We start from the raw sequence: 72,089 nt of genomic DNA on the forward strand, positions 1-72,089 counted from the left end.
AACAAAACCATGGTCAGGTAGACCAACAAAACTGTCATCAACAACTGCCAGGAAAATTGTTTGGGATGTAAAGAAAAACCCACAAATAACATCAGTTAATGATGTGTCACTCGGGGCCTGACAATCAGAAGATATGCTGGAGATTCTGGCAAGTAGGAGGAGGTTCGCAAGACTCTAGACCGGCGTCCATAGAAAACTGAACGTCGTTGTACTCTGTTCCTAAGGATTATTTTGCTCAACTCTACTTAGTGTTATTTATTAATTATTTTTAATTATTAACTTCTTTAATAATATAAATATTGAATATTCTTTTTCAAATTACACTTAGTTCTCGTTCACACATGCCTATGTAGTACATAATTAAAGAGGCATTTAGATCCTACACATTTATGGTATGTCCACAAAAACAGTTATCCAACTTGGTACCAACTTACATTAATTTATTACTCTATACAGTCTAGTGTTGATATTAATGACACCAACGTGAGCACGCTACATTTAATATACCATATATTCATGATTTAGTGCCTCCACAGAAATATGGTTATAGCTTTGTGTCTGCAATCTCTCCTGGCTTGTTCAGAATTTTTTTCCTTTTATCTACTGCATTAAGGAGTTTCTTTCTTGGTCCAAGCTGGATATTAATACTCTGCAGATCTTCATTAGAACACATGAGAAGAGAATCTAAATCAATTTTCTCTCTCAGAAGTGTGACATGTAAATCAAGTAAGCCATTCGATGCCAAGAAGACCTGAAGAGAGGAACTTTCTTCTTCTGTATCTAGTTCCAAGTCATCTACAATCCAGGCCCTATTGTCATCAACGTCGTTACCATTCTCGTCGTCATCATTGGCCTCAGCTGTAAACAACTCCTTGTTGACTTTGAAGGCCATGTCATCTTCAAATGTCAAAGTGTCACCAAAATCAGTGTTAATACCTGATATCTTGTTTCTTCCAAAAACCATGTTCCCAAGACCCGGCCGATTGAAAATAGATTGCTTTTCTGTCTCCTCCGAATCCATATCCCCCTCTTCATGTTCATTGAAGACATCAGTGGCCTTCATGCGTTGACCACTAGTGTTTTCATCTGTAGCATACATTACATTGCTCATGGTATTTGAGTCCATTGTGTTTTTATCTTTCTTTTTTATTTTGAGTTGCAATGTGTCTTTCAGACTTTTGGTCAATGTGCTCATAGTCGATGGCCTTGAAAACTGGGCGCCTACAGAACCTGACAAGGTTCCTTTCGATGTATTTACTGTACCTGTCTTGTTCCTGTTAAAGCTTTTGTTCATGTGGCTCTGATGTTTCTCTTGGAGCTTCTCACACTCCTTGATCTTACGCTCTGAATCTTTCATAGCCTGATCTTTTAACCTAGCGACTTTCTTTGGGTTTAAGGATGTTTGCTTACTGGCTGCTCCATCCAAGATTTTGACACATTCTTTACGGTCTTTCAGGATAGCCACATCCAGTGGTGAACGGAGCTGGTTATCTAATGCAAAAATATTTGCTCCATAATTAATTAGGAATGCCACGCAGTTAGTATGGCCCTTCTCTGCTGCATGATGCAATGGTGTGTTTCCCCATATGTCACTTTTGTTTGGATCTCCTCTGAAAGACAAATAGACAAATAAGGATCAGTAGTTACCCTCACAGGAGAACCTACAGATCTTGATTTTAAGGGCCTGTAACTAAACTTCCACTAACTATAAGACCGTGTTAAAACTGAATAAAACCTATAGACCAGTTTATGATAGCAAAGTGAACACCAAAACACCCAATAGGCAAATTGACCACCCTTTTTACTGCCATCACACAGAGCTTCCTAGAGACTTTTTCCATGAACTATTGTATTCTTGGGTTTTAGTTCACCTCAGTAAAACTAAAGGTCTATATTGTATACTGTATGTACAATACTTTTCATAACTGTTTAGCGAACACTCACTCGTCCAATACCTATTCCTCTTCCACCCATCATAATCTTGCATTCTCGGCTCAGGCTCAGCAGGGCATACTTTTGTTCCGTAAGGGGAGAATGTAGTAAATCAATGCCTGTAATCATCTCAAAAGGCAGCTTAACCACTAGTAGAATAAAAGCATCGAAGTTTAACATGCCTGATCTTTTTTTACCTCTGACATTATCTGTTGGAGGAGAATTGGGAAAGTCCTTTTGAAATTTGTGAGTTTTGAAGAATTTGCTCTCATATATTTAGGTAACGTTAAACTTTATTACACAATGCAGATTTGGTGCATGTTTGGTATGCACTTTCTGTCCAACAGCAGGAACAGATCCAAAACTGAAGAAAATGTGCCAAGGAACTGCGTTCACTAAATTTGCAATGTTAGGTCTGTTTCACACGTCAGTGTGTCTGGCATGTGTCATGACAGTTTTTACACGTACCGGAGACACTTACACACAGTCAAGTGAATGAGTATGCACATGTCAGTGTGATTCCACAGACCATGTTTCTGTGGACAAAATACACTGACATGTCCATTTTTTAACAGCAGCACAGGCCACAAAACATCCCGCACACGTACACACACAAAACATCCTGCACACTTGCACGCTGTTCCCCGGCGCCGGGTGCTGAAGACGGCTCTCATCATTTTCCCCTGCTCTGCCTGCGATCTGTACAAGCAAGGGAGAATGCTGAGAGTTATATTGATAACAGTGAGAGCAGGCGTCGGCTGATAGGACTACTACTCCCATCAGCCTACACCTGCTGCCACTAATAACAGTGAGAGCTGGCGGCAGCTGATGGGAGTATTCATAAGCCGGTGCCTGCACTATAAATAAATTAATTAGTTTAAAAAAACAGCATAGGTTCACCTGTATTTTTGATAAGGAGCCAGGCCAAACTGACAGCTGGGGCTGCAAACCTCAGCTGTCAGCTTCAGCAAGGCTGGTAATCAAGAATAGAGGGTTCCTCACTCTGTTTTTTCAGTTATTTAAATACATAATTTAAAAAACGGCATTGGGTCCCCCCTAATTTTGACAACCAACCAAGCTAAAGCTGAAAACTGAGGGCTGGTATTCTCAGGCTGGTAAGTGACTATGGCTATTGGCCCCACCATCCTAAACATAGCGGCCTGCAGCCGCCCAGAGAAGGCACATCTATTAGATGCACCAATTCTGGCACTCTGCCCACTTGCTCTCTAGTGGTGGTAAGTGGGGTTCATATTTGTGGGTTTGATGTCACCTTTGTATTGTCTGGTGACATCAAGCCCAAGGCTTAGAAATCCTATAGTTGTATTGTAAAAAAAACACAGCAAGAATAAAGTCTTTTATTTGAAAAAACAAAACACACTTTTCCTTTTTTATTTAAAAATAACAAACATAGTCATACTCACCTAACACTCATTCCATTGAATCCCTTGTCCCCTGCGTAAAACAAAAATAAAAAACAACCATATCCCTCACCTGACTGACGTTCTGTCCCACGCCGTAATCCATGCCTTGGGATAAATAGTTTACAACCTGGACAGTGCCAAGATGCGACTGTTCAGGCTGACAACCACTGATTAATGAGTTGCAGCGATCTCAGCATCAGTGACTAGCAGTGACATCGAGGTTACCGCTGGTCAATAAGGCTGCTTTTCTAGAATGAGAATGGTGATCTACAATGAATTCACTGAACTAAACTGTTGTGAACTCAGTGATGTTTTCTCATGGTGATGAATTCACCACAGTTCAGCCCGACTGGGAACGCAGCCTCAGTGACCCATGGTAACCTCAATGAAGTCACCGCTAGCCACTGACGCTGCTCATTCAGGTTGAAAACTATTTTTCTCCAGACATAGATTACGGCGTGGGACAGAACGTTGGATAGGTGAGGGATATGGTTGTTTTTTATTTTTGTTTAATTAAAGGAGACAAGGGATTCATTGGAATGGACATTAGGTGTTTTGCTTTTATTTCAAATAAAAGACTTTATACTTGCTGTGTGTTTATTTACTATACAACTATAAGGTTAGTAATGGATAGGCGTCTTAGAGATGCCTCTCCATTACTAATCTGTGGGCTTGATGTCACCAGGCAATACAAAGGTGACATCAACCCCACAAATATGAATCCCACTTGCCTTTGCCCCAGGGCAAGTGGGAAGAGCAAGGCAAAGCGCCAGAATTGGCACATCAAATAGATGTGCCTTTTCTGGGCAGCTGCGGGCTGCTATTTTTAGGCTGGGGGGTCAATATCCATGTTCCTTATCAGCCTGAGAATACCAGCCCCAAGCTGTCTTTTTTAGCAAGGCTTGTTGTCAAAAATGGGGGGACCTCATGCTGTTTTTTTTTTAATTAACTATTTAAATAATTTAAAAAACTATGTGGGGACCCCTCTATTCTTGATAACCTGCCTTGCTGAAGCTGACAGCTCTGAGAGTTGCAGTCCACAGCTGTCAGTTTGCCCTGGCTGGTTATCAAAAATGCAGTGGAACTCATGCCATTTTTTAAATTTATTTATTTATAGTGCAGGCGACAGCTGATGAATTCTCTCATCAGCCACAGCCTGCTCTCACCATTAACAGCTGAATATAACTTTCAGCATTGTCCCATGCTAGCGCTGATCACAGCGCTGCTGAGCAGACAAAACACAGCCTGAAGATGATGGCAGGCACCAGTGACAATGATGATGATAAGATACATGCAGTAACTACGAAAGGAAAGACAGGACCAAGCTTCCCTATAAGCACTGTCCACTGCAAGTATTGTGGGAAAAGACATGAGAGAGACAGAACCAAGTGTCCAGCATATGGGGAAACCTGCAGGTCATGTGGCAAGAAGAATCATTTTTCAGCTGTGGCTTAAAACTATCAAGATAATGTTGGAGAAGACCCTGGTGGATCTATCAAGGCTTACACAAGATCGATCTTTCTACAACATGTTCATCCATTCTGTCACCATATTTCAAAATCGAGCTGGAGGCCATTAAATAAATAAATAATAATAACAATAAACTCTGGAGGACCCAGCGGGTCCATGCATTACACAGACAGTCCATTTCTTTGAACACAGTGTAATGCAAAATTTCACCTGTAGTGGTGCTGAAGGTCAATTTAACACTTGTGCAAGGTCTCAGCAGTGAACTACTTATTTAGGGCTTGCGCACACAATCGATTTTCTCATACGAGTGCAATCTGTGGTTTTCACGGATATCACTCATACCTATGATATTCTGTGGAGCTGTGCACATGTCTGATTTTTCTCCTCGGACTGAGCGGTCTGCAGAAATAAATCATAGACATGTCAGATTTTGATCGAAGTGCTGGATCAAAATCAGCGATGCAATTCTATGGGTCGGTGAAAAAACATTCAAGTGCCGTCCAATAGAATTATTTTATGTCCAAGAAATACTGATGCCACTCTGATCAAATTCTGATGGATCTCTCATTAGAATAATCAAAGTGGTTATCTCAGATCTGGAGAAAATGGTCGCATTTCCCTTCCCACAACCCCAATACAGTAGCAAATAAAATACTACACAATTATTGATGGATTAATGTTGGTCACAGCTTTAATTATTTTTTTTTTTATAATTTAACCATAAAAGGAAGGTTCTTAAACTCTTTCAAAGAACAGCCAATGAGCCACAACATATCGGTTTCCTTTTTTAACATTCAACAGCCAAGCAGGATCATGTGTATTCCTACATAGGTCTCTGACTCCCACCCATCAAGAACAATGCCTGCTTGATATAGTTCTGATAACCAGACAAGAGAATGTTGAGGCCAATATCAGTAAGATACACATCAAGCCTTAAGGCCCTTTTACATTTAGCGATGCACCAGCGATCCCGACCACGATACGACCCGGTCAGGATCGCTGGTGCATCGCTAAATGGTCGCTAGTGAGCTGCCACACAGGCAGATCTCACAGCGATGCAGCAGCGATACAGCGGACGATACTTACCTTTCGGACGCGGCGATCCTGACGTCCTCCCGCCCGCCTTCACACGTCGCTCGTCAGCGCCAGCAGGAAGCGCCAGACGAGAAATGGAGCCGGCCGTTCTCGCGCGACCAGCAGCGATGGACAGCGGGGGAGCCGGTCGGAGGTAAGTATCACACATAGCGATATCGCTATAACGTCACAAAATCAGTGTAAAACCCCCTTTAGAACGGTAGCATTGTCGATTTCGAGCTGACAATGTCTTACTACAAGACCAAACTTTTCCAGAACAAATTTTGACATGCGGACATTTATTGTTCCCAGGGACCCTACAGAGGCCATACTATCTCTGGCTCCCTGCCAAGCAGCACAAGGGACAATCTCAGACCATACCAGGAGGAGCTCAGGAAAGAGACCGTGAATGCGTTCCAAGTCTTTTCTCATCATGGTAATTAATTCAGCAATTTTTTAAGAGCAAAGGTCAACTGCATCTCTCCCAACATCAACAACCTCATGAAAACCTCATTGAAAACTGGAGCCCATTGCAAACCTTTGATGCCTCTCAAGTTGAAGTCAGCACCCTAGAAACCCAGATTTCTCCCACCTGGGCAGCATTCAGCTCACTGAGCTGCCCAGGAGAGAAAGAAGTGGCCTAACAGCCACATGGATGGCCTGGCGGCACCTAAGAATGAAATAAAGAAATTAAATTAATAAGTCAGGTCTGATATATCTTGCAAAGCAAGCCGAATGCCACTGACCAATTATTTGGTCTTCTGCCCTGGTGTTCTCCGTAGCAGCCCCAATACAGAAAGAGTGTGCCCATAATCCTTAGGCTGAGCTCCAGCAGCCAACCAACACTTGGGAAAAATCTACTGAAATTGATATTTTCTTAATGGGGAGCAATGTAAATGGGACAAGAAAAACTACCCCACTTCTATAAATTAAATAGTTGCTGACAGGTTTGACTGGGTAAATAGAGCCCCCCCGATGAATGAAAAGGAACCAAGTGCCCCTACCCACTGGATCAGTTATTTATTTGCGAATAGGAGACGTACCATAAACCACCACATCGTCATTAAGCAAACTAGCTACCAAATTGTTTTTTGAAAGTGAGATCAATTTGCTAGATTGTAACGCACCGAGCAAAGAAATCCCAAACTCAGCTGATAGGAGTGCTGACTCAAATTGGGAATGGCAAACCCAAGATGTGAGGGAAATAATGCGACCCAGTAAGAAAAATGAAATACATTTGCAATCTTTGTTGGGATGAGACCTCTGCCACACTTTCAAAGCCTGTCTGTTAATAAAGACATTAGTAACATCTGGCTATCTTAGTAATTGAAAATAAAAAGCTAAACCGGACAGGTGCTGTCGGACTGCTGACCCTGAAACACTAGTACTGAGGAGCTGCAAAATAAACTCAATACTAACGTCCAATCTGGATTGACAACAACTATGCACAGGTCTACCCGTAATTAACAGACAGCATCCCTCCTGTGCCTTATCAGAATTTTGCCACGTGGAAGGAGCAACTAGGGGCATCAGCATCGGGCAAACCCGAATGGCGTACATTGGGGAGGTGCGCTCTGAAAACCTGCCAATTTAATTGCGACAATGATTTAGCAATGGTGTTATTAATTTAGGGATGTGTCAAACCAGGGACCATATATGATGATGTAGGCACAAGAGGGCTATGTGATGGAGAAGACTAATCACGAGATGAGAAGATGAAGACAAATAGTTTATACGATCACTCACGCTGGGGTTGTCTGTCCTAAAACAAACTCTCTTTTTGAAAAATACCAGCCCCAAAATTCAACCGCTACCATTACAGGGAAATACTAAAGTAGGGTGAAATTTGCTTGTTCTTTCCACAGATCAGGCCATGCACCATTGGTCTCCAAAAACTGTTCCGAAACCGACTGACCATGAAGCTTCAGCAAATAAATTTAAATCCTGGTTAGAAACCTCCGCAGACATAAAACATATATGATTGTTGAAAGTATATAAAAAAAAGTCTTCCAAACCTCAAAGTCTAGACGCAACGATCGTTTAATTCTAATTTTATGACCAGGAAGGGACGCCCCTCTAGTTGCTAATGACAAACGCTTTGAAAAAACTTTCCCAACAATGGAAAATCAATAAACCCGGTAAGAATTGCATCTGTAGAAGGGTTACCTTCCTCATGGAACATAAACCGTCAATCAGGTGCAAGAGTTTCTCGATCTTATCCAGGGAGAAGGAAGAAGGAAGACCATTGCTACAGTGTCAATTTACATTCCTAGGAAAAGCAGGGTATGATCTCTGATCAGCCCTTTAAACTAAGAGCAAGGGGCTGTACTAGCCATTCTGGCCAACCATTGGGAACATTAAAAGGGGGCAAACCAAGCTAGAAGTATACATGGGGGTATGAAGGAAGAAGCACAAACATGTAGACAGAAGGGGAGGCAGCACTGAACTAAGTCAGGAAAGCTGCCTCCCCTTCTGTGTACATGTTTGTGCGTCTTCCTTCAGAATGATCTTTTCTCTGCATTGTCACTAGATGTTTCTGAATAGATGATACTTCTTAGTGGAATATCTATTTACATTTATAGAATTATCTCAACACTTTACATTTATATACCGCCAGCATTTCCAGCACCTTTAGCAAATTCAGTGCTTTTTTTTGTTCGTTTGTCAGCTAAAAAGAAGTTAAACAGTTTACTTTCCAATATTTTAACATGAAAAATCGATCTACCAAACCAAAGGAAGCATTCAGAGCAGGTCACATTGATCTCTGTAGAAATGTATTCATCAGTATTATAAATGGGACTAATAAAAATGTATGAGTATCGATTTCTCGTGTGAATAGCTGAATACAACATAACTCCGGGGCTGATACAATGAGTGTATCCGGGGTGTAGATAAAAGGGTTCAGAAGCAGCATTAGATTTTCATTCCTGGGGCTTGAAGTCTATTTGCCACATATGATATACCACTATATAAAAAAATGATGCATGGTTGGTAGCTGCCCTGTTTCATAGCTGCCCCTATGCATAAGATTAGTGCCGCAAATTTCGTTTACTGAAAATCTGTAAAGAAGGCTTCAAGCTGTCAAGAAATAGTGAGGACCAGGCATGTTGAATTTTAACATGCCCAATCAGTTTGCTTCTTTGGTTTCCGTTCATAAGGCCTCATGTAGGCTTTTTCGGTTAGTCTTGGTATTACGACTGCATACAATTCTGAGGCTGTTCAGAACAGTAATACAGTCCTATATATACATGAGACCTAATGCTAGAAAATCACTATAATTGTTGTAATTCACCCAAAAATCTTTCAACAAAATTAAGTTTTTACTCCACAATGTAGATCTTCTAGTTCTAAGTGTTTATTTCACACAAAACATAGCATTGCTCATATATTAATAAGGGATCGTTCTCATGGCTGCATTTTCAGTCCGAGTGAGCTACGACGAAACATCGGATCGCACATGGACCAATGTTATATTTTGGGGCCAAGTTTTTCCTAGGACCGAGTGTGTCCGAGGAAAAAAAAAATCTCAGCATGCTTGAGCTGGATCCGATTATCAGAACGCATTCGGCCACGCAAATCAATGAGTCCGTGGAAAACTTAGATTTTTTTTTTTTACAAATTCTCCTCATTCCATAGAATCAGATCGATTAGCATAATCTGACTGATTTTCTTGAAGGAGATTAAAAAAAAATATATTGGTGTCCACTACTTAGAAAACTCCTTCTCATACCCCTCGCTTGTCCCCGACAACATAATAAAGCTTATATTCCCCTCCAATGCTGGCGCCATTCCCACTCGCTCTCCCACGGCATCCTGTGCATTTCTTATGACATGTGACGCTGGTGCCCAATCAGCGTTGGCGTCACTGTCCCCGCCTCCTGTCGAATTGAGCATGAAGACAAAGTCAGAGATCAACTGCAACCCTGGCTCCCTATGTATGTTCAATCCGTACGAAGGCGGAGTCAGTGATGCCAGTGCTGATTAGCGCCGGGGTCACATGTCACAACAACCACTCATTTTTTTTTTTACTCCCTTGTCATCTGTGTACAATCTTTTTTTTTTTACATCAGCTATTAATCATTTACAGGACCTACGTACAGAATTGCAAGGTATCAATAAAAATCAAATACTATATCGAGTCTCCGTATTGAATTCCGATTTTTTTTCACTCACCCATAAGACTTGAATGGGCGATTTTCATCCGATTTCTGGAAGAAACCAACGCATGCTGCAATTTTTTCACACGCAGAATCTGACAGTGAAAAGATGTGCTCATCTGCACTAAATGTGTTTTTTTTTTTAAGGTAGAGGGCTGTATATTCTCTTGCCCATTAGAATTGGGCGATTATGTAAATGACACTATGAGCAAACTCTAATCAGCCTGTGATCCGATTCTCTCAGAAGAGAAAATGGAGAAAAAAAAAAGTCTCCCTCTTCTCCATTCTGTCAATCTGTAGAAATCAGACTGCACTCAGATGTCATCGGATTGCAGTCCGATGTTTTCCACGGACTCATTGAATTGCATGGCCAAGTGAGATCTGAATATCGTATCAAACTTAGGTATGGCTGCTATTTTTTCCTCGGACAGACTCTGTCCCAGGAAAATATCGGACATGTGCACAGCCCCCATACACTAACATTGGTCCTATGTTTTGTTGACCAATCTCCCATCCCCCTAGTTGCTAATGTTTCAGTCCACCTGGAATAGTGACCTTCCTGCACACCCATCGGTGCGTCCATCTTTACCTTTTTATGAATTTTATAAGGACCCCAATTTCTCACAAAAACAAGTTTGGTCCATTCTCAATTAGACACATCAACAATATATCTCATGTAAACACATACAGCATCAACCATGTCCGATAGAGGTTTTTCTGCATAAGTAATCAACATTCACACATTCAAAAAAAAAATAAAGCAAAAATGTAAAAAAAAATTAAAAAAATACATTACAAAACTTAAAAAATATAAAAATATATAAAAGTGTGAATCACACCCTCCCGCTGTCCTCCATTAAAAAATAATTACATTAAAAATAAGCACATCCGGTAAATATTAAAACTGTCCCTAAATGCTGAAAAGAAAAAAAAAATGTCAAGGCCAGTATTGCTGGTTTTGGTCATTGCACTTCCCCGCATAAAATGTAATAAAAAGGATTAAAACATAATTTGTAACCCAAAATGTTATCAATAAAAACTACATAAAACAAGAGCTCACGCAGGGTGGGCCATCCATGGAGAAATAAAAAAAAGTCACAGGTCTCAGAATACTGTGAGACAAAATAAAGAATTCAAAAAAGCAAAACATTTTTTAACCAATTAAATATAAAAATACTTTAGAAGTTTGACATCACCATAATCAAACTAACCTGAAGAATTATAATGCCAGGTCATTTTTACTGTATTAGGCTAGTTTCACACTAGCGTTTTGGTGCGCAGCGACGGCCTGCGCACGGCCGCCGCTAAGCCCCGCCCCTGCCCCGCCCCCACCAGTAGCTCCGCCCACCGGCACATGACGCTGCATGCGCCCTGCGTCCCCTATCTTTATCACAGGGGGCGCAGGCCGTGCGCAGTATGCGTTTGGCGGCGCATGCGTCCTTTTGACGGTGCGCCGACCTGCGCCAAACGCAACCTGCTGCAGTTTGGTTGCGTCGGCGCACCGGCAAAAAGGCGCATGCGCCGCCAAACGCATACTGCGCACGGCCTGCGCCCCCTGTGATAAAGATAGGGGACGCAGGGCGCATGCAGTGTCATGCGCCGGTGGGCGGAGCTACTGGCGGGGCGCGACAGGGGGCGGGGCTTAGCGGCGGCCGTGCGCAGGCCGTCGCTGCGCTCCAAAACGCTAGTGTGAAACTAGCATAATACACTACATTCAGGCTATGTGCCCACGTTGCGTGTTAAAACGCACACTGAAAACCGGACTCCTTCCCAGAAATCACGCTGTTTTTTCCGCGCGATTTCACTTCGATTTTACCGCGATTCTGTTCGCGATTTTGCCGCGATTTTCTCAAGCACTTTCCAAGCGATTTGAAGCATCTCTTGGAAAGTGATTGACAGATTGGTCACACTCGTCAAACATAGTGTTTGACAAGTGTGAGCAGCTTTTTACTATTGAGGCCGCCTATGCGGCATCAATAGTAAAAGATAAAATGTTAAAAATGATAAAAAAATAAAAAAATCGGGGTATATTTACCTTCCGGCGTCCCGCGCTGCCATCCCGGGCCTCAGTGTTCCCAGTAATGCCTTGCGAGACCTGTGATGACGTTGGTCTCGCGTTACTATAGCGATCTCGCGAGACCGCTAGAGTCACGCGAGACTACGTCATTACAGGACCTTGCCGCAAGGCATTACTGGGAACGCTTAGGCCGGGAATGCAGCGCGGGACGTCGGAAGGTAAATATACCCCGATTTTTTATTTTTTATTCTTTTTTTACAGGGGTATGGTACCCAGGGCCTGGAGGACAGTCTCCTCTCCTCCACACCGTGGGTACCAACCGCATATGAGACGCTTAACTTCCCGCATGGTGGGCATAGCCACATGCGGGAAGTAAGCGATTCTCATGCATTCCTATGGGTGCGGAATTGCGGCAATTCTTTGCAATTCCGCACAAAAGAATGATCATGCTGTGATTTTTTCCGCGATGCATTTCCGCCGCGGAAAAAAGCGCAGCATTAGCACAGCATGTGCGGAATGCCATAGGAATGCATGGGCGGCATTCTGTACACGATTTTTAAATGTTTTCACAGCATTTTCCCGCCGAAAATCGCGGCAAAAACGCTTAAAAATCGTATCGTGGGCACACAGCCTAAAGCAAACTGTCATGCTCGGACACGAGTAAGTCTGGAGGATGACACAGCAAACATATACTATGGGAAGGAAAAGGGAGAGAGAGGAAGGCCCTTACGGTAGGGAGCGAGGGTGGGACGCCTCCTGACACCAACCTGTGTCCGTCCTTAAGCTCCGCTAACACCCTATGTGGGTCCTTCCCCCCACTGCCATCATGTGCCTAGTCCCTGATTGTCCCTTCAATATACCCTGGCTAGTGAACAGGCTGGCAAGGACGCTAGCTTCACTACTGCAGATGGTAAAACACAGGGGAAGTGACAAACATGGGACAGACAAAGAAAAAGGAACAAATACTCAACTTCAGGCTCTGCTTCTAAGCGCCAAAGCAGCAAAGAATGCGGCACTAGGAATCTGCACTCCCCCACACACCTAGCTGGTCTGCATAGGAGTAACTCTATTACCGACGATCAGCTGATGGGTCATGTGACTAATAAACGGAAGATGGGAGTGGTTGCCAACAATATCAACTGACCAACCTAAAAGAACAGCCAGCAAAAGACAGACATTAACTCTTGCTGGACCAAAAGGAAAAAACAATTAAATTTGACCAGAACAAGCGCTGCCATAAATCCCATAATAAATTGTGACACAAACTAACTCCCCCCACCCAAACAATGGCTGAATTGGTTTTTTTTCCACTATTTCACTCAACTTGGAATTTTTTTTCACATTTTTCACTGCAAAATTTGATAAAATGAATAGTCATTCAAAACTACAAAAAAGAAGGCCCACTTTGTTTATGCCAATGGAAAAATACAAAAGATATGTGACTTTTGAAACAAGGAGAGGGAAAAAAACAAAACAAAAGAGCAAAAACAAAAAATCATCAGACACAGGTCTTGAAAGGATTAAGACTGGTCATCTGGCAACACTCATCTTGTATCTCAAACCAAGAAGAAAGGTATGGAAGGACGCATCTATAAGGCAAAGGTAATATTTTATTTCGAGACAACCTCATTATTGTAAAAAATATTAAGGATCAGTGTGAAAAAGCAAGAATAGTGTGTCTGTGGATGATTTGTTTTCAGGGTCTATAAAGCATAACCACATGTTAATATATCTCTCTTTACTTATTAGCCCATGTTTTATCATTTACCGCATGCTACATTTATGATATGTTGTAAATTCTTACCTGTTATAACAACAGGGTTCTTGCAGCCAAGCTAATTCATTTCATAACCAGCAAACCCTGAGATTAGGAAGAACGTACAAAATTTTTTCCTAAGATTACCTTATTGTTAAAGAGGATTAAATCTTTTCAAATTTGAAATCGCAAGCTTTGCCATATTTTTCACCAAAATTTGATTTGTTGCAAATTGATTGGCCGTGAATTGGCATTACTACTTAGCCTTTAAATGCACATAAAAAGATGTGAAATACTCTGAGGTCTTTCAAGCTTAGAGATGTCACAGTGACCTCAACTTATCTGGCTAGGGATAAATGCATAAACACTAGTGCATGCCCTTATCATCTTCCACCTCGACTACTGCAACCTCCTACTCTCTGGCCTCCCCTCTAGCACTCTGGCACCACTCCAATTTATCCTACATTCTGTTGCCCGACTAATCCACCTGTCTCCCCGTTATTCCCCAGCCTCTCCCCTATGCCAAGCCCTACATTGGCTTCCAATCGTCCAGAGGCTCCAGTTTAAAACCCTAACCATGGCATACAAAGCCTTCCACAACCTGTCTCCTCCATACATCTGTGACATGGTCTCCCGGTACTTACCCACACGCAACATTCTTCTTCCCACAACCACATACAAGACTTCTCCCGTGCTTCCCCCATACTCTGGAATTCTCTACCCCAACACATCAGACTCTCACCTACCATGGAAACCTTCAAAAAGAACCTCAAGACCCACCTCTTCTGACAAGCCTATAACCTGCAGTGATACTCAGTCTACTGAACCGCCGCATGACCAGCTCTACCCTCTCCTAGTGTATCCTCACCCATCCCCTGTAGACTGTGAGCCCTTACGAGCAGGGTCCGCTCTCCTTCTGTACTTGTGTGTGTCTTGTATTGCTCATGTTTATTGTACTTGTCTATATTTGCCTCTTTTCACATGTAAAGCGCCATGGAATAAATGGCGCTATAAAAATGTATAATAATAATAATAACTTGGTGGTAGCCAACAGTCTGTTTAATGACACGCTTCACTAACAGACTTTTTAAATCATAAAAACAGTCCAAAAATTATCCCTTCTTTAGGGGGTAGATGCCTGCCTTGCTAGTGGTTATATACAGGGGGTGCACGCAAAAAACGCCCTGGATTTTTCACAAGGGGTTATGCAAGCATAATCAGGTTGCGGATTATCAGGAGCTTTGTTCTTTGCAAAATGAAGACACGATAGCTTTTTCACAAACCATCCAAAAATTATTTCTGCTTTAGGAATAGTAATACATTTGCTGCTTTTTAAAGAAAAGAAGCAATGGCTTCTTAAATGGGTTGTTCCCTTTCAATTTGATTCTGTTTTTGCTTTGCCATGTAAGAATAATTAAAATAAGCCGACAAGTTTCTGGCGATAGCCAAAACCGTCCTTAACCCTTTCACCACCTTGTGTTTTTCCGTTTTTGAGTTTCCGTATTTTTTGCTCCCCAAAATCTGTTATGATATTATATGTTTGATAAAGTTGATATATTTGTGAGATATTTTGCAGCACCATTTTTCTTTTGGTTACGTGCATCTCTGTTTTTGTTAAAGGAAGTTTGGTTGGTTCTAATATTATGGTAAAATTGTTTTATTTGTTGTTTTCCAGAAAACAGAATTTAGAGAGAAGTGCGGGATAATATACAGGAAGAAGCCTTAATGCGACAAATGTTATAAGCAATTTATTTTCTTCGTCTCCTGCTGATGGAATATTGTGTCACAGAATCAAGCTTGATTTATGAGTCTCAATTACTTACACAGAGCTTTCCTTATGCGCATTATCATAGAATGCCGGGAGCAAAAATGAAATTATCCTTGTCACACATTTGCAGGTGGAGAATCCAGTGTTTCACCTGGATTTCCAGCATTGCTACCCCATTCTCCCCCTTGATAATATTGTCATTTTCATTTATATTAGTCAAGATTGTTTCCTAGCATCATAATTACAAGGATGGATTTATATCCCTGGGACAATAAATAATAACCCAATAAGCATACTGATCAGCAAGACTTTGTGTTAATCTCCATGATGTAAAAGGGCCATTCCCAGCTCTAGCAAGACATACAATTCAATGATATATAATACATACATATCACGACTCGGTTGTCTGGTGTCCCGGGACCAAGGGCTCCTTCCTTTTATTTAACACTAGGGGGCGCGCTAGCTCGCCCTGTCCCCCGGGTTACTTCTGAAGGTGAAGATGCCGGGGCCACGTACCTTGCCTTATCTACTGAATCTGTCCTCCGTCTGTACCCTTTCCCCACCCAGGGAAGAGGGGAGTAGTTGTGCACTGTAGTACACCAACCAGATGAACAGGGTAACACGAACAGGGGCAATGGAAAATACCAGGCATACAAATATTCACTCACATATAACAGAGGAATGCACCGGGGAGTGGATGATGGGCAAAAAACAAAGTCGGAGAAGGAAAGGGAATTATCACTTACTAAACAAAGTAACAGTCACAGATAAATCCACCAAACACCTTCTCATATAACCACTAACTACTAGCCTCCCAGCCATGCAGCAAAAGCTACTCTGACCGATATGTGTCAGTCAGGACCCAAATTATATAGGGGATAGGAGTGGCTGACAGTGCTCAGCTGAGAGCCCAGGATTAACTCCTGCACTGCCAAAAGAAATTTACACCATTTAAAACGATGGTGAAGTGCTTCTTTTCGGAGCAGGAGTAGGAGCAATCAGTTGCTGTGATCTTCTGGCTCCTCTCTGTCACGGTAACCCCATGACAATATGTATATTGGATTTGTCAAAGGTCATATTCTGAGGATTAACGACCATTAGGAATAAAGTGGATCTCATACAGTGAATTGATGAGGGCCCCCACATTATTACTCTACAACTTCTATATTTATCATGTTTTTATCCTAATTATTATCATGTTATGCCCAATATTCTCTTGGCAACTATCATACATTTCTAGGTCCCATAGAAATACATTATTGGAACTCCCAGTAGCCTCTCACCCTCCCTCGGAAGAAAAAGAAATATACATAAATGGGTCCATGATGGATGTAGGATAGAACCATTTATCTGTATGGGGTGCAAATATTTGGCTTTTTCATTACAGAGGGCAGAAAATGAATGGTAACTTATCGAGTTCATTAGCTTAGACACCTGACTTGATATTGCCCTCTGTAGTCCCCTCGTGCCCTTTGGGTGGAGAGATTTTTAACACTGTGATAAAGTACAAAGCTGAAGTGGATGTATTACAAGAAGTGGATGTGACCATAGGACATGTGGAACTGGATCGGGCTCATGATCATGAAAAAAGTTACATGTGCTGATCCAGATAAAGATAATCATCAACTAGGGATTGATAGCTGTAGGCCTGCTGCAGGTAGAGCCGATCATCTCCACCAATACGATACACTTTATTGATCCCGAGGGAAATTATGGTATGTAGTACGTCAATGATGACGTTACTACATGGTTGTCTATATGGATGTTTATATTTTTTTTCTATAAAAAGTGTTTCAAACCTAAATGTCTGTGTTCTGTGTTTTGTTTTTTTTGGCCCCCTAAAATCGTCTACAGCAAATGATGGATCAAGCTTATGACTTGTCTGAGACTTTCTACTAAATGCTTATTCTTCACAGTGCTGTAGTTCAAGTTTATTACACTCAAACAAAAAGCTGGGATTGTTAAGAAGAGACTGTAGGGGTTGTCTGGATTTTGATAACCTATAAAGAATAAAAAAAACTATGAAATGTATACATAATTGTCTACTCTCCCATAATGTCCAAAAGGGTCCCAGAAAAGGGAAAACTCCAGGACTTCTGGAATGGTTGATGATGGTGCCGAATCTCCTTGGTGCCATAGAAAACTCCTGGGAAACAGCGAAAGCCCAAAGCCCATTGACATATTTGAAGAGGAACTGTAACCAGGTCAAAAAAGGCCTTGTTTTTGCTTTTATTTTTCTCTTGCTGCTTACTTGAGTTTTCAATTTTTTTTTAATTTCACCATACCGTTCCAGAAATACAGGCCTTTTCAATTAGTGCTAATTTTTATGCCCTGTACCAAGGGAGCGTGGCTCACAGGATCCTCTGGGGCATCTATTTAGACTGCTCTGCATTATTACCCTGTGAGCCACACTGGAACCGTATGGTGGAGTTATAAAACACAGGAAATGGCACACTTACAGGAGCACTGTGAATTGAATGGGAGCAAAAACTGACCATTTTTGACCTGTGAAACGTCCTGTTTAATGGGTGGAAAGGGGGCATGACCTTCAGAAAGCTGTATGATTAGGTTCCAAAAATTCCCCCATCTTCCGAGGTCATTTTTTAAAAAAATTTAACAAAATGTTGATATCTTTCTACATGTGAAGTCATGACAAACGGCTGTGTTCTCCAACAGCTAGGTGTTCTCCAATAAGTGTCCATAGCTGCCGTGGGGGGGATGCAAACCCATGATGAAAAATTACAGGCACAAAGCACCACAGAAGCCAAGTGCAGCCTGGGCGCATCTAAGACAAGCGGTAGGAAACAGAGACCAATATTTGAAGGCAAGTACATTGCAAAACTTAAGCCAGATAACCCTTTTAAGCCATGTTCATATTTGTTATGGATTTTCAGAGTCAGCACAGTATAATGCAAGTTAATAAGATTCTACTAAACCCCATACATGGCAGAACAGATCAGGGCTGATCCTAGGCCTTGCGTCTTTTTAAACCTACAATATTCACTGTATTGTGCTATTTTTTCCTATTTTGTGCTGTGGATTGTACTTTATAGTGCACTATGAGAATTTTAAGGCTTCAAATAGAGAAATATTGGAAAACCATAAAAATTACTCATACGTCATTATCACCCTCCCTGCAGGTCCCGCAGACCTATCCTATATATTACGAGTGTACGGCTCCTCTGAAATCTCATGTCACTTCAGTAAAATTTTATTATCAGCTTTCATCCATACATGTCCATAGTCCTCCATAAGTAAAGCCTACTAAAAACACAACCAAATGCCTTTAGTAAGATTTGTTGTTCACTTTCATTTTACCCTTTAGACATCATTTATCATAAATCATTAACCCCTTCTGGTCCCAGCCAATTCTAGTTTTCATCCTTTCATTTTTTTTTTCCTCCCCTTCTTCCAAGAACCATAACTTTTCATACATAGCCACAGGAGGGCTAGATTTCTTTTTGAGATGATTTATAGTTTTGAATGACATCATTCATTGTCTTTTTACAATGTACTGCAAAAAAAGGAAAAAAATTCCAAATGCGGCCATTATTTGGAGATTTTAGCGGACTTTGGAGGTTTGTTTTTTTGGCATTCATTGTGCAGTAAAAAATGAGCTAATAACTAGAGTTGAGCGATACCGTCCGATACTTCAAAGTATCGGATCGGAATGGATCGGCCGATCTTAAAAAAAAGTATCGGTATCGCCGATTCCGATACCGGAAGTCCCATTCAAGTCTATGGGACTTCCGGTATCGGAATAAGAAAAACCCTGTTTTTGCCTTGTACAGCCTCTCTGGGGTCTGTACGGGCCTTTCGGGGGGCTGTGCTGGCCTGCCAGGGGGTCTGTGCAGGCTCCGGTGGTCTGTGCCGGCCTGCCGGGGGGCTGTGCCGGCCTGCCGGTGGTCTGTGCAGGCTCCGGTGGGCTGTGCCGGCCTGCCGGGGGGCTGTGCCGGCCTGCCCGTGGTCTGTGCAGGCTTCGGGGGTCTGTGCAGGCATTGTCCGATGGGACTACAAGTCCCATCGGGCGATGCCTGCTACCATGACAGTGATTGACACATTAGCCAATGATGGGACAGTAGTAGTCCCATCATCCGGCTAATGTGTTGAATGTAAAAAAAAAAAAAAAAAAATTACATGCTACATACATGCTACATACATACAACATGCATACTACATACATGCTACATTCATACTACATACTACATACATGCTACATTCATACTACATATATACTACATGCAACATACATACTACATATATACTACATGCATGCAACATGCATACTACATATATACTACATGCTACATACATACTACATATATACTACATGCATGCTACATACATACTACATATATACTACATGCATGCTACATACATACTGCATGCTACATACATACTACATGCTACATACATACCACATATATACTACATACATACTACATGCATGCTACATGCTACATACATACCACATACATACTAAATACATACTACATACATACTACATGCATGCTACATGCATGCTACATGCTACATACATAACACATATATACTACATGCATGCTACATACATACTACATGCTACATACATACCACATACATACTACATGCATGCTACATACATACTACATGCTACATACATACCACATACATACTACATACATACTACATGCATGCTACATACATACTACATGCTACATACATACCACATACATACTACATACATACTACATACTACATGCTACATACATACTACATATATACTACATGCATGCTACATACATACTGCATGCTACATGCATGCTACATACATACTACATACATACTACATGCTACATACATACCACATATATACTACATACATACTACATACAATACATTCATACAATACATACATAGACATACAGTACATATAACATAGAGTAACATACTTACCAATACTTGTCACATTGTTCCCCGAAGCCATTGTCTTTTACGGAATAAATATTAAAATAACAAACCACAAAAATACTCACCCACGATCCGAAGCAGTCCACGAGTGTGTCCCACGACGATCTTGGGTAGAGAACTGCAGCATCAGCTGATGCTGCCGTTCTCTACGGGCTGCAGGAATCCAATGACGGAAGGTAGGTATCCTTCCGCACTGTATTCCTCCGCCACTTAAAAAAAAAAAAGTCCCTAGTCTCACTTTATGCCATTGCTGCGTGGGAATTTCCCACGCAGCAATGGCATAAAGTGAGACTAGGGACTTTTTTTTTTTTAAGTGGCGGAGGAATACAGTGCGGAAAGATACCTACCTTCCGTCATTGGATTCCTGCAGCCCGTAGAGAACGGCAGCATCAGCTGATGCTGCAGTTCTCTACCCAAGATCGTCGTGGGACACACTCGTGGACTGCTTCGGATCGTGGGTGAGTATTTTTGTGGTTTGTTATGTTAATATTTATTCCGTAAAAGACAATGGCTTCGGGGAACAATGTGACAAGTATTGGTAAGTATGTTACTCTATGTTATATGTACTGTATGTCTATGTATGTATTGTATGAATGTATTGTATGTAGTATGTATGTAGTATATATGTGGTATGTATGTAGCATGTAGTATGTATGTAGTATGTATGTAGCATGCATGTAGCATGCAGTATGTATGTAGCATGCATGTAGTATATATGTAGTATGTATGTAGCATGTAGCATGTAGTATGTAGTATGTATGTAGTATGTATGTGGTATGTATGTAGCATGTAGTATGTATGTAGCATGCATGTAGTATGTATGTAGTATGTATGTAGTATGTATGTGGTATGTATGTAGCATGTAGTATGTATGTAGCATGCATGTAGTATATATGTAGTATGTATGTAGCATGTAGTATGTATGTAGCATGCATGTAGTATGTATGTATGTAGCATGTAGTATGTATGTAGCATGTAGTATGTATGTAGCATGCATGTAGTATATATGTGTTATGTATGTAGCATGCATGTAGTATGTATGTAGTATGTATGTAGTATGTATGTAGCAGCATGCATGTAGTATGTATGTAGTATATATGTGGTATGTATGTAGTATGTATGTAGTATGTATGTAGCATGTAGTATGTATGTAGCATGCATGTAGTATATATGTAGTATGTATTTAGCATGTAGTATGTATGTAGCATGCATGTAGTATGTATGTAGTATGTATGTAGTATTTTTTTTTTTTTTTTTTTTTAACATTTAACACATTAGCCGGATGATGGGACTACTACTGTCCCATCATTGGCTAATGTGTCAATCACTGTCATGGTAGCAGGCATCGCCAGATGGGACTTATAGTCCCATCGGACGATGCTTGCACAGACCCCCGGACATCAGCACAGCCCCCCGGCAGGCCGGCACAGCCCCCCGGCAGGCCGGTACAGACCCCCACAGGGTGCACAGACCACCGGCAGGCCGGCACAGCCCCCCGGCAGGCCGGTACAGACCCCGGGCAGTCCACACAGCCCCCCGGCAGGCCGGCAGAGACCCCCGGAAGGCCCGAAATGACGGCGCATCATGATGCGCACACACCGCGCATCATGATGACGTCATTTCGGCTGTCAATCAACTTTGAACTTCCGATTCCGATGCCGACTTCCGATATTGAAAAAATATCGGAAGTTGGTATCGGAATTCCGATACAGCAAGTATCGGCCGATACCCGATACTTGCGGTATCGGAATGCTCAACACTACTAATAACATAATTTTCCAGGTTAGTACAATAATTGGAATACCAAAATTCTTTTTTTTTTTATTTTACTATTTCACTTTATTTAAGTGGTGCTTTTTTATGTAATTTGTAAAAAAATAAAATAAATAAATGTTGGTCGTTTCATGAGAACCTTAGCTTTTTATTTTTTTGTCGTAGGTGGAGTTGGGTGAGGGCTTGTTTTTATGCCTGCCGAATAGACGTTTTTATTGCTATAATTTTGGTGTTTTTTAATCACTTTTTATTCCATTTTTTTGGTGGGAAGAAGAGGCAGAAAAATGGCAATTTAGGTGTTTGGATCTATTTTTTTGCTTTATTGTACAAGTTAAATAATTTTGGATTATGATAGATCTGACTTTTATGCAAATGACGATTCAAATTTTTAAAAAGGAAACCAAAAAGAAAAATATGTGCAAGGGCAAAGTTAATAATGCAAATAACGAAAAAGTAATAAACTTTATTGCATAGAGGTCATAAAAACAATGAGTACAGATAATCCCAGCAATACAGACAAAGACTAAAATTGGTTGGTGAGCAACTGTGGGAACCCCGATAGAAAATGGTATAGAACACTTGTAATATATAATATATCAAAGCAATAAATGTGTACATGAATAAATATTCTATAATATATAAGCATATATACATTTAGATGTATCCATACCGGGGATACCATAGAAGTGTCCATACCATAATACCTATCGATGTATAACCCACGTCAAAAGTCACGGATATGAATCTAAATAATAGATAACAAAAAACCTCACCCACCGAACACCCGACGCGCGTTTCACAAATGCTTCATCAGGGATTCAAATTTTTAGATTTTTTTTTGTCAAAAAGTAGGGAATTTCAAACCTTTCATGAGAAGCAAATTTTCTGTTTATGCATTTTTGTTTATTCCAGTCGGTTAATTAATTTTACTTTTTCATAGACTCTAACTGAGGCAGCAATACCAAATATGTATATTTTTTATTATTTTTTTAAACTGGGAAAAAAGGGGTGTCTTATAAATAAAACACATTTTTTTCTACATTTTTCCTTTTTTTTGTCCCCCAGTCGACTTGCACCTACAGTAATTTGATCTACGGTATTGAAGTGTAGGAGAGGGGGCACCCGCTGTGTACCCGGGCCGGAACTAAGGGGGCTGTCACCAAGGTTCCCAGGCAGTTTGTTTCCGGGGGAAGGAATAAGCAGGTGGGACAGAGACTCTTCCAGAAAGCATGGGGGTAGGGCTACTATAAAAGGAGCACTCACGACCAGCAGGGGGCACTCGACGGGGAGAGACAGAAGCAGCAGGAAGCAAGAACCTAGGTGTCTCTGGACAGCTGGAGTGAGTCGACGTCTGCCAGAGAGACAGGACAAGGGCTCACCTGATCCAAGGAGGGGACGGCCCTGAGTAGTGTGAGGGAGTGACACAGACCAGACACCCGCAGCTGTTCCCCAGACAGAGAGACCGTGGCCGCCACTGCCCGACTCCAGCCCATGGCTGCGGCCTGCTTGCTGCCACCCGCGGCCAACACTGCCCAACTCCAGCCCACGGCCGCCACTGCCTGACTCCAGCCTGTGGCTGTGGCCTGCCCGCCGCCACTCGCGGCCACCACTGCCCCGGTCTGTACCGTGGCTGCGGTCCAGACGCTGCACCCTACAGCAGCCACTGCCCCGTTCCAAACCGCGGCTGCGGCCTATACGCTCTGGTCCACGGCTGCCATCTTCTCACCTTCGCAAGGGGACCCAACGCTGAGGAACTCTCCTGGGGCCTGTTGTGCCTCCTCTACACCTGGGTGTAGGAACGCCAGAAGCCTGCGTCAGCTCCTCGTCGACTGGGACCAGCGGCTGAGATGCCGAACGGACACCTCCCAGACAACAACTCTGCAGGACGTCAGAGAAGGATAAGTGACACTCTGTTGTTAGCTAGTTATAATCCCAGGACTCGTAGTCGGCCATACCGCTGCCATATAGTTACCGGCACCGGCCGGGTAGTTGATATCGTGTTACTTGTGTGTATTATTGTCTAAATCCCTGCGAGGAAAGCTACTGTCAGTTTACAGTTATCCATATAACCCATAAATAAAGTTTGAAATTAAGCTTGCTCCGTCTCCGTCTCGTCACTGCATCCTGCGTACCTGCGAGTACCACAGAAGCATATAGAAGAAATGACGATTTCCCTTGAAGCCCAGCCTAGGACAGTATTTCTTATCCTGGGAAAGAGCTCAAGAGCAAAGAGGGACTAAGGAACTGAGGTCATAAGTAATGACTGTCCCTTCTGGAAGAGGGACACGGGAGATATGACCCTGATCTTCTAACAGATACCACTGTCTACTTACCCTCTGTTGCACACCAGCTCAAGCACATCTATATGTCCATGATAGGCTGCCAGTAGGGTGGGAGTCATTCCATCACCGTCTGTTGTGTTGATGTCCTTTTTAGTGGCTTCTTTCAGGATATCTAAGTAGCCATCTATGGCGGACTGGTGATACCTGGTGGACATTCTTACTGCTCCTCCAGCCTAGAGAGTTCTCGCACAATCTGTAGGGCTTTGCATGAAGAAGTTTCTGCTACAAGGCTGATTAATTATTACACGTTGGGATGGCTCATTTACTGCAGTCGGATTAGGTTCAAAGTCCCCAGTAATTGCTTTAGCGCAGGGCAGAAACCTTAGGAACCAGGTGCGTTATATAGAAAGTTACTAATTGAGGCTACCATTAACAGCTTGATGATAATAATGGCTCAAAGTCCTTTCTCTGCTAGACAATCATGAGATTTAACCATCTTATGTACCTTAAAAGGAATGTACTGTCAGAAGATGACCTAGCACTTTAGTATTTTTTTCTGCCTATGCTGTATATAACAGTATAGTTTATTATTAAAGAATAATGTAGAGATCTTAACCTTGTGCACACTTTGCTTATTTGTGCATTTTTAGGCTTTCTGCCATATTGATTTCTTTGTTCCTTCTTATATAGTTTTCACAATACATTTCCCATGATGCCTCCAACTTTGCAAATGGGACACGGTCTCATTACATTGCAACAGGAGAACTAATCACAGATCTTCTGTGGACGTCGTTTGCGCAAATCCTTCTGTCTCTTCAGGTAATCCTAGACAGACTGGATGATGTTGAGATCAGTGCTCTTTGGTGACCATATCATCACTTCCTTGTTTTTCATTATGCTAAATACCATTCTTCATTTCTTGGTGTCATCAATTCAGAGAAATGTAGGCAGATACTTAACCATCAAGCAGTGCCATCAATCTTATTTATACTGCAGGAGGACATGACCCCAACGCACAGCCAATGTCATTATGAACTATCTTCAGTGTATAGAAGATCAAGGAGTCCTGGAAGTGATGATTTGGTCCCACAAAACCCTGATCTCAAAATTATCAAGTCTGTCTGGAATTACATAAAGAGACAAAAGTATTAGCCAAAGCGACATCCACGGAAGATCTGACGTTAATTCTCCAAGATATTTGGAACAACCTTCCTACTGAATTACGCTAATAACTGTGTGCAAGTGTACCAAAAGGAATTAATTAAGAATAAAGGGCGGTCATGCCAAATATTGATGAGATTTAGATCTCTCTTTTGTTCATTCATTTTCATTTTGTTAATTGCTAAAAATAAACTATTAACACTTCTATTTTTAAAACAATCCTTAGTTTGCAGTATTTTTTTTTTTACACACTAGTGTAAAGCGTTTGTTTTTGCAAATATATTTATATAACTAGCTGAAGAGCCCGGCGCTGCCCGGGCATAGTAACTAACTGTGGATAGTTATAACAAATTATAATTATCCTCCATCCCATAGTCCCGTGCCCATATACCCAACATACCTATCCTCCATCCCATAGTCGAGTGCCCATATACCCATCACACATCCTCTATCCCATAGTCCCATGCCCATATACCCATCATACATATTCTCCATCCCATAGTCCCATGCCCATATACCCATCATACATATCCTTCATCCCATAGTCCCGTGCCCATATACCCATCATACATATCCTTCATCCCATAGTCGAGTGCCCATATACCCATCACACATACTCCATCCCATAGTCCCATGCCCATATACCCATCACACATCCTTCATCTCATAGTCCCATGCCCATATACCCATCATACATATCCTCCATCCCATATTCCCGTGCCCATATAACCATCATACATATCCTTCATCCCATAGTTGAGTGCCCATATACCCATCACACATCCTCCATCCCATAGTCCCATGCCCATATACCCATCACACATCCTCCATCCCATAGTCCCATGCCCATATACCAATCATACATATTCGCCATCCCATAATCGAGTGCCCATATACCCATCACACATCCTTCATCTCATAGTGAGCTCGGATATGGACCCTCTCCAGTTTGCCTACAGGCCGGGCATTGGTGTGGATGATGCCATTATCCACCTTCTAGATAGGACTCTCTCTCACCTGGAGAAACCTGGGAACACTGTGAGAATAATGTTCTTCGATTTCTCTAGTGCTTTTAATGCCATACAGCCAGGTCTACTGAGAGACATGCTGGGCCTTGTTGGCGTGGACCTCCAACTCACCACCTGGATCCTTAACTACCTCACGAACCGACCTCAGTTTGTAAAGGTTCGGGACAGTGTGTCAGACACGGTGATCTGCAATACAGGGGCACCTCAAGGTACAGTTCTTGCCCCTTTTCTCTTCACACTGTACACTGCGGATTTTAAGTGCAACTCATCTAGCTGCTACTTGCAGAAGTATTCTGATGACTCTGCAATAGTAGGCCTCATCACAGGAGGAGATGAAAGAGAGTACAGAGATACTAACCAAGCTTTTGTGAAGTGGTGTCAGAGGAACCACCTTAGGATAATTCCGGGAAGACCAAGGAATTGGTGGTGGACTTTCACAAGGGAAAAAATCCACCAGTAGTGGTGAACATTCAGGGAAATGACATTGAGATAGTCGACACCTATAAGTACCTTGGTGTGATCCTCAATAATAAGCTTGACTGGGCCCATCACTTGGATGCAGTGTACAGGAAGGGCCACAGTAGGCTTTATCTGCTCAGAAGGCTGAAAGCCTTCGGAGTTAGGGGGGCACTCCTTGCATCCTTCTTCAACTCTGTTGTGGCATCAGTCATCTTCTTTGGTGTGGCATGCTGGGGTAGTGGCATATCAACCAAGGACAGGAATAGGCTGGACAAACTGAGTAGAAGGGCCAGCTCTGTCCTGGGATGCCCCCTTGATCCAGTTCAGGAAGTAGGCGACAGGAGGATACTGGCCAAGGTGAGCTACATGGTGCAGAATGATTCCCATCCCATGCATGAGACCGTGACAAAGTTGTGCAGTACTGTCAGTGACCGGCTACTTCATCCTAAATGTGAGAGGGAGCGCTATCGAAAGTCCTTCCTTCCTGCTGCAGTTAGGCTGTATAACCAGCACTGTCCAAAACGGAGAACAACCCAAACAGTGAACTGATAGATCCAAAGTTGTGGTAGTCCGGTTATATCTTTTTTTTTTTCTTTCGTATTTGTACCTACCTACTGTCAATGTAATGCCTTTATGCATCTGTATCTGTACTTGTTCCTGCCTTGCTGCTGTAATGTTCTGAATTTCCCCATGGTGGGACGATTAAAGGATTATCTTATCTTATCTTAGTCCCATGCCCTTTTACCCATCATACATATCCTCCATCCCATAGTCCCATGCCCATATACCCATCATACATATCCACCATCCCATAGTCCCGTGTCCATATACCCATCATACATATCCTCCATCCCATAGTCCAGTGCCCATATACCCATCACACATCCTCCATCCCATAGTCCCGTGCCCATATACCCATCATACATATCCTCCATCCCATAGTCCAGTGCCCATATACCCATCACACATCCTCCATCCCATAGTGAACCATTATGACATCATAGTGAGCGGCGGGGCTTGCAACCTATGATGACATCAGCATCGCCATGGCAACCATTATGACATCATACTGAGGGACGGTGCTTGATACACACACACTTTTTCCCCATTATGTAGAGAGGGGCAGAATTGTTTGGTGAATTGGAACGTGCGGGGTTAAAATTTTGCCTCACAACATAGCCTAGGACGCTCTCGGGGTCCTGACGTGTGACTGTGCCAAATTTTGTGGCTGTAGCTGCGACGGTGCAGATGCCAATCCCAGACATACACACACACATACTTACATACATACATGCATACATACATACATACATACACTTGAGTTTTATATATTAGATGTCTGAAGTCGAGGGTGTGATATGTTCTGGTTCAATACTATGAGTGAGTGACTGGAACTGAGTAACGGACTGTGTGAAGGAAAAGAGCAAAACTAATTTGCCTAGAAAATTATTACTGAGGACAAGAGGTAAAGAATTGTAATGTGGCGGGACGGTAGCCATGGGCGAGGTCCTTGTCTTCTGAACCCCGACACCTTCTTGGGAAGACCTTTTCCTTCAACTTTGCCTTACAGCAGCGGCCACTCACTGCTGTAGGCTGGAACATCCACTTCCGACACTCCCTCTGATAGGCGTATCCTCTGAAGGGCTGGACAGCTCATTGGACCCTTTTGTTCCTTCTACACCCACGATGGATGGGAATGTCTCGCTGTTCTGTGCCACTAATAGCCATCTTTCTTGTAACTTGAGCCTTCCCCACATTGCTCAGATCTTCCTGAGGCAAGACTCAATCCTGCCGATTATGCTAGGTGTAATGGGGAGTGGAATGGTAGCCATGGACGAGGTACTCATCTCCTGCTCCCCAGCACTTTACATGAAAGTGGGGCTCCTGGATGGGTGTGTGGACTTGTGTCATAGGGGCGGTACATCTATGCAGGTCACATGTAACTGATGATGTTGATTTTCCAGGACCAGATGTTAACCAGTTCATGAAAGGAGATCATAATTTAAAATTTAACTTCTTTTTACTGAAGAATAACTTGAGATGAGAAGGTCACTTTTGCATTTTGTCATTGCTCTCACTCCTAGAGGTACTGTACAATAGCATGAGGCGGTGTCTACAACACTCAGAAGTTGTTCAGGTAGTGCAGCTCATCCAGGATTGCTCATTAATGCGAATTGTGGCAAGAAGGGTAGCTGTGTCTGTCAGCACAGTGTTCAGAGCATGGATCAGATAGCAGGAGACAGGCCAGTACACCAGGAGACTCGGAGGAGGAACTAGGAGGGCAACAGGACCGCTACCTTCTCCTTTGTGCAAGGAGAAACAGGAGGAGCAGTGCCAGAACTTTGCAAAATGATCTCCAACCGGCCACTAACATCCATGTGACTGATCAAACTGTCAGAAAAAGACACCATATGGGTGGTATGAGGGCCCGACATCAACAAATGGGTGTTGTGCTTACAGTCCAACACCATGCAGTGCGATTAGCAATTGCCAGAAAACACCAAGATTGGAAGATTCGACATTTGCGCCATGTGCTCTTCACAGATGAGAGCAGGCTCAAACTGAGCTTGTGACAGATGTAACAGAGTCTGGACACCGTGGAGAACATTCTACTGGCAGCAACATCCTCCAGCATGACTGGTTTGGCAGTGGGTCAGTAATAGTGTTGGGAGGCATCTCTTTGGAGAGCCGCACAGCCCTCCATGGCCTAACCAGAGGTATCTTGACTGCCATTAGGTATTGGGATGAGATCCTCAGACCCAGGTGAAGTGGCCCTGGGTTTCATCTGATGCATGAAAATGCTAGGCCTCATATGACTGAAGTGTGTCAGCAGTTCCTGCATGATGAAGGCATTGTTGCTATGGACTGGCCTGCCTGTTCTCCAGCCCTGAATCCAATCGAGCACATCATGTCTTGTTCCATCCACTAACGCCACATTGCGCCACAGACTATGCAGGAGTTGACTGATGCTTTAATTCTGTCTGGGAGGAGATCCCTCAGAAGAACATCCACTGCCTCATCATGAGCATGCCCAGGCATTCTACGGAGATCATAAAAGAGCGTGGAGGCCACACATACTACTGAGCATCATTTCCTTATCTTGAGGCAATTCCACTGATGTTGGATCAGCTTTTAATTTGATTTTCCACTTTTATTTTGAGTATCATTCCAAATTCAGACCTTCATGGGATATTAATTTTGATTTACATTGATCATTTTTATGTTTTATTGTTCCCAACGCATTCCACTTACATTCAAACCTCCCGCAAAAAGTGTTTCGGGCATATACATCAATGGGGCCATTGATTATAATAGTGCAGACAGAGTCACCTTGTGCTTTGTTATGCATAATTTTTGGCCACATATGCCTATTGGAGGTGGATACCAAAACATGGTATAATGCATTTAGCTGTCTTGCTCTAATAGGGGTATATGGGCAAAAATGACCTAGTACACAGTGAACCCATATACACCACTGTAGTCAGTGGCACAGTCAGCACATACGTCCTTGGTGTTCGGTCATAAGCTCCAACAGAGTACTGAATGTAGAAGAAAACGCTGTGTGAGAGGGGTCTAGGAAATCCAATATAACAGCAAACTCTATTAGCCTCAGATATCCTGTCGCCACCAGATGCCTTTCGTTGTCCTCACAATTCCCATGAAACAAAGTATATCACCCATGTAACCGAAGTCAATTAATCCCTCACAAAATTGACTGCTTTATGGTGTCCAGATCCCACAAATGTTGTGGCCACTTTAATCCTATCTGTTCTGTGTCTGGTTCCATTTCCCCAAACCCAATTCACTGGAAACAAGACAGAAAAAGCAAGAGAATTCTGTGCATCGGGCACATGAGCAACTCAGACCCAAACATTCAACTCCAAACATCTCAATACAAGGTGGCACTTGAAAGTTACCACTGACAGGAATCCCACCAAAATGTTATTTATACATTCTCAGATTATCAAACAAAAACCACAATTTCTTATTCTTGAAATACTCATCACAGACCATCAACACCGCAACTATGGGAAACAACTTCAGAAGGGCCATATTTTTTGTCAAACTTGCCTACATCCACTAAACCGGCCAGTCTCTAACCCACCATGATCAACCACCAAAACTGAATGCACCAGCTACATCCATAAGCAAGTCAAAATCTACATTAAACACTACCCTATCTAAACAAATTGTAAGAACTTCTTGGACCGCTGTGCTTACGGAACACACTCCTTTATATCCTGCAGCTCATCCAAGTACAGACGATATTCCATTCTATCAAAGTCTTCCTCAATGCCCAAATGGTTAACTCAGTTGATGGACCCTCTATCTTTTTGGGCGCCAACAGAATACTGAAATGACTAGTGACCATTTCTACTGTCTGCAGCAGTTCTGAGCACACCAATAACCCTGATGGTCCAATACATAGAAAATCATTTTAAGGGGTTGTCAACCCCTTGGACAACCCCTTCTCAACTTCTTATAAAATAACAGCCTATAGTCACCTCCGGTGCCAAAGCTGATCCAGTGATGATGGCACTGGCTCTCCTAGGTCTCACGTGACACTGTTCTGTGGCCGCTTCACACTCATTTGGACATAACTGATATCCAGAGGTAGATAGAAAGCAGCAGTAGTTCTCTCTTCTTTTGGGTGTCAGTTTCCTTCAAATGAAGTGAGAGTGAAGTGGCTGCTGATGAGCTACAGACCTCAGTAGTCGAGTAGAGAACAGTCCTTCTAAATACTGGAGGATGTATACAGTCAAGGCTCCTACTTTACCATGCATTCGGCAAAACTACTAAACATTTCAAGGTAAGACCAAAAAAATCAAACACCATTAGCGAAACAAGATTCTATATAAACTTACCCTCCCATTCGCAGTTCAAGGCCTCATGCACATGGCCGCATTTTCAGACCAAGTACGATGCAATAAAACATTGTATCACACTCAGACCATTGTTAGTCTCCAAGCTGGTCTGAGGAAAAAAAATCACAGCATGTCCAAGTTGTATCCGATTATCAAATGGCACTCGGCCATGTAAGTCAATGAGACCATGGAAAGCTTCGGATTGCACTCCGAAGACATCTGATGACATCTGATTTTCACAGACTGACAGAATGGAGATGATGGATACATTTTTCATCCCCATCTTCTCTTCAACTGAGAAAATTGTATCACACTAAGATCAAACTCTCATCAGACTCTGATAACACTGCGATTATCATAACCCACCGAAGTCTCTCGGATAAGAGAAAATATGCTCGTGGGACCTTAGCCCAACAAACAAAAGAACTATTATGGTGAACTGGCAACCTCCATGTCTATCTTCACCATGAAAGCCATCTTTCCCAAGCTGTAAGCCCATATGACCACATAATCACTCAGAATGACATTGTTGTGTACATGATCCATTTCTAGTAATAGCTTCAAGGTTCAGAAACCTTGAAGTAGTTAAAGCAAGTAACATACTCATTATTGTTATTCTTTGCGTATATAGCACCGCTTTACATAGATCTTCATAACCGGCCCATATGGTGCTCACAATATAGATTCCCCATCAGTATGTCTTTGGAGCGAGGGAGGAAACTGGAGAATCTTTAGGAACCCCATGCACACACAGGGAGAACATATAAACTCCTTGCAGATGTGGTCCTTGGTGGGATTTGAACCCAGGACCTCAAGACCTGAAAGGCTGCAGTGCAAACCCCTGAGCCACCATGTTGAGTCATTTGCCCTCTCTATACAATAATATAGTGCACAGATGCCAGCAGTATAGACATCTGAAAAAAGCAGAGAAGGCACTTCAGGCAAATAATCACCAGTGTTTTCCTGAAGTATTTTTGCCTTGGAAAACTTGATGGTTTTGCCTGTGTCTTAGGCTGGTTTCACACTTGCTTTTTTTTGCAGCGCGTTTTTCCCGCAAAAAAACGCATTGAAAAAACGCATACAAATGCATACAAACGCTGCGTTTTTTTCAAGCATTTTTATGCGCATGCAGGAAAAAAACATAGCGTTTTTGTGCGTTTGTATGCGTTTTTTGTGCGTTTGCGTTTTTTTACAGATTTTTGAAAAACCCCTCAAAAAAGAAAAAAAAAACCATTCAACAACACACAAGACCAATGGGACTTCATTGTGGGTGTGGTATGTTAATATATAGACCCTGTCTACAGTATTCTTCACATTTGCTTGATTCTTCTCGTGACCATGGATCTGCGCTGGAAGAGTTTTCACTTCAACTTGGATTTGGACATCGCGATGGCTCAGGCGTATGCAGTTGCTTGCCATGAACAAAGGAAGAGAGAGAGGCAGCGAAGACGGCAGCGGCGGCGTATGTGGATACATCCGATTGTTGAACGCCGGGAGAGCCGTGGGGCATACCACACCCTCTACAGCGAGCTCCAGGCAAACCCGGAGAAATTTACAGATTATATCCGGATGTCCCAAGAAAGTTTCAGGGATTTGCTTGCTCGTGTCCAACAATCCATCCGGAGACAGGACACACAGCTCCGTCGTGCGATTCCTCCTGAGGAACGGCTACTGGTGACATTACGGTACGTAATATTTAAAAACCAAGGGTTGCGGTCTGATGTTTTTTTTTTAAATTTAGTATTCAAAACCTTGGGTAATTAGTTTTCGTGAATGTACTAATATTTTATTTTATAGTTTTTTAAAATAATATACATAAATATTAATTTTACTTCTTTGTCTGTTCACAGATTCCTGGCGACTGGAGAAACCCTATCTTCACTACACTTCCAGTACCGTATTGGAATCTCTACCTTGTCTGGAATTGTTGCTGACACCTGCCGGGCTCTCTGGAATGTTCTTTGTCCAGAATTTATGCCCCTGCCCACCGCTGAAAAGTGGATGGAAATTGCTGACAAATTCTGGACAGTATGCAATTTCCCCAACTGTTTGGGAGCTGTTGATGGTAAACACATACGGATCATCAAACCCAAAAGAACGGGATCTGAGTACTATAATTACAAAAAGTACTTTTCAATAGTACTCATTGCGATTGCGGATGCTGGATGTATGTTTGTAGCAGTGGACATTGGAGCATTTGGCCGTGGTAATGACTCACAGGCTTTTAAAAACTCAGACATGGGCCGGAGGTTGTATGGCAACCAATTTAATTTCCCTATGCCACGGCCTCTTCCTCACACCGAAGCTCCGCCACTGCCCTTTGTAATGGTTGGCGATGAGGCTTTTCAAATGTGCGGAAACTTACTGAAACCCTACTCCAGCCGGGACTTGGACCACACCAAAAAAATATTTAATTACAGGCTGACCAGGGCCAGAAGAACTGCCGAGTGTGCTTTTGGGATTCTTGTATCCAGATGGCGAATTCTGGGCACGGCCATTAATCTTAAACTTGAAACAGTCGATGAGGTGGTGAAGGCCTGTGTGGTTCTACATAACTTTGTGATGGCTAAAGAGCACCCGACCTTTGAACTGGACGATGATGCTCCTAACCCATTGCCTGAATTCACTCAGCATCCTGACAGGTCATCCGTTGAAGTTGGCCAAATGAGGGACCAATTTGCGGCCTACTTTATTTCTGATGTAGGACGGGTGCACTGGCAAGATGAAATGGTGTAATGTTTTTGTTTGTTTATGGTAATAAAAAACCTTATTTGATACCATTACTGAGTGCACTATATTTTTTAAACTCCAATTAAATAAAAAACTTCCCATGTATAACTGAATTTTTTGATGTTCACACACCTGGGCAGGTAAATACACATATGAGTTAAAATGCAGCATTGCTAGTCTGCGTGAAATATATTGGAACGAGCAAAGCTGCAGGCCATGAATCAGGAAACCAATTTTTTTCAAGAGAAAATTGTCCAACTAGTTGAAAAAAAAGTATGTGATTTTTTCAAAACCCAACCCTCAAAACCCAACCCCAATGAAAGTCAATGGGGAATACAAGTCAGCATTGAGTGGATGAATGTAATCAGCTCAATTCCAACTTGTAGTGTAGAAATAGACAAGTTTCTAGAGTTATTACACTAGGCCTTGGAATGACTATACTAGGCCGTGGTATTTCAAATATGAGTATAGTAGGCCTTGGGCCTACGAGTATAGTCATATGTGAAATACCACGGCCTAGTATAGTCATACCAAGGCCTACTGTAATAACTCGATTTTTACCAACTAGCATCTTGTTTCACAAAAAACAAACTGGTGAAACTTTTTAAGAAAGAAACTTATTTTTTAGACAAGTTTCAGCAGTTTGTTTTTCATGAAACCAGATCCAAGTTGGTAAAACTTGAGTTATTACACTAGGCCTTGGTATGACTATACTAGTCCGTGTTATTTCACATATGACTATACTAGGCCTTGGGTTGGTTTTTAACATGTATTTACCCATCAGTGTGTGTGAGCGGCGCAAACAACATTAATGAAACTTTGTAATGGTGAACCACAAATGTAAATTTATTTTTAATCACAAAAATAAACCAAAAAATTATTTTTTCCGGCGTTTGGGGGGAGATGGTTTCAATTTGGGGGTGTGCAGGGAATATGCAACACTTGCAGTTGAAGACGGTGTTTGAGGGGAAGGGGCAACAAAACTTGGGGAAGGTAGTCCAGTTAAGGGAATTAAACTAGGAACACTTCGAGGATAGGAAATCTGTTCAGGTACATTTGTTGTAATGGCATGTCGCCGTAGGCTTGTGTGCCTGGACCGACTTTGGCCCAATGCCCGCCTTGATTGATATCGCCTTGAACTTGGGGCAAATATTGAGTGTAGGTCCCCCGTCTGCTGTTGCTGCTGCTGAGGTGGCTGCTGCTGCTGAGGTGGCTGCTGCTGCTGAGGTGGCTGCTGCTGCTGCTGAGGTGGCTGCTGCTGCTGCTGAGGTGGCTGCTGCTGAGGTGGCTGCTGCTGCTGCTCTTGGTTGGCAGTGCTCGTCCTTGCAGGAGGACTGGTGGCGGCAGTGATGGTCCAGGTTTGCGGAGTGGTGGTGGCAGGGCTACTACATGTTGTTGTAGCGGCAGGGCTGTTCCATGTTTGCCTAGTGGTGGCTGAGCTCCACGCATGCATGGGAGTGGCGGTGGTGCTCCAGACAGGAGCAGCGCTTGCCATGGTGGTGTCGGTGAAGTGACCAGCTGCACTCAGACTTGTGGTGGTGTAACGGTGGGTGTCCTGGCTTTGAATAGAGGTGTCCGTGCAGTGGTATGCAGCACAAGTCGGTAGTGAGGTGAAGCGAGTCAATGGTGGCACAGGTGGAAATGACACCACTGACTGCTGACCGTACCGATTATGCTGCATAGCCTGCAAGAAAGCATTGTTGCAGGCCTGCAGCACATTCAGCTGTTGCTCAGGACTAAGGTGTTCCGCCATGCCCTTTTCAATCTTACTAAAAAAATGGTGTGCTGGTCTGTTGAGGTCGGCCTCCAGACGGTCAAGGCGCTGTTCTACAGAATTGAAGCAGTGTTCAAAGTGGTTAAAACCACGTTCCATGAGTGCAAAACTGCTTTCAACTCTGTCGGACAGCGACTTGAGGCTGGAATTAAAGGCCTCGCTCAAATGCATAAACTTGGGCAAGACATTCCTGTCCAAGGCCCTCTGCCGCTGGCGGGTAGTGCCCGCATAACCAGTGGCAGAGACCTGGGACAGGGGAACACCTGATGGCCCAGCTTCCTGGTCACCAGCTGTGTGTGTGGCTGACCTGCAAGGTGCTTCCTGGCTGTCGGATGGCTGGGACGGGTCAGAGGACGTCCGAGGAAGGACCGCTCCAGGGCCAGGTTGCAGGGTGCTGCTCCAGGTGCTGTGGAAGAAAGGAAAATCATTACTACCATGCCTTTACAAGAAGCATCAGCTGTGGATTAGAAAAACACAGATTAATAAAAATAAAAACCCAAAATTTATAATACTTACGATCTCGTGGCAAGTACCGGTCTTAGGAACTGCAACGCGTGATAGTGACGGTATCTAGTTCTAGTCCTTGACGCAGATCCACTGCGAACCTGGCCCTCAGCATGAACATCACTGTTGAAGCGGTCCTTGATCGAACGCCAACGTGTTTGGACTTTGTCCACTGTATTGGGAAAAAAAAAACAGTGCCGTCAAGGACAACAGTCACTGCGGCACAATATAGCAATACAATACTCAAAGCAGTCACTGTAGAGCCCGATGACACTGTTGGGTTTCCTGCTAGAATATACCTAGCACGAAACCCAACAGTGCCGTCAAGGACAACAGTCACTGCGGCACAATATAGCAATACAATACTCAAAGCAGTCACTGTAGAGCCCGATGACACTGTTGGGTTTCCTGCTAGAATATACCTAGCACGAAACCCAACAGTGCCGTCAAGGACAACAGTCACTGCGGCACAATATAGCAATACAATACTCAAAGCAGTCACTGTAGAGCCCGATGACACTGTTGGGTTTCCTGCTAGAATATACCTAGCACGAAACCCAACAGTGCCGTCAAGGACAACAGTCACTGCGGCACAATATAGCAATACAATACTCAAAGCAGTCACTGTAGAGCCCGATGACACTGTTGGGTTTCCTGCTAGAATATACCTAGCACGAAACCCAACAGTGCCGTCAAGGACAACAGTCACTGCGGCACAATACAGAGCAGGGAAATACTCACTAAACGCCTTTTTGGAGGATGCTGTGGCGCTGTCCCAGCCATCCATCAACGCTGCGGCCACCTCATTCCATAGCCGCTGAGTCACCACATTGTCCTTGTACAGCCGGTCACGGCTGTCCCACAACGGCGCACGCTCCTGGACCAGGCTGATGAGCTGCTCATTATCCAGGTAGACGTCTTCATCCCGTTGTGGAACCTAGACAAAACACATTCATTAGAATAATCAAATTTAAATTGAATAAAAAGTTACAAAAAAAAGAAACATAAAAAAGAGTAAAAATAGAAGATAAAAAATAAAGAACATTACAAATCATTTGATACATACATTCCGTATCACCACCGGGACTTGGCTTCGCTGCTCCTGCTCTTCGCCCTCAGAAGTCCCGTCCGCAGAAGATGATGATGATGATGTCTTAAAAAAGTTGAAAAAAACGTAAGAGATTTGGAGTAGCAGCAGATATACTTACCAGATGCACGAAAATAATCACCTCACAGTCTGCTTGCGCCAATTCCTGCCGCGATGGGGAATATTCGGATTCTGAAGACATACTGCATGTAAAAATAATAAAAATCATTAGTACATACATAATTTAAAAGGACAGGCATATAATGTAATATACTCACATTCTTGCGCTGATAAGATGGGTTCCTTGGTGACTGTCTGCTCTCCAATCTGTCAGTGTAGTAGTGGCAGAGTTTTGGCAGGCACCTCCTTTATATAGACTTTTTTTTTTACTTTAGAAGTTTATAACTAGTACAACAAGTGGACACCACCAAAAAAACGCGGCGCTAAAAAAACGCATACATGCGCATGCCAGTGCGCACGTATGCGCATCCATAGGCTATAATGGCCATTTTTAGCGCAAAACGTGCGCATACGTGCGCATGCGCTTTTTTGCAGGACCAAAAAATGCAACATGTAGCGTCTGTGAAATACAAACGCACACCCCAAAAAACCGCAGCGCATGAAAATCGCATACTTGCGCATGCCAGCGCGCAGGTATGCGCACCCATGTTAAATATAGGGGAAAAAACGCATGCGCACGTATGCGTTTTTTTCAAGCGCAAAAAAACGCAAATGTGAAACCAGCCTTAGGCCGGGGTCACACTTGCGAGAAACTCGCACGAGTCTCGTTTTTCAATACCCGGCACTGCCACCGGCATTCGGGACAGGAGTGTGCAGCTGCATTTCTTTCTATGCAACTGAGCGCTCCGGTCCGAGTGCCAGCGGCAGTGCCGGGCATTGAGACGCGAGACTCATGCGAGTTTCTCGCAAGTGTGACCGCAGCCTTAAAGACGCTGTGGAACATGTCCTTAAAGCAGGTTTATGTGGATTTTGACCTGGAAGCCACATCAATAATCACATAAAAAAACTCAGTGTGAACATACATGATGGTTTTGCTCTTAGGCCGGGTGCATATGATCTGTAAGTAGCTGCGCTTGGTGGGACGCAGCGTATGCCGTCTATTGATCGCGGGTAAATCCGTATGTGTTCACTGAAAAGTGCAGATTCATGGCATTCAATACATTGTTTGGGTGAAATTTCTCTTGTGGAGACTAGCGTCTCCGCAAGAGAAATTGACGTGCTTCAGTCTGGGAAGCCTCAACACATGTCTGTCACCGCGGGCATCTGTGGGCACATAGTGGGCATGGTATTTCTTGATTTCTTGAAATCCTATTCACTATGCCGTAAGACCTGTCCGCTGCAGATTTGACGCTTCATAAGTATGAAGCCTCAACCTGAAGCAATGACTGATCGTATGCACCTACCCTAACAAGACCTTTTGCCATTCATTTTGGGACACAATTTTTTATGTGGATTTTGAAGCAGATTCTACTCCAAAATCCACATAAAAAAGCTTCAAATATTCATTCTTTGGGTAAGTTCACAAAAAGTTTTTTGATGTCGATTTTGAAGTGGATCTGCTTAAAATTCCCAATAGAAAAATTCAATTTGAACATACCATTTGAAGAAACCCACACATACAGTGAGCATAGAGGCCATTACTTCATTTTCCTTCTTGAAAAATCCTTTAAATGCAACTAGTGAATCAATTGAAGCAGAAAAAAATCCATGCGCAAAAAGTGCATCAGAAAGTCACATCGAAACCTTCCTAAAAACATGGTTTTCCTATGTGTTTTTTTGAGCATGGATTTTTCAAGCAGATAAATCCATGTAGAAAAAAACCCAGTGAGATTATTGCATGAGGTATGCGTTGCTTATATAGCCCCATCATATTCCACTGTGCTTTATGGACATCATCACTGTCCCCATTGGGGGGGTCATAATCTAAACTTCTTACCAATATGTAATGGGAGGAAACCCACACAATCATGGGAAGAATATACTAACTCTTTACAAATGTTCCCCTTGATGTGAGTTGAACCCAGGACCCCAGTACTGTAATGTAACAATGCTAGCCACTGAAGATACTGGCAGCGACACAATTTTTTGCAACTTGCTTGTTGCGGAACCCTACGGGGGAACCATTCACATGCATTATACCGTGAAGTAGCACCACATAGCGTCACGATGTAGTCCCAGCCTATGGGCTCATTCATATGTCAGTATTTTTAACGTACAAGAAAAACACACTGATTATCCTGATCAGACTGCCATCAGTTTTTCTCATACATGGAGAAAAAAAATAAAGAAAATTTCCCCACCTTCTCCATTCTGACAGTTCGTGAAAAAATTGTCATCCGAGTGGAGTCCGATTATCACAGACCCATAGACTTGCACTACTATTTTTGAACTGACCCTTGGATCAAAATTGGATCTCTCCAATATTTTCCACCAAAACCAGTCGGTCCATTGAAAAAACTGTACATGTACACAGTCCTGTAGAATATCATAGGAACGAGTGCTCTCCACGAAAACCACAGGTAGCACTTGTACGAAAATCTGCATGAGCCCAAGACTGTATTCACACGCAAAGGTCATGCAGTTTCAATGACCAAACCCAATCTCAGGGCATTGAGACGGGCTGGGCTGTTTCACTAGAAGATATAGGGCCTGATTTCACCATCACTTTTTTTTTGGGCCATGAGCTATTCCATGACTTTTTTTCTGCCAAATTCTTCAAAATGACGCAGGCTGTTCACGTATTTGTCGCAACCTTAAAAACGCTCTTTATTTTTGTATTTAATTTGTTTGACATCATTTTAGCTAAAAAAAATTCAAGATGTGCAAAAAATCACCCCAGGGGTGGAGTGCATTTGCGCAAACATTTTGTGGCTTTTTAAAAACCCCAAACGTTGTCAACAAACAAAAAAAGACAAAACAGGTGAACACATATAAAATAGAAGTAGAGGGTGCAAACGAAAAACAGGTGAAAAATAACAAGAAACACACACAAAAATTGCAACAGGAACTAAGTGATTGTGTCGGGAAACAGTGGAAAGTCTGCAGCGGCACCAGGCTACTGATGTCTTCAATTGCTGCATGACCGATGTGTGTGAACGCAGTCTAAAGGGTTTTCTTGGCAGGGACATGTAGAAATGTGATGATAATGATTTTATTTGGAGTAATGGCTTGTGAGCTAATTGTTTGCACCTGACCTGGAGCATGGGGCTCATATAGGCTTCCTGTGGACGGCTCATCACGTACTCACTTGAGGTTCTCTTTGCTGGAGCTGCTGTGGGGAAATTGGGGGTTACTTGCCCTGATGGGGTGCCAGATTAAAGGTCCTAGTGTGCCTATGCTTAATTTTAAGCATTATGTGATAAGGTAATCTGATATAAATGAGGTACTGAGGTTGTAGTTCAGTCTCTTTAAGACCTAGTTTAATATTTCATCTAATCTCTTCCAGGTTCTTACTTCTGTGTGTTCTGTTTGTCTTGTCTGATGCTTTGAAAACAATGGATTTTTCAGGTAAATGGCCATTGTTGTACATAAATGCAACTCCATGCTCAGGGTGTCTTGTATGGGGTTGATTTTCTTTTAATCTTCTACATTTTTGTTCCTCCTCCCACTTCTCTTCTCTGCAAAGGGCGAAGTCCCCAACAGTTTTCAGCACGTAATATTGAAATGTTGCAAGTTTTAAAATCTGCTTGAGAGGTGACTTATCATTTTGTAAATGATAATTAAAAAAAACAAAAAAAAAAAAACACCCACTGCTAGTAGTATGTTGCAGTGGTGTAAACCGTCTGATGGACCCTGTGCTGCCCAACTGCCTCTTCCTGGTATATATGGCAATGTTCTGCTGCTATTGTCTACTTTTAAAGGGGGGGGGGGTGGGAAACAAAACTCTACACCTACCCCCACCCTCTCAATGCGCAGCTTCCATCAGAATGTCTTCTATGGGTGATGTATGACATTGCTGGCCTGTGATTGGATGGCTGTGTGTATGGCAGTGCAGGGACCCAGCGGGTCTCTGCGTCAAAATACACTTTGGCTGATTGTGCCTCCTTGGATGCCCATCCAGCTTGTGCCAGCGGCAAACCCCCCCAACATGGGCCTGGTCGCACCCTCTGCGACTGATCATTTTGTCCCTTCCTGTGATTTACCAACAGAAAATTTGCATTTGCCCTTCATGTGGTAACAGAACAATATGCCTGTGACTTGCTGCAATGTTGCTACTGTTTGGCCTCATTCAAATGTTCCATTATATGTACCCACTATAGTCTATGGGGCTGTTAACATGTCCATGTTTTTCTGGTATCTAGGATGAAAAGTGCCAAAACGGCTAAAGTTGAGTGGGTGGGCACCATGTACGGCACACAGCTGGCATCCATATTCTCTGTATGTAAAGACTTGCTCCCATCAGGTTTTATATTACATTGCAATGATCATATTATACAGCACTGTGCAATTAAAACTGCTCACTTTGCCTTTCTACCCAGTCAATTAACTTTTCTTTTTTTTTTTTTTTTTTTTCTCTGCTTCATGTAGCAAGTCTCTTTCCCTGCAGGAGTCCATATTCCTCTTCAACTCCTGACCCAGCTGCTGCTCCCTCCACCAGGGACTTTTTTTTTTTTTTTTTTCTTCAGTGACTTATGACTCATACAGGGAAAATGGATCTTCTGTTTCTGCATAGAGCGTAGGATTCAGCTAGTCAGTTTATCATCACGTGATGTCATAGACCTAATACAGTAGAGAAGAGTTATCTGGGTAGAAGGGCAAAATGAGCAATTGTAAGTACACAGTGCTGTATAATTACAATATATTAAGAGGTTAAACTGTAATGGGGGGAAGGAGTGGGTCAACATTGTAAAGGATAGGAAAAAGCCTTAAGGCCCCGTTATACATAGCGATGTCCCAGCGATCCGACATGATGGGATCACTGGGACATCGTTAGGCTAATCGCTTGTGAGCTGTCACAAGACAGCCCCTCCAGCGATCAGGACCAGCGATGCTGGTTTCTAATGTAAACATCGGGTATCCAGGAGCCGCAGCTCCTGGATACCTGCTGTTCACCTTGGAAACCGGCATACACGCTGGTTTCCAAGGTAAACACCGGGTATCTAAGAGCCGCGCAGCTCCTGGATACCCGATGTTTACATAAGAAACCAGTGTCGCTGGTCTCTGGCTGCAATGCATGCTGGCCAGCGGGAGACCAGCGATCGAAAAATGGCCCAGGCCAATTGAGCACGATAGCAATACCTGGCAGGGGGACCAGTCGCTGATCCCCCGTCACACACGGCGAGCTCGCTGGCGTGTCACAAAATCAGTAATCTCGCTGTGTGTGACGGGGCCTTTAGTTATCCATATGCAAAAGGGGGTGCGTGTGTGTGTGTGTGTGCGCTCTCCCACACCTATTTAAACATGGACATGTGAATGAGAACTTGGGCCTATTTCAGACCTCCATGTCTAATTTTTTTTTTTTTCTCACTTTTAATAAAAGTGGTTCACACTACCTTAATAGCAGTTACAGCGTTACAGCTACACACTTTGAAATCTGTTTTTGTTTTTTTGTTTTTTAATTCTAGGTACAATTTATTGTCTGGAGGATGAAATTCTAATAAAGAAACCTAAAGATGTTCCACAGCTCGACTGGCAGAAACTCCATGTTGTGGGTAGGTATAAAAGTTCTTGGCTTTTTTTTTTTTTTTTTCCATATGAAAACATGCATCAATTTTGAGCAAAAAAAATAACTGGGGATTTAACCTTACAAGCTCAATTCCTTGTTTCTACCTTAAGCCGTGCAATCAGAGCAAAGATAGTTGCAGGTCAGTCTGGGTCTTGGCCTTTCTCACCAGTAAATGTTGTGACCAGTGGTGCTGTACATGGCAATGCTTGACCACAAGAAGTAAAAAGGTCAACCATAGGGTGCACATGGCTACCACCCAATGTTTCCAACATGTATATCTGGGCACCTAGAACAAAGCTGGTGTAGGTCCACTGGCAGTCATGCAAAGGGACCACGTATACAGATGTACTAGCGTGGCTGTATACGTGGTAGCCGTCTAACCTCCATCAGAACTGACTGCTGGTCTGGATACAAGACCAGAACCATTCAACTTTATGACTGCAACAATAAAATAAACTATGCCACCGTCTATTAATTTGAGCGCCATGTTTTTAGTGCTCTCCTAATGGGGGTCATCCAGGATGGTTTCTCTGGCCCACTATATGCACCTCTAGGCAATATAGGCCAGGTGTCAGTCTAGTTTAACAGTACCCACACTGTTATAGTAAGACTTCATGGACATAACTGGGTATATACAATAGCTTGGATCAGCCAGGGTCTTCTGCCAAACCCCCTCTAAATCATACAGTGGATTCTTCACACCCACCCGTCTTATGTTTAGCATTAAGTGGGTGGGTCTCGAATTTTTTTTTTTTATGGCGCGTTCACTAATATTTTAACTGAACAGATTCTTCAGGATTTGAAGTGGATGCCTGTCACCTCTCTCCTCATGGCAGCTTGCTGACGATCCCTGAAACATGTGTGAATCATGAGGTACTATTACCACTGTAATGAAGCATGTCTCTGGCATCTGTAATCTGGTGCATGTACAGTAGAAATTCCAGTGTAATACAGTAATGGCCTTTAGAAATCTTCTACATGCTGCACGGACTTGGCAGCGTGTCAATTCCTTTGCTGACTTCACAATTTGCAGCTTAATTGAATACTACAGAATGAGCCCCATTGTAAAGCCATATGCAAAAAATGGCAGATAGGTGGCTCAAAAGTCAGTTGTGTTGTCAACATGAACTTTTTTTTTTTTTCTTTGGGGGGAGGGTGGTTTGCCTCAAATAGGTCATGGATTATTCCAAACTTGCTTAGTTACATGATTTAAGACTCAAAGTTGGGCCATGACTTGCACTATTAATACAGATGCTGGAGTTATTAGTCTGTCTTCTCCAGTGTTTTTGGTCTTCCTATAACAATGTGCTAATTCAAGTAACTTTTTTTTTTTTTTTTTAGACTGGAAAACGTGTTGCCCACATATCCTTGTATGAGCACATGCCTAATAAGACTGTTTACCAAGTATCTTGCAATGGTGACCAGGCTGACTCTGACTACATGACACCAATTATCACATGTACTAAGGACTACATTATGGTAAACTGATCCCGTGTTTCCCCCCCCCATCCCTTGGTATTGATAAGATATAAACCGAACTGGTATTATGCTCAGGTGGGGTATTTGCTGGCTGAACTTTTAAGGCATAGAACTTGGTCTCCTAAATAAGTCTGGTTTGGGCTTTAAGTTGTCCGTTCTATTATATCCTAAACTTAATGTCAAACTACACTTTCTTCTAGGCAACGATACCAAGGACACTAACTGGCTTTGACGATGAGGTAGGGTTTGTGAGTGTTAGTGGGTCTACATTACCTAATCTTCTATTAAGAGCGCTATGTAAATATGTTCCAATTGGGAAGTCATTTAATAGCCTGTTCACACTGGCAGAATGTGTGCATCCAATGAAATAGAAACCAGTAATATTTCAGTGCGACGGGGCTGCCGTTGTTCTTGGCAGTCCAGTCATCTTTAAAAAAGACATTATGCTGCCGAGAACAATTCTTTGTTTCAAATCAAAACTTCACCTGACAAATTATTTTGTGTGATCAGCCTGTCTAAACTGCAGGTTTATTGTGAAATGAGCTTTCCTAGGAATGCCCCTTGCACTTCAATGCCTAGCCCATGACTGGTATCAACGGTGCCCAATGCTCCAATCACTGAAGATGGAGCTTAGCCAAGATCTTTCACTATCTGAAATGTACAGTACACTCTTCAGCAACTAAATCGGATCTTAACATGTATATATGTTTGATCCTTGATCTTGACTACCTATGTAACCTATACAGGCTGCAGCTAACATCTCATAACGTAAGTGGTGAGAAACTGGCAAAAGGAGTAATATTCTCTGGCCAGCACCTACACAAATTTCCTTCTTGTAGGGTGACTTGTAAAATTAGTTGGCTCTTGTGCACCTATTATGTTTCATTTGTACCAAGCAGTTGACATTCATTCCCAATTGCATATGCTTCCAAAACTGGACAGACAGTTATACCTAAGGTGTAACTTTCATGGTTATACCATGATTTAATGTTCTGCCCAACTACCCAAAAAAAACAACATGGTAATCCTTTACCTAACTTTGGAGATGTGTAGATGGACCCATAGTTATTGGTTAATGTACCTATAATAACTAAAACCTACCTGCATCTTGGGATCCATTTTCTAACCAATTCTTTTGTATACCTGCTTCTGTAGCTAGTCAGTACGCCGTCTCCAGCATCATCATGGACCATTGGAATTCATAATGGCTCACTCGTAAAAGTCAATGTGGCAGCTGCTAATGCTTATGGATATACCCTGACAAGTGATAGAAATTTCTTAATGATTCGTACTAGATTCGATGCTTTTGGAATCCAAGAAGTCACTGTAAGTCTAATACTACAAGTCGGTGATTGGAATGAAGTGGCGTGATTTTACTAACTGTTCTAAATCCTCAGTATCGAGGTCAAAAGTTCTACCGTGGAAACGTCTCACTGCTCCAGGAGAGGCGCAACCCAAAGATAACCATCGATGTGAAAATTATTTGTGCTAGAGGTAATGGGCTACCCTACTTTCTATATTCCAAGACTGGTGATGGGTCTACTGATATCTTTACATTCCTTCTTCCAAGGGTGTAACTTTTGGCCCTATAAAAATACAAGGTGCACACTTAACTAAGTCAATCTTGTGACCTAGGACCTCCAACATGCAGTAGAACACAGATGACTCTATGGATTCCTCATTTTGATGGTTATCTCCAGCACATTGCTATTTCTGACCAAGACATTCCCTTGACCACATCTGCACTTCAACAACAAGGAATAACTCTAGACACTACAAATGGTGTCCAGATGAACATTGCTCTGACTAAACTGCAGGTACTGTAAAATGAGAATAAAATGGTGACACTTGATAAACCATATTAATCTCTCTCATTTCTGCAGTCTACGACCTTCCCTGGAGGCATGTCTTATCGCTTACCATCTCTAACACTGACCTTCATTATTGATGAGCTGAATGTACCGATGACATTAAGTCCTGAGTGTTTTGTCGAAAACGCCAGTAGTTCTCGTAAGTAAAAGATTCAAGCGGCTTGTAAGTCTGATGCTAATGACTGAGAACTACTACTCTCTAACTAGGAATGGGCTCATGCACAAGAGATGGCTTCATGCAGATTGAAGTATTTGCAGCAAACACAAGCCCCAGTTTGGACTTAAACACTGTCACTCTAAGAGACCCTACGTGTCGGCCACAGGACCGCACCAACAGCAGAATCTTCTTCAAGTTTCCTTTAAGTAGCTGCGGAACTACAAAACAGGTAAAATGTGGATTAGAAGACTTGCTACATCTGGCTAGTTGGTGAAACTGTCCCGCCCCCAAGTAATGTGGGGAGGGCATGTACAAAAATCTCTAGTCAAGTATTTTGCCAACAATTTCCCCACCACTTGTTTCTAAAATGGTAAAATTAGAGCTGACTTGCATTTTCTAGCATTCCATTATGGGTAGGAAACCTTTCTGTGCAGAGTCTTATGCCGGATGGACTTGGACTTGCTCACTTATCGTGTGATCGCTTTGCCATTTATTGCACCAAACGCTTCAAAAAGGAACATGCAGTTCTTGAATCTTGCATACAGTAAAAGGCTAAACTCTTTAGTGCACAATGTAGCATCTTGCAGAAGTCACTGCACCAAATTACAGGCATAAAATCTGGGGATGGTGGGGCTAGAGTAAGTACATTTGTGCAAAATAAGCTTCAAATTTATAATCCCAAATGATTGGGTGAAACATCTGGAAAATGTTTAATCCTAATCAAGAACTAGAAGTTACTTTTATACTCTGCACAACTAGACCCAAAAAACATGAATCTGCCCCTGTAAATACTGGGGTTTCATGAATTGCTGTATTTGCTTTTATTACACTTGCTGCTGAGACTCTCCTTACTTTGCCTTTGACTCCTTCCCTTCATGTTGTGCGTTAATCTTCTAATTGGTCCACTTTTGAATTATATAAATGCACTGACTCTCTACTAAATCACTTGTAATTCTTAGTATGTAGCTGGAAGACTCTTCTATGAAAACGAAGTGAGCGCCCTATGGAAGAATCTTCCACCAAGGAGCATTTCAAGAGACAGTGAATTAAGGTATGTCTAGAGATCATTGGCAATTTTGGCTTGCAAACATTGAAACTGTACATCACGTCTCTACCAGGTAGATTAGCACTGAGAGTTTATCTGCAAAAGCCATGTCTAATCAAAATATTGCAAACTTTGTTTTCAACAGAGAGACTGTCTGGTGTTTCTATAATGGCTCTGACTTGAAAACTATTAATGTAAATGTGGTCACTCTACCACCCCCAGTTTCCACCAGAAATGATGGCCCTCTTTTACTTGTGATTGATATCTACCCAGGTATGACATTGGAGAGGAGCACCTCTTTGGATAGTACACTTGCAGCACAAACCAACAACTATATCTTTCTCTCAAAGATCTTTCTTACCAGAGACCTTACAGTGAAGATCAATATCCTGTTGTGAAGGTCTTGCGTGAACCAATCTTCTTAGAAGTGCAGGTTTTGAATCGTAATGATCCTAACATTGAGCTGGTCTTGGATGACTGCTGGGCAACCATGTCTCAAGATGCAAATGCTTTGCCCCAGTGGAATGTTATAGTTGATGGGTATGTATATTGGATACACTTGACTCTCTAAAGATCTAAATTTCTTGACCACAGATCTATTCAAGACCCAAAGTATTAATGGGAAAAATGGAAGTGGTGGCAGGATGCATCCAACACAACTTGGCTTGGTGTTGGCACTTGTAGTGCATTATAAAGCCTCTTCAAGCTTTGTTTTTGGGCCCTTTGAGGAATTTAGCTTTCCTTTCACAGCCCTGAATTTTTTTTTATTTTTTTTTTTTTTTCCCCCTTTTAGTTGCCAAGAAAGTCAGGACAACTATCTCACAATCTTTCATCCTGTTGATATTTCTGTGCCAAAAGCTACACACCGCAAACGGTTTGAAGTGAAGGCCTTTGCTTTCATGCAGGGTGGGGAACTATCAACCAACTTGGTAAGTATTTGACAAAAGCCTTACCAAAAAATAAGACATTTGCCACTTATTTTACACTCATGGCCCTCTTTAAGACATTAATCTGTGGCTATTGTTCATAGGTCTACTTTCACTGCAGTGCCATTATATGTAACATCAATTCTCCAGACTCTCAACTCTGCACTAAGAGGTGTCTCTCAGGCAGGAGAAGAAGGGGTACGTGTTCTGACAATTACTCATCGCCCAGATCTGGCACCTAAATGATACTGACAAATCTCTTCCTTTTAGATGAACTCTTCCTGAACAGGCACTCTAACTTGGCCAGCCTTCCCGGTCCTGTATTGCTGGTGGATTCTGAGCCTTTCCTGAGTCTTGATGGTAAGATTTTGCCCTGCTGTTTTGCCTGATGTCTTAGTTCAGGAAGTAATAACTCTTCTATTCCTTCTAGATGAACAAGACATTGTTAAGCAAGTGACTATTGGAGTACTGCCGGCCTTCGCTCTGGTTGCTGTGATTGTTCTAGTAGCTCTGTTGATTCACTTCCGACATAAATCAAAGTCTTAAATTAAAGGGCTATTTTGTTATGTGTTACAACAAAAATGACTTGTGTCTTATATTGACTTGTCTACGTAAATTCTAAAGTTGTTTGCAAGGGGGGGGGGGGGGAAGGAAAAATGCATGTCAGTGGCTGGCTTGTTTCAGTTGACTAGATTCAGGAAGGGTTAGTGTGACTGGTGTTTAGAGATATGCTAGCTCACTAAGAAGTCACATCCACACTTTGGGCACCACGAGAAGCATTGGGACAAGGACACTTTAGCCTCAGTCACACCAATATTTGTCACCAGTGTTTATCTACTAAAATTAGGAGTGGAACCTGAAGAGGAAACTATTAAAAGAATAACACCAGTTCTGTGTGGCATAGAAATACTTGTGTGGTGGGCAACAGATACGCCACATTGGCTGCACCAGACTGACATCACACTTCTGAATGGTGTCTAGATCTAAGGTGGTCTTGGCTATGCACACAGACCCTTGTCCCAAAAAACCCACAATCACCAGTGATGTATCTAGATTTCTGTGGGCCCTGATGTAAAACTTAGGGGGTGGTCAGTTATAAGGGCTCCTGTGATGTCCTGGTGCCTTTCTTATTACAACACATATAATTAAAAAAAAAAAAAAAAAAAGCCCTGAGTTCTTCACACTTCCATTATGCTGCCCCTGACTGACAGTGTAAGTAGGGGGTATGGAGCCCATGGCTTGCTACCAAAATACTGATTACAAAATCAGTGGGTTCCACGACCTTTACAGGCCCGGTATCCACTGCAATTGTCAATCCCACTCCATTACTTTTGCCACTCAGTCTAAATCATAATGACCATGAAAAGTTATAAATCCTGAACTTGCTAATTGTATAGATGGGCATGTGGTTCTCAAATGGCTAACACTTTTCTTCCTCCCCTTTAGTATGACTGCAATCAAACAGACCCCTAAAATATAACTATATATATATATATATATATATATATATATATATATACACTAATAGATCTGAGAAAATTCTTGACTGTCAGTGGAGGTTAGCACTTAGTTTCTACTGTGGCGTCCCAACACAGCTCTCCCTTCAGAACTTGTATATATGCATAGCATAAGGTGTAGTACAGGTGTCACACCCTTACAGTTTGGGATAAGTGTATGGCAAAATGCTTCAATTGATGGCATTCCAGAAAAAAACAAAACTCCCTACCATACATGTGGAGGGTATATAACAATACAGAACTGTCTTAAAGGGAACTGTGGGGAACTTAGACTCCCCAACTTCCCCCCCCCCCCCCCCATATCGTGGCCTTCATAAAATAACCATTTCATAGGTGATGACATAGTAACCAGTACTCTCTTGCTATCATCAAAGAACATTGACTACCACTCATCAAATGGGGACACAACCCCTGTTCTCATGAGTGTTGTGCGCAGCAATGCAGGCATTGTGCATGACAAATCTCGCTAATGTCTGCTTTCGGTGACTGACTGTCATTTAGACGGCAGCAATTCGCTTTGTGGTTACAGTAAGGTGACAGCTATAGAACACTGCTTACTCCATGTATAGGGCATGGCAGGACACAGATTCAAAGATCTAATTTATCAGCTAGCAGATCAGTTGGAGTCATCAAAATACTTCTAAATTTTGTGGAAAAGATTAAAGTTTGAAAATCGCAAGTTCTACCCACTTATATAAAAGGGGCAGTCCACTGTAAAACAACTCCTCTGCGTCCCTGTTTCTCCCTTGTAAAATAATATGTACACTCATCTGGTATCAGCACTGGATCTCCTGGAGAACTTGTGGCATTGTCAATCATGTAATCCATGGTGCCATCAGTGTTGGCTCCATTCTCTTCACCTTTTGGACAAATCTATTACCTCCAGAGTAAGTGAGCTGAAGAGGCAAATTTTATAATGGATAGGTGTGGGTTTTTTTTTTTTTGTGAAAATTTATTTTCATCACTTTTAAAGAACTTGGTATTTCCATAATCATACTGACCTGAAGCTTCATATTGACAGGTCATCTTACTATATGGAGGACACAGTAAACAATAGTGATGGGTAGAGTTAAGCGAAACAGGTCGAAAAATGTCAAAAGTTGCTGACTTTTGGCAAAGTCAGGTTTCATGAAACGAAACCCGACCCTAGGATGAGGTCGGCGACTTGCGCACTAAAGTCACGTTTCAAAAGTTTGTTTTGCGCTCTTTTTCAGCCAATCAGGATCCACGGACACTGTGGGCAACGTGATGACATAGGCAGGGGTCACCACCATCTTTCAGAAGGGCATGCAAGTGATTGGCTTGCTTTGGTGGGCGTCACAGGGGTTATAAAAGGGCGTGCACGCCGACCGCCATCTTACTTCTGCTGATCTTAGCATAGGGAGAGGTTGCTGATTCTGTAGGCAGGGAAGAAGAAAAAATAACTGCTTCTGCTGCTAGCGATTTTGCCTGTACAACACACCAGTCACTGTGTGTGCAGTGCAAGGGGAGGCTATATTGTGGTGGATCAGCGGTGTTGGTTGTTGGGCTGCCTTCTAAGGCTTCCTGACAGCTGCATTGCTGTTTACCCACTGCTCTGCAAACTGCTTTTTTTTTTTTTTTAAAAGCAATCCCAATTTTTTTTTTTTTTTGTCCTGCTGAGGTACTGAGCGTGCATTTTTTCACACCATACAGCGGTGTACGCTCCTCCACACAGTACCGTGTAATGGCTGTTATCACAGCCACAGTCAAGCTATCTGTGTGTCACTCTGTGAGAATAAGTCGAGGACATGTTCCGTTCTTACAGACCTGCACCTACTAGTTTTGTCTAGCTTTCAAACAGTTAAATATATTTGCTGTTTGATCACATTCAAAACTATAGAGAGACAGCGTGTCAGTCAGTATACTTAAAAAACACGGAGCTTGACAATTTTACTTACACCGGACAGCCGTGTACGTGCACGCTCCTCTCAGTACTGTGTAACGGCTGTTATCACGGCCACAGTGAAGCTATCTGTGTGTCACTGTGGAAGGATAAGTGGAGGACTTGTTCTGTTCTTACAGACCTACACTCTAGGGAGATTCCTATTCTGCCCAATTCTACATACACCTTGTAGTTTGTGATACGCTAGCCAATTTCTGTCTGTGACATAGCACTCTGATATTCAGTGGGCCTCACACAATCCAAAAGTGTCCAGTGTCCACTAGTGTGTGCAGAAATTCAAAATCTCCCTTATCCTGTAGTCACTTTTTTCACACCTGTGCCATCGAGCCTGTGACATAGCGCTGTGATATTCAGTGGGCCTCACACAATCCATAAGTGTCCAGTGTCCACAAGTGTGTGCAGAAATTCAAAATATCCCCTGTCCTATAGACACCTTGTACCTTGTTTTACATTACTATATAGTTTGTTGGATTTTGTCTACATTTCTACCAAAAATGAGGAAGGCTGGTGGAAGAGGCCGTGGAATTGGGCGGGGGTTGGCAGCTGGTAATGGTGGTGGATCTGATGGTAGAGGCAAGAGCAAAATAGGACCGAATGCAGGAGGTGTTGAGCCTGCGTCATCGTCTGCCTTCGAAGGCTTAGTTTTCTAGGAGTTGGCAAACCGCTTTTAAAGCCAGAGCATCAGGAAAAAGTTGTCTTACATTGCTGACTCAGCCTCCAGCTCTATCGCCTCCTCTTCTTCAGTTGTAAAAAGTAAAAGCACTGAGTCGTCATTGGAGGCTCATGTTCATGAACCACACCTTTCCTTGTGTCCTTCACCCCAACCAAGATTGAAGGATGACGCAGGCCATACTACTGATTACTCCATGGAGCTGTTTTCACATACCATGCCTGGATTATCAAGTGAAATGGTGAATTACCCAGGCCAAGATGAATCTGACATGGAGTGCACTGATGCACAGCCACTGATAGATGATTCTGCTGGTACATTAACTCAGAGCACTACATTGTCCTCGCAGTGTACAGAGCCAGATTCTGACCCTGATGAGACTCAGGTGCCCCTTCCTGCACACTATACCACCATACACGGTGACACAGAGGAAGGTGCACATGACATTGAAGAGGAGGTGATGGATGACCCAGTTGTTGACCCAGATTGGCATTCATTGGGGGAAGAGGGTGCTGCTTCCAATAGCTCAGATGAGGAGCATCCACAGAAGACATCGACATCGCAACAGCTGTTATCTGGCAGGCCCGGAGCACTCCAAAGACAGGTTCCAAAAATCAAAAGAGTTGCTGGACAGCTTGTCCAGAGGGTCAAAAGATCACAGCGTGCTAGGCCGCAAAATGTCTGCCAAAGTAGGAAGAGTGCAGTGTGGCACTTTTTTGAACAAAATCCTCATGATCAGGCCAAGGTTATCTGTAAGAAGTGCGCAAAGACCTTTAGCCGAGGGAAAAATCTGAAAAATTTGAATACCAGTTGCATGCTTAGACATTTAACCACCATGCACTTGCAAGCGTGGACACAACACCAAACCTCAAGTGCCACATGTGCAACTGATCACAAAGAAGGTAGTCAGCAACGCTACATTGTTTCCCCCACTGTAAGCCCACCGGTTAGCACAGCAGCAAATGTTGAGGTGTCGTTGCAAGGCCACAGCAGTCAGGGAATCCCACTGTTATATCAATGAAATACTGAATCTAGGCCATCAGAAAGAACACCAACTCCATAACCATCATCAACCCTCTCTCAGTCCGCCCTGTCCACCGCTACTTCCACCATATGCAGCTCTCAAGTCCAGCTCACCCTCCCAGACACTATGAGTAGGTCAAGAATGTACTCAGTCTCTCATCCGCGTACACTGGGTTTGAACGCCCACATTGCCAAACTAATCTCGTTTGAGATGATGCCCTATCGGTTGGTGGAAAGCGCAGCTTTCCGCGAACTCATGGCCTATGCAGTACCACGCTATGACCTACCCAGTCGCCACTTCTTCTCTCGCAAAGCCATCCCAGCCCTCCACCATCATGTAAAAGACCGCATTGTCCATGCACTCAAGCAGTCAGTGAGTGGAAAGGTGCACCTCACAACTGATGCATGGTCCAGTCGGCATGGCCAGGGCCATTACGTGTCCATCACTGCGCACTGGGTTAATGTGGTGGATGCAGGGTCCACAGGGGACAGCGGTGGTGGGACAGTGCTGCCTAGCCCACGGTATAGGACACAGTTGGCTGTAGGCGTTCGACCCTCCTCCTCCTCCTCCAGAAGCGAAAGCTCGTCCACAGAGTGCAGTCGTACGAGCACTCCATCTGCAGCTGCCACTGTTGCACACGAGGTGTCCCCCTATCGAGCAGCTAGTGGAAAGCGTCAGCAGGCTGTGTTGCAGATGATGTGTTTGGGCGACAGACACACCGCCGAGGTGCTGGCCGAGTACTTGAAGCGACAAACTGAGTCATGGCTGGGCAGTGTACATCTTGAGGCAGGCAAGGTAGTTAGTGATAACGGCCGTAATTTTGTGGCAGCCATAGCCCTTTCAAAACTCAGCCACATACCTTGCTTGGCTCACACCTTGAACCTGGTGGTGCAGTGCTTCCTCAAAAATTATCCGGAGTTAACAGCCCTGCTCCAGAAGGTGCGAAGACTGTGCGCGCACATCCGCCGGTCGCCTGTACACTCCGTTCGAATGCAGAAGCTGCAGCGATTGCTCCACCTTCCCAACCACCGCCTCATTATCGACATTGCAACAAGGTGGAACTCCACCCTGCACATGGTGGAGCGGCTGTGCGAGCAGAGGCAGGCCATAATGCATTTGTGGGAGGATACACGGCCAGGCACTTTGAGAGCAGACATGGAGTTGACAGGTGTACAGTGGTCGAAGCTGAAAGACCTCTGTAAAGTCCTTCAGTGTTTTGAGGAATGCACACGGCTGGTAAGCGCAGACGACGCCATCCTAAGCATGAGTATCCCACTTATGCGTCTGCTCATGCAAACTTTGACGCACCTTAAGGAGCAGGCGTCTGCAGCCAATGTTGACGAGGAGGGAATCCTTGATGATATTCAGCCATTGTCTGCTCAGGGACCTCCCCTGGACGAGGTGGAGGAAGAAGAGGAGGAGGAGGATGATGATGGGGATGATTACTTAGGGGAGGAGGATGCATCTCGTGGGGCAAGTGAAAATGTTGGCGTGGCAAGGTCTGGTACAGGGTTTGTGCGTGACTGGAAGGATGTGGATTTGCCAGAAAGTGCTCCTCCAACCAGAACTCGCAGTGCATCTTTGACACCGGGAACATTGGCCCACATGTCAGATTATGCCTTGCAGATCCTAAAAAGGGACCCCCGCATTGCCAAAATGATGAACGATGACGACTACTGGTTGGCCAGCATCCTGGATCCACGCTATAAAGGCAAATTACAAAACATCATGCCACACGAGAACCTTGACCTAATATTGGCTAATAAACAAGCAACTCTGGTAAATCGGTTGCTTGAAGCATTCCCAGCACACAGCAGCGGTGATGGTTCTCACACGAGCCGTACGGGCTGGGGGCAGCTTGGCAGAGGTGTTCATGGTGCACACAGCAGAAGTGGCGTTGGAGACAGGGGTTTCATGACAATGTTGTGGACTGATTTTTCAAGTACCGCTCACACAACTGGTAATACTGCATCGATGGAAAGTGACAGGAGACAGCAGTTGTCAACTATGGTTACAAACTACTTTTCCTCCCATATCGATGTTCTCCCACACAGGTCATTCCCCTTTGACTATTGGGCCGCTAAACTGGACACCTGGCCTGAATTGGCCCAATATGCCTTACAGGAGCTCGCTTGCCCAGCTGCAAGTGTGCTATCGGAAAGAGTCTTCAGTGCAGCTGGATCAATCCTGACAGAAAAAAGGACCCGTCTGTCAACCCAAAATGTGGATGATCTAACCTTCATTAAAATGAACCATGCATGGGTTTCCAAGGATTTTGTCCCACCTTCCCCTGATGACACATAGGGTGACAGAAAAATGGCTTGCTTTGGTCCACCTCTTCCTGGGACTTGACCTATTTCGCCTTTTGCATCAGCTGAATGTCCAACATCAACATATGCCACTTTCTAAAACTCCATAACTGTGCTGCCTCCCCCCCCATGGCCGGGGTCACCACCTAGCGCATGACACCATGCGAGTGCCGTTGCCCTGGACAGGTGGGTAGGCCGACTCTTGGGCGCGGGCACTGGCACAGGGTCCCTCATAGTGCAATCAAGTGTCTCTGACGGTAGTGGTGCACACCCGCCGTCAGACACACCGCTGTACTATGAGGGGCCCAGTGCCAGTACCGACGCCCACGAGTGGGCCCCCCTTGCTTGGGCAGGGCCCCAGCATTTGCAGTCTTTACCTCTCCCTGCTCCTCCGCTGTGTAGTCTGGGCCGTCAAATCCATACTGTGCCTGACACCGTCTGAGCCTGCCTCCTGATGTATAGACATATATTTTGAATGTGTACGCTATCCATACATGTTATCCGGGGATACGGTACCCTTTCTCACCTTTGTGCAATCACGTGCAATCCATACTGGACCTAACACCGTCTGAGCCTGCCTCCTGATGTATAGACATATATTTTGAATGTGTACGCTATCCATACATGTTATCCGGGGATACGGTACCCTTTCTCACCTTTGTGCAATCACGTGCAAGCCATACTGGGCCTAACACCGTCTGAGCCTGCCTCCTGATGTATAGACATATATTTTGAATGTGTACGCTATCCATACATGTTATCCGGGGATTCGGTACCCTTTCTCACCTTTGTGCAATCACGTGCAATCCATACTGGGCCTAACACCGTCTGAGCCTGCCTCCTGATGTATAGACATATATTTTGAATGTGTACGCTATCCATACTTGTTATCCGGGGATACGGTACCCTTTCTCACCTTTGTGCAATCACGTGTAATCCATACTGGGCGTGAGAACGGCTGGCGAGCTGTTAAGCAAGCTACAGCACCTGTGGTTTGCACACGTAAGTTTTTCATTTTTTCAGGAATGACGGTTAGGCCTAATTCCGGAACTGCGGTTAACCTGCACTTACTGGGAAATCATCGTTCGCGGGTAATAATTGTAATCAGTGATCCCCATCACTAACGTTGTTCAGCGGGTTATCTGCACCTGTAAGCGACAAACGCTGGCCTTTTCAGTGTAGCGCACATGCAGCCACGGACATGTAAGGGCATGACACACCAGTTATTGGCCAATCTCATGTGCCAGAGCCTCACGTGTCCCTCTAGTAAGCCGGACTCGGACCGCGGGGCATGACGGAGTCTCGTTCGTTAACGGAATTAAGCTTGCAATGTGTGCATCTTTTCTGTAGCTGGCATGGTTGAGGTTTCCCAGGTGGAGTCGAATTTAACCGTAGGCTCTACTCCTGGTGGTGCCCTTCTGGACATTCCTTTAAGGTTCAGCTTTGCAACCATACTGCCCACGTAAAACAAACACTTTGCCTTCATGAACGCTGTTTGGAGGGTCATGACTCGTGGGAATAACGCCGCCCAATCAGTTAACCTGCTAGAGAGATCCTTTGTTGCTCCCAAGCATGACATCACACTCCCTAGGAGGAAGGTAATGCCACTGTGGCGACCGTACTCCTGGGGGCGACACTAGTGCACTGATGCCCAGCCACTGCTCGATGAATCTGCTGGTACATTGACCCAGACCACTACATTCCCCTCGCACGCTACACGGCCTGAATCTGACCCTGATGAAACTCAGGTTACCCTTCCCATATACAGTTCCATCTTACATGGTGACAAAGAGGAAGCTACAGATGAAAGTGCAGGTTCGGCCCACCCGCCATCAGACACACCACCGTACTATCAGGGGCCCTGTGCCAGTGCCGTCGCCAACGAGTGGGCCCCCCTTGCTTGCTCAGGATCACAGCACTTGCAAGGTTGAAATACTGTGCAGTGAGATGGAAGATGGGGACGACGAGGAGTCCAGACTAGTACAGGGATTCCCTAGCGAGGAGACTTATTTGATTGTTTTCAATGTTGGGACAGCAATTTTTGGGGAGCACTATACTCTGGAGAATGATAGATGGGGCCCACCATACACTGGAACATTCCAAAGGTGGACATCAGACACTGGAGCAGCATTTACAGGGCGCATTATACACTAGAGCATTAGAAATGGGGCCCATTATGTTTGGAGCATTATTTGGGCCCATAAGACAGTGGAGCTTCATCCATGGGGACCAACATATACTGTAGCATTATGTGGAGCTCATCATATACTGTTTCAAACATTATATGGGACCAATGATTCTGTATGGAGAAATAGATGGGCCTCGTCATGAGATGTAAAAAGTGAAGTATTTTTCATTGTACTATACCGCTATTTCTCTGCCGTATCGGAGCATGATGAGTTGTGGTATGTGTTAAAGGGGTGCTCTTTTGCCCAGGGCACATGAAAACCTGGAGCCAGCCCTACCCCCCCACAACTTTAGCCAAATAACCCCCATTTTTCAGTGCGTAACTTGTATTATGAAGTTAATTAAGGTTGACAAGCTTAAGTAAGAAGAATTGATGCTTTTGCATTCAAATGGGCACTGTAGGTGTGTTTCCTGTCCTCCTCTCACTGCCGACTTTTATTCCCCATTGACTTACATTGGGTTTCGTGTTTCGGGACGACCCCGACTTTTCCCTATAATCGGCCGATCTTGCTCGAAACGAAACTCGACCCTAAAAAAACAAAAGTCGCTCAACTCTAGTGATGGGCAGTCTGGTTCTTTTTGGTGGTTTAGGTCCAAAAGCCAAAAAAAATGGTCAGCTCTTTTGGATCTGTAGGATACCCAAGCAAGGTAGTCATGAATGAGCTACTGTTCCAGCTCACTTCGGCATCCTACAGACATTGCGTGTCTTGGTCCCGGTGTGTGAGGTGCATCACACTTACTTTAGGGCTGCAGGCCTCTTCAGAGACTAGGAATCCCTCTTCTGGAATCAGGCCAGCACTTAATCCAGGAGATATTGGGTTCATAAAGGCAACCAAACTTTTGCTTGAATAGCAATATTTACAGGCAGATGTAGAAGATAAGGCCCAACATGTTGGCATCTTTTACACAGGTACTGGATACGTCAGTCCTGGTACTCGATATAGGTAGAATGTCCTCTCCCTGGTTTCTCTAGCCCTATGGAGTCTTCTCCACTAGAAGTATATTCGGATTGCAACACCTTCTGCCCACATGTAGCTGGAGTTCATCATTCCCTGTAGCTTCACAGGCTGTTTGCCTCAGGACCCCCGATGACCTTCTCGAGGTTGCTTTCGGCCTTTAGACAGGAACACACAGAAGTGTATTTTTTGGCAGTCCTCTGCCCTGAATATTAGGCCCATGCTGTCCCTAGTAGCCACTTGACTTAGGCCTGCTACTTCACTCCACCTGGACTCATCATTCCTGTACTTGCCCTTAACTCTCAGGTCCCACCTCCCAAACTGGGCAAGCCATTACAGTTAACCCTGTCTAAGGTCAATGCAGACCCAGTGCGTATCATCCTTTCATAACAAACATCAAATGTGTTTAACCCTTCTGAGTGTCGGGTAGCAAACCATCAGCCCCCACCACTGCTACAGATCCTTAATTGATCCACATTAAATGTGTTCACTCCAGATGAGCCCTGTGCCCAGAATCTTACCCACTTGCAGACCATACAATTAAATTGATGCGGGTTTCAACTGTCAGTATACCCAGTGAGAATCGCCCCATCAGAAAATTACCCATACAAGCCTGTCACTGACTGTACATTTTGCCACACATGTCATGTCCATTTTTGCCATAGAATGCATGGACAGAAGCTTTTAAATGTATTTTTTTTTTTTTACTTGAGAATCACAGATGAAACTGCTCCAACCCTGAAATTTCATGACAGTCCTCCATCCAAAATGGCATAAAGAGTTGTGGTACATATGGACCCTGACACTTTTGTCTTTTACTGTGCTGTGAAGTTCAGACCACTGTGCTCTAGCCAGTGCAGAAACCATCTTGGAGGCAGTAAAAAGTCAGTGTCAGGATAGAAGGCAGTGGGAGGTAATGGGACAGTACTGGTAGGATCACTGAAAAGTACTTTTACATTTGCCATTTATAGAGTCAGGATGAAGAGTCACTTTAAAGTGTAACATTCATTTCAGGAGAACTTGCAGCATCTACACCTTCTCTTCTCCTCCCATCTCCAGCTTCTGTAATAGAAAAATCTGAGTTTACTGCATGCATACATACAGTATTTTACCCACTAAAAGGAATCGGTCAGCAGGTTTTTACAACTCAAACTATTTATATTCACATGTAGCTCTTTAAAAGACAATTTCCTCAATAATGTTACATGGCCACTCTGGTCCTCCATTACTGATAAATCAGAGTTTAAAATGATCTGCAAATGACCATGGTAGATCTGAAGCCTTTGTCACTCCAGCTCTATTCCCCAGCCATCACCACCAACTCCTGCATGGCTGATGACTCCTTTGACAGACATCCAGACTGACTCCGCATAGAAGCTGTCAGTCAACCAGGAGGTGGCAGTGCTAGTTGAGGAATAGATCTGGAGTGACAGAGGCATCAGAACTGTCATAGCCATTTGCATATCAATTCAAACACCGATTTCTCAGTAACGGAGGAACGGACTGGCCATGTAAAGGTGTTTCTGGACTTGTCTTTGAAAGAGCTGCATGCACACAGATTCCATTTAAAGGAGTAGAAAGAATGAGATGTCTCTATTAAGATATATTACAATTTTTGTCGTGTGTTCTATTGATTTATGTTTAACTGGTGCTATTTGAACCATTCCTTGCATGTAGGTCTAGATCGATCTCTCTTTATACTTTTTTTTTTTTTATTGTTTTAGAGTTCACTTTAGGCGATATTCACAGCAATGCATATTACATGAGCTTTTGTAAAGTCTGATAGCAAAGTAGAGGGAAAAAAATTAATTTAAGCGTTGTTCTTATAATGGAGTGCATGGCCTATTCTTTTACTAGACTGAGCTCTGGGACGTGATTATCATTTGCCTTAAGGCAGATTGCATAAAGTTTTGTTCCAGGCATCCCACCCACACTGTGCACATGAATTCCCTATTGCAGCTGGAGGCCTCCTGGTTATGATGAAGCTTCCAGATCTGGATAGGAATGTGATAGTCAAAGACTGGAGCCAGGTTAGGTGTTCTACAGCTATCACTTTAGTGCAATAATGATTATTTATTAAATTAACCATATGAAATCATCATTTATATAGCGCCAACGTATACTGCAGTGCTTTTACAAATAAAGGTATTACAAAGTAACACAGTTCAACAGTTACAGGAGAAGTGAGGGCCCTGCTTGCAACCTTACAGTATAGAGGAGGGACACAATAGGTGAAAAGTGTTTGTCATGTATGGTCCAGCCATCATTATAATAAATAGGGTATATCAAATAAGAAAATGTGATTTACATGTATTTTACGGCCATCTATGTTAGGCATCCTCCTTTGGGCTGTAGCTTCCTGTTGGTAGTATAGACAGGGTTAACTATAATGGCCTTCCCAGGTTTAGGAGGAGGATTGTGGGATAGTGACAGGAAAAGGAAGTTCTGTTAGTAAGGTCAGACAAGAAGAGAAGTAAGGCCACACCTCTAGTCCAAGTAGTCTTCATCGGAGTGTGTGTGTGTGTGTGTGTGTGTAAGAGGAGAACAGTAAAACAGAGAAGGAAAATAACTAAAGAAAGGAGCTTGAGTGGTGGCCGTGGAATACCTCTAGCAGATGAGTTGGGGAATGGTGCTTTGGTCCAGCAACTTTGTGAGAGCCCTCAAGGGCCTCCCGGAGCGGAAAGAGTCAGTCAAGCCCTGAGAGCTGTGGGTCCGAGAAGAGACAATTCAGCGGGGCCGGGGGCACATACCGTGTAATGGGCCGAAGATGACGAGTGCAGGAAAAGAGCAGCTAAAGTGTCATAGCGGTCTTGGAAACTTGCAAATCCGTAATGCTGCTAGGAAGAAGTTTATTCAACTGTGTCATTGAAAAAGTTTGTCAAAGACATTGGAGGTGTGGCATGAGGTATCAGGGCTCCTAGCTAAGAAGGCTTAATTACCAGGTACTTGTTGAAACTTCAATACAAAGCTATGAATGCTGGCCCAGACCCTGATACCTCATGCACTGCCCATGGCTGACTGCTTTCTTTGCCACTATAAAAGGTTCTACACTGGGTCAATTTATCAGTCAACAACCTGTTACTTTCCTTACATTTATTTACCAATAGTACTGTATGAAACTGATGTTCCTGCCATCTGAATGTGGCTGGAAAAAAAAATTGGAGGTGTTACATGAGGCATCAGGGCTCCCAGATAAGAAACTTCAAAGCTGTAAATGCAGGCGCAGACCCTCATACCTCATGCATGGTCCATGGCTGACTGCTGCTGTGCGATTAGCAAATTTCTACTGTGGGTCAATTGATGCCACTTTTCATGGTGGCTGCTCCTAATTTTAGCTGTTTGGGAAGATTTTTATCACCCTTTTAAGGTGTGTTGAGTATACATTTCTTTTGACCTTACATTGAATTTAATGGGGTTCGCGTACGTTTGTCTAAACGTTCGGTGAACCGAACCTTGAAAGGCTCATTCATCTCTAGATATAAGGAATAAATGAAAGTTCTGTGTACAATATGACCCCCTCCCCCCAAGGCAGCAAGTGTGCTGCTTGAGAGTTATGGTTGCACTCCCCAAGGAAATTGCAATATCGGGTATAGATGGGTTAGTAGAAGAAGGGAACACAAGAAGTTCAGTTTTGGAAAGATTCAGTTTGATAGAGAGGGGACAACATTTTAGATGGAGGACAGACAACTCCATTTTTTTAGTGGGGGCGATGTCAGGAGAAGAGTTGTATACCGTAATTGGGTCATCAGCATGTAGATGGCACTGAAAACCTAATCTGTTGATGGTTTGTCCAATAGGCCAGTATATAAGAGGAGTGGGGGACCTAGGACTGAGCCTTGAGGAACACCAACAGTAAGTGGAAGAAGAGCCAACAAAAGATAGTGAAAAAGCAGTCAGAAGTAGGAGGAGAACCAAATGTACAAACTTTATAAACCTAATCCCTAGTTTTATTCATTTTGCTTTCATAAAAAGGAGTCTGCTACAACAGGGGTAGGAGTGTGCAGCATATTTGGAATGATGCTCTAGTCACTTTGTAAGTACTATCCTTAGAAACTTGAGGAAATACTCTCCTTCCCCCTGCCTCTCAAACCAAAATGTTTTTTTTGCAGACATTGTTATGAATAATCTTTAAAATACTCCATTGTGTGGAAACAATTTTGGATTCATGGAGACTGTGTAATCTCTAGGAAATATTTTTCTCTCACTAAGAGATTTTTCAACCATTACTAATGCACTTGCACTTTTTTTAATATATGTCTGGTAACGAAAATGCAACAACTATTTTAAGCTGCAATAAGATGTATATTGTGCGTAAATAATACTCTCATCTTTAATATCTCCAGCGCACTACCTTTGGTTCTATAGCTTGAATTTTTACCATTTTTATTACTATAATGCAAATTTAATTTTAAAAAGAAACTTTCAATCTAACCGCTTTTTTCTCACATCATCACTTTGGGGTTGTGTGCTGTTAAAGTATTCAAAATGTATGGTGCTAACGAGTGGTTGTTACATCACATGAGCCCTCTACCCAACCAGCATCTGCCTTTAATTTGTCCAATTACTTTTGAGCCCCTGAAATGAGGAAGCTTTGTCGCAAAATGGTTGAAATTCCTAAATGTTTCACAGGATATTTTTGTTTCACATTATACTGCAAAAGTATTGCAGTGTATTTTATCAAGCATAATAGTATCAAGTCACTTAATTGGGAGATGTAAAAAACATTACATTTAAAAAAAAAAATAAAATAAAGTCCAAAAACATGACATAGTAGTTGCACAGGCTGGAAAAAAAGACCTAGGCCCATCATGTTCAACTTTTCTCCATCAATTATGCATTTTTGTTACTAAATTATCTATAACTCACAATGTCATGTGCATTGAGGAAGTCAGAAATCATCCAGCCCCTTTGTAAAAGCTCTTAGGCCGGTTTCACATTTGCGTTAAAGTCCGCAGCGTCGGCCTGCGCACGGCTGCCGCTAAGCCCCGCCCTCTGCTGCGCCTCCTCCGGTAGCTCCGCCTACAGGCACATGACGCTGCATGCATCATGCGTCCCCTATCTTTATCACTGAGGATGCAGGCCGTGCGCAGTATGCGCTTTGACGGCGCGTGCGTCCTTTTGACAGTGTGCCGACCAGTGCCAAACGCAACCTGTTGCAATTTGGTTGCACTCGGCGCAGGCGCCGCCAAACGCATACTGCGCACAGCCTGCGTCCTCAGTGATAAAGATAGGGGGACGAATGATGCATGCAGCGTCATGCGCCCGTAGGCGGAGCTACCGGAGGAGGCGCGGCAGGGTCGGGGCTTAGTGGCGGCCGTGCGCAGGCTGATGCTGCGGCCTTTAACACAAATGTGAAACCGGCCTTAGTGTCTGCCATTACTACCTCTCATGGTCAGGCATTCCACCGTCGACTGCCCTAGCTGTAAAGAACCCTTTCCTATCTCACTTTTCTTCCACCCGTAATGAGTGCCCCCTGGTCCTTAGTATGGTTTTTGGAAGGAATAAGTCATGTGCCAGTCCTTTGTATTGGTGACACATATATTTATACATGCAAATGAAATCTCCTCTGAGGCATCTTTTTTCTAAGCTAAGCAAGCCTAACTTTTCCAACCTCTCATCATATGAGACACCTTCCATCCCTTGTAATATTCTAATTGCCCACCTTTGACCTGACTCGAACTTCTGAATATTCTTTTTAAAATTTGGAGACCAAAACTGGATCCCATATTCTAGATGTGGCCTTACAAGCGATTTACAGAGGGGTAACTATATGTCAAAAATCATGTTATCCTAGATCTTTTTATACACCCTAAAATCGTGAAAATCTTGTTTGCATTTGTGGCTGCTGCTTGACATTGAGTGCTGCTGCTCAGCTTACTTTTAACCAGAATACCCAAATCCTTCTCCTGTTCCGTAGTCCTGAGTATACTCCCATTTACTGTATATGCAGCAATCGGTTAATCCACCCAAGATGCATCATTCTATATTTATCAAAACTTGAGTCCTCAGTGGTTGATACCTTTTTAATGGCTAACTGAGAAGATGGTAACACATTGCAATCTTTCTAGACTACTCCGGTCTCTTCATCAGACATAGAATAACATAAAATCTGAAGAGTCACATATTTATATACAACAAGGCACCAAAATAATGCATTCGATAAGACAAGTGACATTATGGGAGAGTGATAAACAGTTGAGGCTGTAAATATTGGAACAGTTCATAAATAATGGTCCTGATGCCCTCAAATGATCTAAGGAGTACATTCCTTAGATGATGAATAAAGACATAAATCAAGACAATTATTAACCAGGTATCAGAAAAATATTAAGAATCGAGAGTCCTCAGGGGTTGATACCTGTCTTTCTATCTACTGGTTAACACGGTACAAAAATCTTTCCTGTATTGTACTGTGATTGAAGCCTGGTCCAAAATTGTGATGCCCGCAAATGGTCTGAGGAGCACATTCCTTTGTTGATAAAGAATGACATAAACCTATGGGACACAGTCATTCCTGCTCTGAGTGTGTCGAAGGTTGTCATACGTTTAAACACCCAAATTTTCCTGTCTCTCTCAGATTTGATGTTACCTTTTAATACAAGTAAATTCATGTCAATGTTGCTGTGATCAGGGATACAAAAATATTTAGCTACATGTAGAGCCATTGTTTTTTTCTTTTTATTGGGTGGTGATGAGACTTCATCCTTGTTCTCAGTTTTTGCCTGGTCTCCCCCACATACAGACCCCCAGCTGGCGATTTGGTACATATTAAGTACACCACAATAAATGTAATGCAGCTGAAAGTACCTGGGATCTTGTAGTCCTGATGTGAGTTGTGGATCTTTATCTTGTCCGTGGTAATTATAAATGGACAGGTTTTACATTTTTTTTCTGGTTGCAAGGAAAGGTTCCTGTGGCTGTAGAAGAGGACAGGGAGCTTCTGACAATGACGCTTCTTAGATTTGGGGGCTGCCTAAAACACAGAAGTGAGGGGTCTGGAAATATAGATTATAATTGGGCATCTTTTTGTAGTAAAGGTTGTAATTTCCGTGCAGCTCCCCTTAGCACCTCCAGATTTGGATTGTAGGTGACTACTTGAGGCATCTGGTTGCTTTCTTGTTTAGTTTTGTAACGTACAAGAGGATTCCTTGTTATTCCCGATGGCTCTTGCAATCTGATCAGATCTTTTCTTATCCCCCTGTGGCTGCTACTTGATCCATCATGGGTAAGGATGCAATAAATTTGCACAGGCACTTTGGTTAAATTGGGCTTTAAATGTCCATTGTGGCAATTATCCTTATATGTGTTCAATTATTCTGTGTCACACCAATGATGAATCTTATATTCCTGCCATTTCATGGTAGGATGCAGTTGTGCTATATATTTTCTATCTGCCAATGGGGATTGTGGTTCTTTGTCATCCTTTGTCTGCAGTAGGTCTTACTTGTGATTTTATGGGTTATTTTCATTAAGGAATATTTTTTACAATTTGCCATAAATACTCCTCTTGTTCTTGAATGCGCCATGTAATCCTTTGGAATGGCAATTGATATCCACATATACATATGGGATAAAATTAAAAATTTGTGGAAGTTAACAATTATGTACCTGATGAATCTATTGCTATCTACCGTAGAACCTGTAACCGACAGAAGTCGGCCGAGTTCTCCATGAACCCAAACCCTTCCTCCTGCATCAATTTCTAAGCCTCTTATTTATCTCCCAAAGCTTCTGCTGTCTTTCTAGTGACACTCGTGACACCGGCAGTATTTCTGAAAACACCACTTTGGAGGGCCTGGACATCAGCTTCTCCATGTTTCCTGTAATTTTAAGGACCTTCCACCTCCATCTAACTTTGTCATTGGTACCAATGTGTACCATGACTGCTGGGGTTTCCCCAGCCCCATCCAGCAATCTGTCTATCCAATCCACAATATGCCAAACCTGAGCACTCGGCAGACAACACATTGTTCAGCATTCAAGATCTCCTTGTCTGTCCGCCTAATTATAGAGATTCCTACCACCAATATCTGTCTGGTCTTTGCTGCAATCCTATCTCCCACTTTCCTACAGCAGTCGTTTCCCTGGATGCTAGGAGCAACGTCCTCCTGTAGTGATCCTAGTCCTTGGCTTACATTCCTAATATCAACTAAATAAGCAGGTTACTAGGTTGTGCCAGATCAGGACTGGGCTCCATGACCCTTTTCCCCCTACCCCTTCTTGTAACTGTCACCCAGCTATGTACTTCTGGGTCCTGATCTTTCCCACCTCCACCCATCTCCATATCACTGGCACCAGCCAGATCATGCTCAGTGAGCGCTAAACACTCTACAGGTTTTCAATGATCTTGAGGGTATGTTTCCACGGTCAGGATTGCATCCAGGACTTGCTCAGGATTTGAGGTAGGTAAAATCTGCACCAAACCTGCACCTGAGGTCACTAGCAGGTCACCTGCATTTTTACATGTGTTTTTGATGCTTTTTTCATGCGGATTTGTATGCTTTTTTTTGTAAGCTAAATAAAGATATATTTAACAAAAAAAAAAGATTTGTAATGTCATTTCTGGTCCAATCTCCTATTTAACATTTGTCTAACCCACTCTCCATTACACACAGATCGATCTATAGATATATCTATCTGGCTATTAAAATAGGGTGCCCCCCCAAAAAAAAAAATGCGCGGTAGCCCACGCCAATTTTCTGCGCTAGAGAGGGAAAGCCGGGGGCCAATATTTGTAGCCTGGGAAGTAGGTAATACCCATGGATCTTCCCAGGCTATGAATATCATCCCGCAGTTGTCTGCATAGCCTTTACTAATAGGGGTACCCCCAAAAAAATAACGTGGGGTCCCCCTATAAGTTATAGCCAGAAAGGCTATGCAGACCGCTGTGGGCTAATATTCATAGACTTGGAAGGGGCCATGGATATTGGACTCCTCCTGGCTACAAACAGCAGCCTGCAGCTGCCCCAGAAATGGCGCATCTGTAAGATGCGCCAATTCTGGCCTCTTAGCCTCTCTCTTCCCACCGCCATGTAGCGGTGGCATGTGGGGTAATAAGGGGTTAATGTCAACTTTGATTCTAAGGTGACATTAAGCCATATTAATAATGGAGAGGTGTCAATAAGACACCTATCCATTTTTAATCCTATTGTTAAAGGGTTAAAAAAAGAGGCACCAAGAAAAAAGTATTTTAGGCTAGTTTCACACTTGCTTTTTTTTGCAGCGGGTTTTTCCCGCAAAAAAACGCATTAGAAAAACGCATACAAATGCATACAAACGCTGCGTTTTTTTCAAGCATTTTTATGCGCATGCAGGAAAAAAACGCAGCGTTTTTGCGCGTTTGTATGCGTTTTTTGTGCGTTTGCGTTTTTTTACAGATTTTGGAAAAACCCCACAAAAATGAAAAAACAACCATTCAACAACACACAAGACCAATGGGACTTCATTGTGGGTGTGGTATGTTAATATATAGACCCTGTCTACAGTATTCTTCACATTTGCTTGATTCTTCTCGTGACCATGGATCTGCGCTGGAAGAGTTTTCACTTCAACTTGGATTTGGACATCGCGATGGCTCAGGCGTATGCAGTTGCTTGCCATGAACAAAGGAAGAGAGAGAGGCAGCGAAGACGGCGGCGTATGTGGATACATCCGATTGTTGAACTCCGGGAGAGCCGTGGGGCATACCACACCCTTTACAGCGAGCTACAGGCAAACCCGGAGAAATTTACAGATTATATCAGGATGTCCCACGAAAGTTTCATGGATTTGCTTGCTCGTGTCCAACAATCCATCCGGAGACAGGACACACAGCTCCGTCGTGCGATTCCTCCTGAGGAACGGCTACTGGTGACATTACGGTATGTTTTAAAAACCAAGGGGTGCGGTCTGCTGGGTTTTTTTTAAATTTAGTATTCAAAACCGTGGGTAATTAGTTTTCGTGAATGTACTAATATTTTATTTTATAGTTTTTTAAAATAATATACATAAATATTAATTTTACTTCTTTGTCTGTTCACAGATTCCTGGCGACTGGAGAAACCCTATCTTCACTACACTTCCAGTACCGTATTGGAATCTCTACCTTGTCTGGAATTGTTGCTGACACCTGCCGGGCTCTCTGGAATGTTCTTTGCCCAGAATTTATGCCCCTGCCCACCGCTGAAAAGTGGATGGAAATTGCTGACAAATTCTGGACAGTATGCAATTTTCCCAACTGTTTGGGAGCTGTTGATGGTAAACACATACGGATCATCAAACCCCAAAGAACGGGATCTGAGTACTATAATTACAAAAAGTACTTTTCAATAGTACTCATTGCGATTGCGGATGCCGGATGTATGTTTGTAGCAGTGGACATTGGAGCATTTGGCCGTGGTAATGACTCACAGGCTTTTAAAAACTCAGACATGGGCCGTAGGTTGTATGGCAACCAATTTAATTTCCCTATGCCACGGCCTCTTCCTCACACCGAAGCTCCGCCACTGCCCTTTGTAATGGTTGGCGATGAGGCTTTTCAAATGTGCGGAAACTTACTGAAACCCTACTCCAGCCGGGACTTGGACCACACCAAAAAAATATTTAATTACAGGCTGACCAGGGCCAGAAGAACTGTCGAGTGTGCTTTTGGGATTCTTGTTTCCAGATGGCGAATTCTGGGCACGGCCATTAATCTTAAACTTGAAACAGTCGATGAGGTGGTGAAGGCCTGTGTGGTTCTACATAACTTTGTGATGGCTAAAGAGCACCCGACCTTTGAACTGGACGATGATGCTCCTAACCCATTGCCTGAATTCACTCAGCACACTCTCAGGTCATCCGTTGAAGTTGGCCAAATGAGGGACTAATTTGCGGCCTACTTTATTTCTGATGTAGGACGGGTGCACTGGCAAGATGAAATGGTGTAATGTTTTTGTTTGTTTATGGTAATAAAAAACCTTATTTGATACCATTACTGAGTGCACTATATTTTTTAAACTCCAATTTAATAAAAAACTTCCCATGTATAACTGAATTTTATGATGTTCACACACCTGGGCAGGTAAATACACATATGAGTTAAAATGCAGCATTGCTAGTCTGCGTGAAATATATTGGAACGAGCAAAGCTGCAGGCCATGAATCAGGAAACCATTTTTTTTCAAGAGAAAATTGTGCAACTAGTTGAAAACAAAGTATGTGATTTTCTCAAAACACAACCCTCAAAACCCAACCCCAATGAAAGTCCATGGGGAATACAAGTCAGCATTGAGTGGATGAATGTAATCTGCTCCATTCCAACTTACAAGTTATTACACTAGGCCTTGGAATGACTATACTAGGCCGTGGTATTTCAAATATGAGTATAGTATGCCTTGGGCCTACTAGTATAGTCATATGTGAAATACCACGGCCTAGTATAGTCATAACAAGGCATACTCAATTTTTGCCAACTAGGATCTTGTTTCACGAAAAACAAACGGGTGAAACTTGAAACCAACAGTTTGCTTTTCATGAAACCAGATTCTAGTTGGTAAAAATAAAGTTATTACACTAGGCCTTGTAATGACTACACTAGGCCGTGGTATTTCAAATATGAGTATGTATAGTAGGCCTTGGGCTAGTAGTATAGTAATATGTGAAATACCACGGCCTAGTATAGTCATACCAAGGCCTACTGTAATAACTCGATTTTTAACAACTAGCATCTTGTTTCACAAAAAACAAACTGGTGAAACTAGAAAGAAACTTTATTTTTACGACAAGTTTCAACAGTTTGTTTTTCATGAAACCAGATTCTAGTTGGTAAAACTAGAGTTATTACACTAGGCCTTGGAATGACTATACTAGGCCGTGGTATTTCAAATATGAGTATAGTAGGCCTTGGGCCTACTAGTATAGTCATATGTGAAATACCACGGCCTAGTATAGTCATACCAAGGCCTACTGTAATAACTCGATTTTTAACAACTAGCATCTTGTTTCACAAAAAACAAACTGGTGAAACTAGAAAGAAACTTTATTTTTAAGACAAGTTTCAGCAGTTTGTTTTTCATGAAACCAGATTCTAGTTGGTAAAACTAGAGTTATTACACTAGGCCTTGGAATGACTATACTAGGCCGTGGTATTTCAAATATGAGTATAGTAGGC

The 72,089-nt window shown here is 43.1% G+C and overlaps 2 protein-coding genes across 2 annotated transcripts; one reads left to right on the forward strand and one right to left on the reverse strand.

The window, feature by feature from the left end:
* Nucleotides 1-423: 423 nt before the first annotated feature.
* Nucleotides 424-24,875, reverse strand: ANKS4B (ankyrin repeat and sterile alpha motif domain containing 4B). Its single transcript, XM_073543021.1, has 2 exons — nt 24,652-24,875; nt 424-1,610 (listed from the first exon to the last, which is right to left on the reverse strand). The coding sequence occupies exons 1-2, from the start codon at nt 24,813-24,815 to the stop codon at nt 545-547; spliced, it is 1,230 nt and encodes a 409-aa protein (XP_073399122.1). The 5' UTR covers nt 24,816-24,875; the 3' UTR covers nt 424-544.
* A 16,564-nt stretch (nt 24,876-41,439) lies between these two features.
* ZP2 (zona pellucida glycoprotein 2) lies at nt 41,440-49,954 on the forward strand. The gene is made up of 18 exons (XM_073543022.1): nt 41,440-41,592; nt 41,675-41,736; nt 43,794-43,880; nt 44,682-44,767; nt 45,236-45,373; nt 45,574-45,612; nt 46,529-46,699; nt 46,771-46,867; nt 47,009-47,190; nt 47,257-47,383; nt 47,452-47,630; nt 48,361-48,452; nt 48,592-48,719; nt 48,797-48,986; nt 49,240-49,375; nt 49,477-49,570; nt 49,643-49,732; nt 49,803-49,954. Exons 1-18 carry the CDS (start codon nt 41,531-41,533, stop codon nt 49,916-49,918), a joined length of 2,076 nt encoding a protein of 691 aa, XP_073399123.1. The 5' UTR covers nt 41,440-41,530; the 3' UTR covers nt 49,919-49,954.
* The last annotated feature ends 22,135 nt before the right edge of the window (nt 49,955-72,089 follow it).

Source organism: Dendrobates tinctorius, unplaced genomic scaffold (genome assembly GCF_039654945.1).
Source record: "Dendrobates tinctorius isolate UK_male_01 unplaced genomic scaffold, ASM3965494v1 ptg000129l, whole genome shotgun sequence".
Taxonomy (NCBI): Eukaryota; Metazoa; Chordata; class Amphibia; order Anura; family Dendrobatidae; genus Dendrobates; species Dendrobates tinctorius.

Coding starts and splice junctions, on each gene's coding strand:
- ANKS4B (XM_073543021.1), bottom strand. CDS start 24,815: ATGTCCACCAGGTATCACCAGTCCGCCATAGATGGCTACTTAGATATC. Junction 1,611..24,651: donor GAGCTGGTGTGCAACAGAGG/GTAAGTAGACAG, acceptor TTTGTCTTTCAG/AGGAGATCCAAACAAAAGTG.
- ZP2 (XM_073543022.1), top strand. CDS start 41,531: ATGGGGTGCCAGATTAAAGGTCCTAGTGTGCCTATGCTTAATTTTAAG. Junction 48,453..48,591: donor TCAAGAGACAGTGAATTAAG/GTATGTCTAGAG, acceptor TGTTTTCAACAG/AGAGACTGTCTGGTGTTTCT. Junction 48,720..48,796: donor TGTGATTGATATCTACCCAG/GTATGACATTGG, acceptor TTTCTCTCAAAG/ATCTTTCTTACCAGAGACCT.